At 46.5% G+C, this 72,089-nt stretch overlaps 2 protein-coding genes across 2 annotated transcripts in view; both read left to right on the top strand.

Moving 5' to 3' along the window:
• Positions 1-42,866: 42,866 nt before the first annotated feature.
• LOC140722507 (ribonuclease inhibitor-like) lies at positions 42,867-49,034 on the top strand. Its single transcript, XM_073037231.1, has 5 exons — positions 42,867-43,316; positions 47,906-47,992; positions 48,148-48,318; positions 48,474-48,641; positions 48,807-49,034. Exons 1-5 carry the CDS (start codon positions 42,886-42,888, stop codon positions 48,898-48,900), a joined length of 951 nt encoding a protein of 316 aa, XP_072893332.1. The 5' UTR covers positions 42,867-42,885; the 3' UTR covers positions 48,901-49,034.
• Positions 49,035-69,027: 19,993 nt separating this feature from the next.
• Positions 69,028-72,089, top strand: part of LOC140722498 (uncharacterized) — a 49,069-nt gene continuing 46,007 nt past the window's right edge. The window contains exons 1-2 of the mRNA XM_073037220.1: positions 69,028-69,394; positions 70,847-70,967. Of these exons, the coding sequence (XP_072893321.1) occupies positions 69,028-69,394; positions 70,847-70,967 (488 nt within the window). The remainder of the gene's footprint in view (positions 69,395-70,846; positions 70,968-72,089) is intronic.

Below are 72,089 nucleotides of genomic sequence, written 5' to 3'. Positions count from 1 at the left end.
CACACTTCACTGATCTCTCCCTGCGAACCAGCAACCCAGGCGGTCAATCTCCACACAATTAAAATGGCGAATCAGCCTCAGGGCAAAGGGGCGCCTATTTCAAACAGAGATTCGGAGACATTTCTGTAGCCAGAGTGTGGTGAATGTGTGGAATTAGCAGAGGGAGCTGTGGGGGTATTTACTAGGTTCTTGAGTGGTTACGATGAGAAGGCCGTGGAGTGGGGCTGAGGAGGGGGAAAAGGGTCACCCTGATTGAACGCCGGAGTAGACTCGATGGGCCAAACGGCCTAATTCTGCTCCTATGTCCTATGAAGCCGGTTTGTTGTCGGGGAGACGCGCCCACCGGTCACGGTATCCTGTTTTCCGCTCTTATTCTGCCGCAGATCTGCAGGCTGCGGGTTTTTCCCGAGGACCCCCCCCCCCCCCCCCCCCCCCACCTGTCGATGTGAAAATCGCATCGCGCATGCTCACAGTCTGCGGAATGCAGTGATTTTTGGCCGGCTGAGTCCAAGTGACTGTTTTGTGCTGACGTGGATTTGTTGGAGAAATCTAATATTGGCCAATGAGTCCCGTTAACTTCCCGAACTGTCGACTTCGCCTCGCTTCCTGGAACTTCTCAAAAACGCTTTCAGATAAGCCACTTCTCAAAAACGCTTTCAGATAAGCCACTTTTAATCCTGGTGATACGTATCTTCTCCCTAATCAGAAAGGAGAATGCCCCAGGTTGTGGGGATCTTTCATTTTACGGAGGGAGTGGGAAGTCCAGAAGGAGTTCACGTAGGGGAGACTAGGTTCTGTGATGAGCTGATCTGTGTCCGTAACTCTGCAGTTCCTTGCAGCCACGGGCAAAGCAGTCGCCGGACCAATGCGTGGAGTATCCGGATGGGAAACTTTTTATGATGCATTGATAAAATTTGCTGATGGGCAAAGCGTATATTCCAAAGTTCTTATGGTTTGTTCTAGCTTTGTTATTTTCAGATCTTTTATACAGTAGTATTGTGGTGAGCATTTGGTCCATAACGACAGATGAGGCAGCTCATTAAACTCAATAACAGTTTTATCGTGATAAACACAAAATAGACCGGCCAGCACGACCCAACCAGTCTCATACAGACGGGAGGTGACCATCACACACCCTGGTTACAGTTAGTGTGACCCAGAAATACACAAGCAAGTAACTGTATAATCCAAGCTAAAAGGTAACAATAAATGAACTGGAACATCCCATCATAATCCCACAAAGGCATTTTAACACAAGAACAATAAACAGTGCTGCTCATTAGAAATGTAGGGGGTGGGCTGTTGACCAACCCCTCCTCCTGAGGACCATCAGTGATCGTCCTTGATCCCTTCTCCCAGCTGATTCCATCTGCTCATTCCCCGCCCATCTTGTTCAACCTCTGTCCAGCCTGTATCCCACCACCTCAATGATATATATCAACATCTTGTTCAACCTCTGTCCAGCCTGTATCCCACCACCTCAATGATATACATCAACCATCTTGTTCAATCTCTGTCCAGTCTGTATCCCACCACCTCAATGATATATATCAACATCTTGTTCAACCTCTGTCCAGCCTGTATCCCACCACCTCAACAATATATATCAACCATCTTGTTCAACCTCTGTCCAATCTGAATCCCACCATCTCAATGATATATATCAACCATCTTGTTCCACCTCTGTCTGGTCTGTATCCTGCCACCTCAATGATATATATCAACCATCTTGTTCCACCTCTGTCCAGTCTGTATCCCACTACCTCAATGATACATATCAACCTTCTTGTTCAATCGCTGTCCTGCCTGTATGCCACCAGCTCAATGATATATAACAACCATCTTGTTCAACCTCTGTCCAGTCTGTATCCCACCACCTCAATGATATATATCAACCATCTTGTTCAACCTCTGTCCAATCTGAATCCCACCACCTCAATGATATATATCAACCATCTTGTTCCACCTCTGTCCAGTCTGTATCCCACCACCTCAATGATATATATCAACCACCTTGTTCAATCTCTGTCCAGTCCGTATCCCACCACCTCAATGATATATATCAACCATCTTGTTCAAACTCTGTCCAGCCTGTATCCCACCACCTCAATGATATATATCAACATCTTGTTCAACCTCTGTCCAGCCTGTATCCCACCACCTCAATGATATATATCAACCATCTTGTTCAACCTCTGTCCAATCTGAATCCCACCATCTCAATGATATATATCAACCATCTTGTTCCACCTCTGTCTGGTCTGTATCCACCACCTCAATGATATATATCAACCATCTTGTTCAACCTCTGTCCAATCTGAATCCCACCATCTCAATGATATATATCAACCATCTTGTTCCACCTCTGTCCGGTCTGTATCCCACCACCTCAATGATATATATCAAACATCTTTTTCCACCTCTGTCCAGCCTGTATCCCACTACCTCAATGATACATATCAACCTTCTTGTTCAATCGCTGTCCTGCCTGTATGCCACCAGCTCAGTGATCAACCTGCTTGCTCAATATTTGTCCAGCCTGTATCCCAATGCCGCAATGATATATTTCAGCAATCTCTCTTCTTAACTTTGTCTTCATTGTGAAGTTTAGTATTGCAGCTTTCTATTTATTTATTTATTTATTTGTGTGCCTGTCTGTTTGTTTATTTATTTAGTTAGTTAGTTAGTTAGTTATTGTTCGCTAGGAATACCAGAGGTTTAGTTGGACACAACACGTGACAGGGTAAAAGCAACCATTTCAATTTTAGATTCACCGTTACAAAATGGCTGCACTGTTAATCTTTGTCATAACGGAACTCACAGCATCTGATGTTGAGTTTGTTATTTCCTTTTTCGGTTATTTTCAGTGAGCCATTTCCTCTGTTTCCAGGGTAAGGGCCCGTCAGAGCTGCAGCAAGTGTTGCAGTTTTTATCGCTCTGTGGTCACCGCCTCTCAGTTTAGAGACAGTGGCCTCGGGAGCAAATGTAACAGAATGATAGTGGGAGGAAAGGATGCTGTGAGCATTGACTGTGTGGGATGTGTTATACCAGGGTCAGAATGAACTCAGAACTAACAAATTGTTTGGGGTGGGGTGGCATTTACAGTTCAGGGTGGCAATCAGTTACTATCTGTGCATTAAAATGAAGAGCGAGAAAATACTACAGTTGCAGGAAATTTAAAGTAAGGAAAGGAAAATACTGGAGACGCTCAGCAGATCGGCAGCATCTTGGACAGTCTCAGTTCTGGAACTGGGTCTTCCACCATTTGTCCTTTCAGAGACGTAGTCTGATGTACTGAGCTCCCAGCATTTTCTACTTTATAATTTTACATTTTGTTCCTGCTACACTGCAGGAAACATGGCAGCCCGCTCTGCTGTGCAAGATCCCACACAACGATGACATAGAGATCAAATGTGCTCGGTTTAGCTGCTGGTGTCAGGCTGAAGTGTATCCGCATCCTCTATGCAGACCGGGGAACCAGCCTGAGCACCGGCCCTGGCAGAGGGTCATTAGGTTCCAATTCCACTTTAGTTTGTGAATCGGAAATGGCAGGAACTCCACGGCAAATTGCCGGCACCAAGGTGTCTTTGTATGGGTGATAATATTGGGCTGGTTACACTGATGATATGGAATTGGCAGTATACGGGCTACAGTCCAGGTTGGTAATTCGACAGCTGGGATTGGAATTTTCTCAGTCTGCAGTGAAGCTGAAATCCCGGGCGGTTGGGCATTGGTTATGGGGAAATCACAGTCAACACTGTCCAATAGGATATCATATCTGTCAAGTATTTTGGAGATTATTTAAGAATGAACTAGGGCGTTAGGTGAAGTTGGGCAGTGATGTTGTTCATCTGTACTTTGGTAAAGTCTGTAACAGGATCCTGCATGGCAGCTGATCGGGGAGGTTCGGTCACGTGGGATTCACAGGGGGCTGTCGAGGTGGATTCACACGGGGCTAGAGAACAAGAAGGAGAGGGGGATGAATGTAGATGGTTCTAACGAATGGAGGCCTATGACAAGTAGGATGTGAGTGTCAGTGTTGAGATCTCTGTAATTTACTATTCATGCCATTGATTTGTATATGAATGTACGTGGCTACACAGAGTATTACGTACCGTTGTGTTCACCCTACTGTAGTAAATATATTATCAAGCTGGAGAGGGTGCAGAAGAGATTGCTGAAAATGTTGCCTGGACTAGAGGGCCGAGTCATGGGAAGCATTTGGCTGAGCTGAATCTTTAGTCCAGATGAGAATGAGGGTGACATTATAGGAGTTCATGAAATCAAGATGGAATATAAATAATGAGGTTGGTCGTGGCATTTTCCCCAGGATTCAAGATTCAAAAATGTTTGATGTCATTCTAGTACACAAGTGTAAAAGAGAACAAAATAATTCATACTCTGGATCCAAAGCAAGACAGAAAAAAAAATAATGATAGAGACCACAATAATAAACAAAACGCAATACATAAAGTATGATAGTTTAAAACGATTGATTGTCTGTCCATAAAGTGACGTTAATCACAGGAGTGTCTGGACATATGAGACTGACATTGATACTTCTTCTGCATGTGCCTTGCGCGTTACACGCTTGGGCGATCATGGCTCTCCACATCCGATGACTCCTCAGAGCGTCAATGATATCTCGCACACTTAGATCTGTTAGTTCTTTCACAGTGTCCATATATTTTCTTCTTTGTCTTCCTCTTCCGTGTTTCCCAGGCATAGGGCCTTGCAATGTAAGGCATTCTATTTCTCCCTTTCCGATGACATGGTCCAGGAATTTAAGTTTCCTCTCATTTGATGTTCTCATTAAAGATCTTTTTGCATGTGCACGTTGGAGTACCGTCTCATTAGTTACCCTATCTCTGTATGATATTTTCAGCATTCTTCTAAAAAAAAACCACATTTCTGTTGCTTCTAAGTTTTTTTGGAGTTCAGGTGTTACAGTCCATGTTTTGGAAACATACAGCAAGATTGACCAGATGTTACACTTTAGTAGCCTAAGCCTTGTTTTCATAGAAATGTGTCTGTTGGTAAAAATGGGTTTCATTTTTTGGAAACACGAGTGAATCTGCAGATGCTGGAAATAAATAAAAGCACAAAATGCTGGCAGAACTCAGCAGACCAGACAGCATCTATGGGAGGAGGTAGAATGATGAAGGGTTTCAGCCCGAAACGTCGTCACTACCTCCTCCCATAGATGCTGTCTGGCCTGCTGAGTTCTGCCAGCATTTTGTGTTTTTATTCATTTTTTGGACGTTGGTTTTGGCAATGGCAACTCTTCTTTTTATTTCTACTTTACTTCTAGCATCTTGTGATATAAAGCTACCAAGGTAATTAAAGCCGATATTTTGTTCAATCTCTTGGTTACCGATGGACAATTGGCAGTTGGGAGTATCCTGCCCTTTTTATATTTCCATATATGTGTTTTTCTTTTTACCGTTGATGGTTAGACCAAAATCTGCACTTGTTTGTACTCATTTGTCTAGGAGGATTTGTAAGTCTTCTGCAGCACTTGCTATTAGGGGGATATCGTCTGCATATCTTATATTGTTGATGCAAACACCTCCAATTTTTATCCTATCTAGGTCTTCTATTTCTCTGAGAATCATTTCAGTATAGATATTAAATAATTCCGGTGAGGCAACGCATCTCTAACTCCCCTTTGAATTTTAGTCTAACTGCTTATATTATCATCAATTTTTACAGCCACTGTTTGATTCCAATATAAATTTTGAATAAGTTACTGGTCCCTTCCGTCAATGTTTAGTTAAGTGGGAATTTGAAATAGTTTTTCATGTTACACTTTGTCGAATGCTTTAGTGAAGTCAATAAAAAATAAAGACATCATTTTGACACTCAATTGCCCTTTCTGAAAGCACTTGTAGTATGAAAATTGTATTCCTTGTTCCTCTATCCTCCATAAGCCCATATTGCAGTTCAGAGGTTTCTGGCCTTAACTTGTTTTTAATTCGACTCAGAACAATTATCAACAAAATTTTTATTATGTGACTCATAAGACTGATTGTTCTATAATTTTCGCAGTCAATAGTTCCAGGAATTTTAGGCAGAATTATAAATACTGATTTCAAGAGATCGTCAGGCAATACACCAGACTCATATATGCCATTAAGCTCTTCAAAATGAATATCCATGCCCAGATCTTCTGGGGCTTGTATCATTTCCACTGAAATTTCATCAGGTCCAGAGACATGGTCAACCTTTACCCCTTTTCCACTTAACTCTCACATGGTTAGCTTGCTCACCAGTGTGGAATAGGCCTTCACATACTCCTTTCATAGGATTAATCTTATCACCAATGTTTTCCAAACTTAGCCCATTCTCTGAACTTCCACACACCTCTTTATTTTTGAGCAAGTCATTAATTCTATCTTCAGGACCCTTCATTCTATTAGTTTTCAGTTTAACATCTGCAAGTGATCCCTCTTTGTCAAAACAACACTTTTGGTTCTGTCTCTCCAAATCACCTCCTTGAATAACATCAGCGAGTTGTTTACCTTCAAATTCCAATTGATTCACAGGCACCTTGTTAACAAGCGATTTTTCCTTCAGCCTGGTTACTGCTTCTAAAACCAATCCAGACATTAAATTTTCTTTATTCAATTTAGGAACAACACCTTTCCCTTCTCCTTCAATAATATTCACATCACCAGCTTTCATCTCCTGACTAACTTTTAACACACCTTCTAATACAAACAACAGAGGATTCTCACTTTCCACTGGTACCAAGGTTTACCCTTTCGTCACTAAACCAAGTCCATCTGATCCAAAAGGACTGCCTTCCTTTTCAACTAAATCAGATACCTCAGACTTTTTCTGAGCTTCAACACTAGGTTCAGTATCCTGTGACTCCACAGGTTCTTCAACAACCTGAACACAAGCAAATGGGACATCTGCCTCTACTAGGCTTCCAATAACAGTCCCCTTTTCAAATTGTAAGTTACCCTGATCCTCCCAGTTACTTTCTGGGCAACTCCCATCCGGAGTAAACTCAACCCTGCTGGTAAAAACAACTTCATCTGCTAACCCAGCAGACTCCTTCAAGGTAATGGCATCCTTTTCATCTAGGACTGCCCTTATATCATTATCGGGAACACATTTAAATTTTTCAACTTCTTCAAACAGTTCTGTCAAGCCAGACAGATCATCCGTGTCCAACCCTGGACCTTCTAACTGCCTCATCTGTTTCTCATCCTTACTCTGTGTCACTATAAATTCCCTCTTGGCTAAGGGTCAATCTACCTCCTCTCCTTTACCTTCTTTCACCTCCCTATTCTCCCCTTTAACATCCCCTAACCCCTGTAGGTACAGGGTCGGTAAAAACGTCTCAGCCAAATCAACAGTGGACTGATTTAAACTGTCTTCTTTCTCAGCCGCATTTCTCGACATGCTGCGAGTGATTGCGCATGTGGAATAGATCTCAGAATCCAGGGGCGGGTTGTCAGCACTCACAGGCTTACTTGTCAGCTTCACCGCTGAACACACGTCACCACCTGCTAAATCATTACCAAGAAAGACGTCCACGCCGTCTCTCGGTAATTCTGACCGCACCCCAACTTCAACAGGGCCAGATACCAGGTCACATTTTAAAATGATCCTGTGCAAAGGTACAGCTTCTGTCCCTTTTCCTATGCCTCTTAATACCACCTCTCCAGTTTCAGGACCGAAACCTAGCACCTTACTTAGGATCAATGACTGGTCATCCCCAGTATCCCTCCAGATTCTCACTGGAAATGGGGTTTCTCCTTCTTTCACAGACACCGTACCTTCCAAAATACATTTCTGACAGCCCTCTCGTACTCTATCTACCTTTGCCTTCCTCGTTGATCTGCTGATCGACTCAATGCAACCTGTATGAATTGCTGTTTTCCCTTTTCCTGTCTCCTTCTTTGGAGCAAAGTACTTAGATGCAATATGACCAACCTTTCCACAATTATGACAGGTCAAGCCAGGAACCTTCCTGCCAGCTTGCTTGCCCTCCTCCTTATCTTTACCACTAGCTCCCAGCTTATTCTCTACCTTTGCCGGTGGACTTTCTCTACCATCTCTACTGCTTTTCTGGTAACTGTTATTTGGAGGAAACTTTGTCTTGTGGGTTAGGGCATATTCATCTGCTAACCTGGCAAATTCCGTTATAGACTTATTCGACTTCTCGTTCAGATACGTCCGGATATTATCCAAAACACAACCTTTAAATTCTTCAATCAGAATTAACTCTCTTAAACGATAGAAATCCTCCTCCACCCTTTCTGCAGCGCACCAGCGATCCAAGAGCACATCCTTCTCATAGGCAAACTCTGTATACGTCTGATTCCACAGTATCTGTAAATCTCTGAACTTTTGTCTATATGCTTCAGATACCAACTCATAGGCCCGAAGGATAGCCTGTTTTACTTCCTCATAATCCCCAGACTCTTCCATGGACAATGCTGCATATGCCCGTTGAGCCTTTCCTTTTAATACACTTTGTAACAACGCCACCCACTGATCTCTGGGCCACTTCTGATTCACGGCCACCTTTTCAAAATGCAAGAAGTAACTATCAACATCCGTCTCCTCGAACGGAGGTACTAATCTAAACTACCTACTAACATTAAACCTCCGCTCGGTCTGCCCCGCTACCCATATGTTGCCATCTCTCCCTCTCGAACTGCCGTTGTTTCTCTTCCTCCTCCATCCTCCTTTCAGCTTCCTCTTTCCTCCTTTCAGCTTTCCTTTCTTCCTCCTCTGCTTCCAGCTGCCTCATCTGAAGTTCATGCTGCCTCTGCTTCTCCTTCTCAACCAACTCAGCTCTTTCTTTCTCCCTTTTCGCCTCCACCTACTTTAGCAGGATCTCATACTCCATTTTCCTCTTCTCCATCTCCAACCTTATTTTTTCCATCTCTAACTGAGCCGCCCCATCAACTGGTTTCTTCTCAGGGAACAGGTTCAATGCATCAGGCGCGAACACAGCCTTGGATATATAATGCTGGGCTATGGCCCTCTGTATCTCCCACTTTCTCATCGATGATTTCACCACCGAGAGATTTAATCGTCTCGCAACACTCACCAATTCCACCTTCCTGGCATTCTCCAATGCCCCCAAAGTCGGGTTCTTTATAAATTTGTCTATTTCCATCTCTGCTGGTTCCTGTCTGGTTACCCACGCAACCAGATCAGATAATGGACTTACAGCCCAATTCACTGGACCCCCAAATTGGGAATCAAATCCCGGACGAGCCCCCAATTTGTGACGTACCCCATAACTGGGTGTCTAACCAGCAGAGAAAGAAGTATCCGTTGGAGTCTGGTGGTACTATTTTCAAACAGTGTTTATTAGTAAAATACACAAATCAATATCAATAATGCAAATATATAGATAATACACGTTAGCAATACTAAACCGAAAAGTGTGGGTGTAATAATAATCAATAATAAATAAGCTCTATCAATGTCTAGGGGATAATGAATTGTCATATGTGAATATAAAGTTCAGTTCAGTTCATACGTGCTGAGGTAGATGTTGGTCGTTGTCTTGTAGTTGTTGGAGAGAGAGAGAGAGTGAGTGAGCGAGCAAGATGTAACAGCTACAGGTAGGCAAACCTTCCTTTACGTTCTTGATCCGTCGATGTGTTGTGGCCATTCAGGTATGTCCCCTCTGTCCTTCAGCTGGACAGTTCTTCTGTGGTGGACTCGGCACTCTGGCATGAGTGGACACACACACAAGCCCCCACTGGCCCTGCTATAACACTGTGAGTTAAACTGACCGATCCCTTTGTCGGTCTCCGATGCCCCACACCTTCACGTGCTCAATAGTGTGTCTCCTGGTGTGTCTGAAGGGAGTCTCCCCAGACCTCACTTTTATCCCTTCTCACGGGGTCTCTGTTGTCCATCAATTTTGAATGGCTGTGTCCATCAAACCATCCCACTCCAGCTGTCCACTGAGGAATTTTAATGAACAGAATGGTACAAGATAAACAACCCTCTCAGAAGCCATAAGTCTTTCAGAAGTCATAATATGGTGGATCAACAAGTCTCACTCACCTGCTTTATCTCTCTCTTATCTGTAGCAGATGTTCCAATTCCAGCATGTTTTCTCTTACACCTCTCTCTCTCATTAGCAGCATAGCAACAATAACGGTTTGTGTTTCTCCAAAGGCGGGGGGGGGGGGGACATGGGCAACTCTGTACCCTTCTGCCCATGAGAGCTGTTCATCCTTCGTAACACTGGTGTCCACATCTGACATGTGGAGGGTGTTTAAAGTCCATCTGCACGGAGTATAGGACGCGTATATTCCAGTATGATGAAATGACAAGATCGGCAGCGTCAGAGAACCTTAAATATCGTGAGAAGTGATGAATTTAGTCAAGCAGGAAAAGGAAAAGTATGTAAAGCTCAGGAAGGTCGAATCAAACAGAGTCCTCGAGAATGTGTGTGAGGTCCTTAATCACTTACCATCACTTAATAACTTACATCAATATTTACCAAGGAGAAAGACAAGGAGGATAGGGAGACCAGTGCGGAGAGTACAAATATACACAGGCATTTTAAAGTAAGGGAGGAGACAGTGTTGGGTCTCTTAGAGTGCATTAAGGCGTAAAAGTCTCCAGGCCCTGATGGGATATACCACACGTTACAGAGAGAGGCAAGTGAAGAGATTGCTGGGGCCTTGACCAATATACTTATGACCAGCCTAGCCACAAGCAAACTCCTGGAGAATTGGCTAGTACCTCATATTGATCCATCATTCAAGACGTGATCCAGGGAATAATCCTGATGAAAATTGAAACTGCCGTGATACAGTCGGATATGAACCAAGTGCGGATAAATGCGACGAGTGGAGACAGTAAGTGGATGGTCAGAACAGGTAAGGCCTACCAAAGGCTGTTCCCGTTCTGTGAGATCCACCACTCTGAACACGCTGAATTAAAGATGGTGGCACCACAAGGCATTGATTTCAAAACTCCACATCCCTCTCCAATTTGAAATAAACCAGACTGAACCCCTTTGTCACCACTGCGAATATCCGTTTCTGTCAAGGTAACATACAGATTGGACACTTCAGCTAAACAACTGGCAATTGATGAAGTTCCTTAGTCTTCTTCGATTAATGTTGCTTCCTTACAGCAAAGCCAACCCTCTCACTGTGTCAGAATCAGAGATTTAAACCTGCTCCAAACACTATGCTTTCATCTGCACATTTCCCTGCACATTGTAACTTGAACCATCTCACTGAGGGTCTGATGGAGACACAACCCCTGCCCTCAACACATGTGATCACATCTCCTCTGCTTCTGACATTTCCAATTCCCTCAGAATGGTTTTCTGATTCAGTCTGAAGGTTATGGTACATTCACCTCGTTCTCAGAGCTGACAAACCATGTCTTCCCACTGGCTCTTCCACCTCTTTCCTCCACCTCCAGGGAAGCTGCATTTCCATAAGACCTCCTTCCAATCAGGCACTGATTTATCAGTGCTGGAATCTTTTCTGTAATACTATGGGCTCCTAGCTTGTTAAGCAGCCTCGAGTGTGGCTCCTTGTCACAGGCCTTTCGAAACTCCAAGTACCCAATATCAACGTATTCACCTCGCTCTATCCTGCTTGTTCTTTATTCAAATAAAAATAGCCGAATATCCCGCTACTAATTCAATATGCCAGCAACAACCTTTGACAAATAAGAGACCCCGTGAATTTAATGTTTCGAGTTTTTCCATCGCTCACTGATTGAAAACGATGACGTGCATGCAAAGTAAATGTGATATCAGGCAAATTCAGCAGCGGGAAATGGTCTGAAATGCAAATGATGGCGCTGTGATCCTGCAATTTGCTTCCAGAAAGTGCAGAATACACCGAAGGAGAAGGGCATCCATATCTTGCTGTTGACATTGACCGGTTGTTATCTCTGGGAGATAGCAATCTCGCCACAGCCGCTCCCCATTGCCCATTACCCGAAGTTTACAACTGCAGACAACTGTTATAGATGGCTTTTAAATGGACCAACTTAAATCAGTGCAAGCCCAGGCTACGGGGGCACAGTGAAATCTGGAGAAAGGGAATGTCCGCTGATCAAAAGAGAACATTATTCCAAATGCATAATATTTCATCAGAGTTGAGAGCGCCCTTGCTTCTGCTCACTCTGTGCAATAAACCCACAGCGATCTTTGCCCTGAGCTGTCGCTGGAGGTTATAATCTGACAATAAACTGGTCCCAAGGTGAACAATAACTCAAAGCGACGGCACCAACCGAACGGAACCAGGATGCGGGTTATGATTCCTCTCTGGAGCTGGTAAAAAGTCGCGCACTGAAGTATTAATTCTAGTTCGGACCACAGGTTAGAAAGACTCATTCAAGCAAGGTGAGTCTTTGTGTGGTTTAACACAAGCGTTGTGGAACGGGGTGTGGCGTTACATGCTGAACAGACTGAAGTTCTGGTTTATGAGCGTGTTATCAACTGAACATTGCTCAGGGTGTGTTCAGTTACTGGTAGGGACTTAAAATTCAGATGCTCGGATTCACTGAAGCCAGACTCAGGAGTCCAGCACCAGGTAAGAACAAGGACTGTACTGGGCTGTGTTATGGTGTTTCAATAAGCCCACGTCACGGCAAGTATTTCTAGTTTTTCTACCGTATCAATACTATCAGTTGCTGTTCCAGGGGAAGCTGAAACAGGTGAAGATATGAGAGTATTGTTATGAGATAGAACTGCTTTCAAAGGAAATGAGAAGCAGAGTTTGGTGTTTCCAATGTTTTAAATTCTGCAGGGCACAGATTCTGGACAGGCAAGGGAGTGAAGTGTTGCTGACTGTCGCAGGGATGTGTCACTGAGGTCACAGTCCCCTGTGATCATAGAGAATGACGGAACAGGACTGAGGGGATGAATGCCCTGTTACTAATTCAATATACCAGCAGCACACTCTGACAAAGAAGAAACGCAGTGAAATTAATGTTTTTACCCATCGTTCTCTGACGAGGAATGATACAAGTTCCTTTAAAATAAATGCGAAGTTGGTGGATGTATGTATGAGGTAAACGGGTTGCCAGGCAAATTCGCCATCGGGATATGATCATAATTTCATATGATTGCTACTCTGATGTGGTAACTTGTTTCCCGTCAGTGAGCAATAAACTGAAGGAGAAGGGCGTCCATATCTTGCTGTCGACTTTGACCGGTGGATATCTCTGGGAGATGGTTATCACGGGACTGGTCCAATGGTCCAACTGCGGGCTACTGTTAAAGATGGCTCTTTATAAACGGGGTGATCTTGAAGTCTGCTCCAGGCAGAGGGGGCACAGTTAAATCTGGAGAAAAGGAATGCCTCCTGTTCAAAAGAGAACATTATTCCAAATACATAATATTCCATCAGAGTTGAGAGCGCCCTTCCTTCTGCTGTCTCTGTGCAATAAACCCACGGCGATCTTTGCCCTGAGCTGTCGCTGGAGTTTATAATCTGACAATAAACTGGCCCTAACTTGTACAATAAATTGAAGTGACGACGCCAACCCAACCGGACCAGGATGCGGGTTGCGATTCCTCTCCAGAGCAGATCAAGTATTCTGGAGAGATTAAATTACTGCACCGCTTGCACTGTAGTATTAATTCTGGTTCAGACCGCTTGTAAGAGTGACTTGTTCATGCAAATTAAGCTTTTATGTGGTTTAACACAAGCATTGTGGAACAATATGTGGCGTTACATGCTGAATAGGCTGAAGTTCAGGTTTATGAGCGTGTTATCAACTGAACATTGCTCAGAGTGTGTTCACGTACTGGTAGGGACATAAATTTCAGATGTTCAGACCTGGAGTCCAGCACCAGGTAAGGCCAGGGTCATAGGGGAAATGCTATGCTGCTTTATTACGCCCACTGGTCGCCCTATTATTGTTTCTATCAGTTCAATATTGTCCTGAGGATTGCGTGGATTAACGAATATGTGTGTTTTATTCTGTTTGTGTGTTTTTTTTCACAAAGACTTTATATATCTAGAAGTGATATTTTGGATACAAATTCCTATAATAAATCTCACTGACAGTTGATAAAAGTATGGAAGTCTACACTCAGTGAGCGCGTTTTTATGTACCCCTATACCTAATGATGTGACACTGAGTGAATGCTCGGGGTTTACTGCGGCTGCACCCCGTCCACATTCTATGTTCGGCGTTCAGTAACGCTCTTCTGTTGGAGCTGTTGGGCTTGAAATTCTGCCCTGTGTTCTTTTAGGAAGAGAGACAACTAACACCGGAATATTGCAAAACGTGGCTTTATTGCAGAATTCGTAACTGGCACAGCGAATCCACGGAGTCGCTGGAGAAGGTGTTCTGTGTTCCCCTTACAATCTGCTCTTATTTATACCCCTTTTCCCCCCAGCACACCCCCCGCTACATATTAGGTAATATCGGGCACTTGTGTCCATCTTATTGGCCCGCAGCCATATGCTCACGAGTTACCTGTTTCTTTTGTTTACTGAATCGCGTGACACTAATAGTATCGGTGTAGCGGGGTCCCCAGTTTCGCTCCCCCCTCCCTCGCATCCCGGCCTCCTAACATTATGTGTGTTACGTGAGCCACTCCTGACCTGTAATGGCAGTCTCGAATTAACCCCAACAGAGCTCATGGTTATTTGAGTTCTTGCCGCTTTCCTGTCGGATTTAATCAGTCTGCCCAATCTCACTGAGCTCTCTCATTAACGCGGCCTTTAGAACCGCTGTTCACTGGATTTTCCTTTGGTTTGATTCCGGACCATTCTCAGTAAACCGAGAGATTTATACTTGAGAATCCAAGCTGCTGATCAGTTTCCGTAACACTCAGACCACCCGGTCTGGCACCAGCCATCACTCCACGGTCAACGTCACTTACATCACATTTATTTCCTCTTCAGATGTTTGGCCTGAATAACAACTGAACCCGTTGCATGTGTTTGTGCTTTGAGTTGCAAACAGACGATTAACAGATTCGTATTAATGAGCTGGTATAGAGTTGTACCTAACAAAGCGGCCATTTAGTGCATTTCCCATTTAGGCAAACCTCACCCATCTCGAATATGAACACGGATGAGATCTGGGCCTGATTATTGACGATTTGCATGTTTGTAACAACAGGTTGTCGCTGTCAAGGCAGTGGACAAAACATTGTTATAAGGTGGGGATAATCTGGAGAGAGAGACCCGTCACTGTTCCCTCTAAACTGCGCGTCTGTGGAACCAAAATGCTCCCGCGAATGGAGCCTTTGTTGCAGCGCAGATGGAATTAAACACTGCCGGATAAACGTTTATGAAACCTGAAAGTTTTTCTTTGTTGTACTGCATTTTTATCCTATACTTTATTTAGAAATTAAAATCAAAAGAATGCTTGTTTTTTCTCTTGTTTGTCTTCATCCTAAAATATTCATGGATGCATTTTACAAAAGAGGACACATCTACGATGTTGTGCTTTTTTCAGGCTGTGTGAAAATTCTCGGCTCAGAGCAATGGTTGATCCACGTAGCTGCAAAAATAGTAATTAGAGGGAACATTGGAGGCGAACCACGTTACATGCTATGCATATTAATCACGATTGAATATGGTACATTATCGTGCTTCCTGTTATAGAGGAGATGTTAAAAGTCAATAGAGTGGACAGAACAGTTTCACTGGGAGCCTCTCTGGTATCCAGGAAATAGTAATAAATAATGCAAGAAAAATTAATAATAATTTCGCCTTGTCCGTGAGAGCGTACTGTGAGGCAATGAGGCTCAAGTGCTTAACAATACAGAACTAACGTTGAGCAGCGAATACATAGAAGGTCCATTTACTATAAATTCAAGAGCTTTTCGTTTTTGTTTCTCGAAAGATCACTATTCATGCCCCGATAATCACTTTTACTACCTTTTCAGAACACTGTGTGTGGTACCTGCCCCATTATAGGTATGAGCAAGGATGCGATCCGGGCCAAATTGCGCTATTAAGCGTTCAGCATATCATGCATCATCCTGGATAATCCCAGTTCTGATACTGGGTCTTCCACAGTGTATTTTTCCACAGATGCAATCTGCTGTACCGAGTTTCCAGCACTTTATAAGAGGACGCAGGAAAATGGCTTTGGGGCGAAAAAAAAAATCAGCCATGATTGAATGACGGAGGAGACTCAATGGACTGAATCACTTCATTCTGCTCTGATATCTTATCATGACTGAATGATGAGTCCCTCATATCCCGTATCAGGATTTGTGACGTGTGAGGGACAATTACAGATTTGTTGAATGAGATTCTTTTATTTGTCTTCAGCGTTTAAATTTCAGTGAGATTCGCTTTTGAAAAAATTGAGCAGAAATATTTTTTTCTCCTTTGTATTGTTAATGCGCTTCATTATCTCTCTGGTTAAAGTTAGACCTGCAGTGAGAGATTTATTGGAAGAAAAGCCCACAGCTGGAAAGAAGCCATGAATGAGAACGAGGGAACAGCGACAAGCGAACCAGCCTGAGGACTGAGAGTACGAACTGAAGAGAACCCTCTGACTCAGAGTTTTCATTGATTCATTCAGGAGAAAGTTTGGTGAGTCTCACTCACTCGAACACTGGTCCTGTAAACATTACATATCTTTACAAAGGAAGGTACGAAATAGGTGGAATGCCTCGGTCAGACCCAGTTGCAATCACTCCAGATCTGGTAATGTGCTTTCAGAAGCCCAGCTCTTTACAGTCACTCACATTCTCTCAGTCTTTGCTCAATTGAAGGCCCTGCATCATCTGAAGTAGCTTTTGGTTAGTTCTGATGTTTCCTTGTTACGTTATAATCATCTTAAAATGCATTGACTATTTCCTCCCTTTATAAGAAGCCCCAAGTGAGTCGTGTTGTAGTGATTGTAGAAATGTGGAATTACCATGAACTGCAGCAACATGCCCTTGATCCCATTGGCTATTGCAATCTGCAGTGGTATACTTACCCTCGAATATATCGTCGCGTAGGTCTCTGCTGAGAACAGACCATTTATAAAGCAAAATATCCCAACTCTGCATTTTATTCAGTCCTTACTAGCACATGGCAACCCATAATTTACATTGACATACCTTGGCCTCATCAAGTAATTTTCGGCTAATTACATTGTCAGAACCTGTGAACGTGACATTAGCAGAGGTGGAAATTCAACGTTATGTTCCAATGGTCGTTGTGCATGGGACTTCAGCAAAGCCTTTGACAAGGTGTCACATGGCAGCTTGGTCTCGATGATCAGGTCCCATGCTGTCCGGAGAGAGCAAATTGGATGTATTCTAAATAAGCTTCAAGGTAGCAAGCAAAGAGTGCTGGTTGAAGGTTTCTCCTCGCAATGGAGGCGAGTAATTAGCGGTGTGCCATGAGGCTACAAGTTGGGACCTTTGATATTCGTTATTTTATTGCAATGATTTGGATGCGGTTGCACATGGATTACTTGACTGGTAAGTTCGCAGAATGCACAACATTAGTAGTTCTGTTTACAGAGAAGATTATCGTAGCTATAGGGGATCTAAATGGACAGGGGCTGGTAAAGAGATTGCAAAGCCAATCTGATCAGCAGCGGATTCATGCAGATGTTGGGGATCATGTGGAGGAAACAGCCAGAGGAAGTGGATGAGCCAGGTGCAGTTGCATAATTCAAAAAGCAGTTGGGGTGTGTAGATGGAGTGAAGAGGCCAGAAGGGAGATGGCCCCATCACAGGAAATTGTGACCATCTCCGTGGGCACTGTGGTTGGCATTGTCTCGTTGGGCGGAACGCTCTGAATTTGGATTGTATTGCTCTGTGACTCTGTCAGTAGATGCGCTAGGTATCAGTGGACAGATATGGTGTGTTAGTGGTTACTAACAGGGAATGTTTGGTCCCCATATCAAATGCTACAGGGGATGGAAATACTGTCATATTTGCAAAGTAGTCGTACTCTCTGACTCACTGTCTGCTTGTTGTGAAATTTAGAGCCTCCCCAGCAGGTGGAGCTGTCCTGCGGAGCGACCAAAGTGTTATCAAGACGACGACAATCAACAATCGCCAGTCAAAATCAGAATGGACAAAGGTATGATCACAGGGATCTTTGAATTAAACTTTTGTCGCGTTTGTACACAATAGTTCAGATGAAAAAAACTGACACAGGTGTTAACAGGGCATAGAAAAGTTTCATCCAGCAGTGTCATTTATCCCACTGGTATAGCGGCCTTGAGTAATTGATCAACCCAACAGTTCCAGCGCAGGGACCTGACACCAGTAATGGTCGAATCACTCCGCTCATCATACAAAGCTTCAGCTGAGTGAAAGGAGCAGGGGCTCCTGAATCAGGTGGTCGTGAGTGAAACACAGACAGGAATGTGACAGCGATCTTGTCGTTTATGTAAATGTTCAGGGTCAGGGACCATTTCACCTCCAGACAGGCCCTGATGTGTAAGACATCCTCAACATTCATTTATAAAATTCAGAACCAGATGATAGGAGCATTTCCGGGATTTCTGAGATTCTATGATAACACAGCATTTCAGGTTTCGGAAGGAAAGCTACCAACTCCCCCCTGGTTTTTCTTGCCTGCTACGCAAAGGAGGAGGGGTGCCACCGAAATCTGTTTTCTGTAGCGGAGCGGAGATCATTGCCGGTGCTGGGAATGGCTGAGGATCAGGAGGCAGCTCATTGTAGATACATTTGTGATCCGCTTCGGAGTTTTAACACCCCAGTGAATGTCTGGGCTGTGGAGAAATGGTGAACCTGAGTTTCTAAATATTTCCCTCTTGAGATGATCTTCTACCTGAATTTAAATTCCCAGGATCTTGGCTGGGAAACCCGGCATAACCAATGACCAAATGTCTCTGTCACCTGTAGACATTGTGATTGTGCTCAAATCTGAGATTCCAGCTGGAATAAAAACGATGCTCCAGCCTGGAAACGGGTCCTTCAGCCCATATAATTCATGCTGATCTAAATGTCCCATTTTCCTGCAGTTTCCCAAATTTCCCTCGTAAACTTCTCCCTTTTTTCGTGCCCACATGCTCTCAATTTTGTAATTTTATTTGTGTTTGCGGCCTCCTCCGGATGCATTTAATTTATACCCATCAGCCACCACATGAAAAAATGCCCCTTTGGTCCCTTTTAAATCTCTGCCCTCGAGTCTCAGACACCCTTACCCGGGCAAAAAGACTGTGACCATCTACCCTATCTGCACCCCTGATTTTTGTTTGTTTGTTTGTTTGTGTGTGTGTGTGTGTGTGTGTGTGTGTGTGTGTGTGTGTGTGTGTGTGTGTGTGTGTGTGTGTGTGTGTGTGTGTGTGTGTGTGTGTGTGTGTGTGTGTGTGTGTGTGTGTGTGTGTGTGTGTGTGTGTGTGTGTGTGTGTGTGTGTGTGTATATATATATATATATATATATATATATATAAATAAAAGGTTTCCCTTCAAGCTCCTGAGCTCCAGGGCAAGCTCTCCCAGCCCAAACATATAACGCAAAAAACAACGCCCTAGTCCAGTACCGTAGTGTTCATTCTTCACTTCACACTTCCCAGCTTCATCACCTTCATCCTACAGATTAGCAACTGCAACTACACACAAAGCTCTATAACCAAGACTTTGCCAATGACATGCATAGTTGTTACATGATGATCAGCAGGTGGGGGATAAGATGGGAACCAGGGGAGAGGTCAGCATAGATCTCAAGGGAATGGTCAGCCTGCGACCCAGGGGACCGGACAACGTGCGTCTCAAGGGAATGGTCAGCCTGCGACCCAGGGGACCGGAGGACGTGCATCTCAAGGGAATGGTCAGTCAGTGACCAAGGGGACTGGAGAAAGCAACTCCAGTCCCCTTGTCCAGTCTCCAGCCCCTCGTGTGACAAAGCAACTGGAGAATGTGTGATCCAGCAGACTGGACCATGTGTAATCCCGTTGCTGGTCTTTGTGTGACACAGACTACTGGACAGTTAGTGACCGAGGGAGATTTTAGCTTGTGGAAGATAATCACAGTGATATTTCCCAGTATCACCGGACACCGGTGCATTATGATCCCGTGGTCATCCGTGCGTTCAACTGCTGTGATTAGTATTACTGTGCCTATCCTGCTATTTTACTGGGAGTAAATGTGTCCAGTCACCGGCTTATCGGGATGATCACCTGACGGTGTACGGGTCACATTAACCAGCACAGTTCCACTCCAAATCTGGTCAGCCAGAGTCTCGGCTCCATTGCAGTCTGAATCAGTTTTGCTCAGATCTAAATCATACTTGTATGACCTGCAATTCATCACTTATTTCAGGTGGGAAATTGAAACGAGCAGCGAAAAGACTGAAGAGGATTTTACCAGGCGGATCATCGAGGGAAGATGATCTGGACACGGGAAGCAAGGTACCAAAGCAGGGTCAGATTGAGAGCGATGTCCCAATGGAATGCGGTCCGGCCGCAGAGGAGGAGGAGCAAATTCAGCCCAGAGACAGTGACGTCAGAGACACCGATCCGGACCCTGGAACCGGCACAAGTGAGGCGACTGTCTGTCAGCCCAGAGACAGTGACGTCAGAGACACCGATCAGGACCCTGGAACCAGCACAAGTGAGGCGACTGTCTGTCGGCTCGGAAGCTCATTGAACACAGAACTGTCAAGTCCCCAAGAAGGAGCAGGTGAGTGAAATATGAGGGTGATGTGCTCACAGAATGCGGTAAGATGGAGGGTAAAGGTGAGGCCTTGTTGGAGTGTTGGTCAGAGGAGAGGGAAAATGTGTGGGTGTGGTACATGTGGTGCACTGGGCAGCCGTTACCCCACTACAGGAAATGTACTACCTGCTCTGAGGATTTCCAGGATGTGAATTGGAGGAAATGCAGCTGTCCAGATGAGGAGAGTGTTTCCGGGATGTGTATCGGGGAAATGTATTCGCCAGGATGGAGAGAGTATCTCTGGGAAGCGAATATTACCAACAGTCCCAACATTTATGCCCATCCAAATTTAAATAGATGAATGGGTCGGATGGGGGATGGACTGGTTTATATTAAATGTGGTCCTTCTATTACGTAATGCCTAGAACATTGTTGGGTAGGCTTTAAGGCAAGTGTTAGATTCAAGTCAAGTCAAGTCACTTTTTTATTGCCATTTTGACCATAACTGCTGATACAGTACATAGTAAAAATGATTCACTTTTCAGGACCATGGTGTTGCATGACACATTACAAAAACTAGACTGAACTACGTAAAAAACAACAGAGGAAAAGAAAAAAAAACACACAACAACTACACTAATCTACACACCTATCTAGGACTGCATAAAGTGCACAAAACAGTGTAGACATTACAATAAATAATATACGTGACAATCGGGCAGTAAGGTGTCAGGCCAGGCTCTGGGTATTGCGGAGTCTGATGGCTTGGGGGAAGAAACTTTTACATAGTCTGGCCGTGAGACCCTGAATGCTTCGGTGCATTTTCCCAGATGGCAGGAGGGAGAAGAGATTGTATGAGGGGTGCATGGATCCTTTATAATGCTGCTGGTTTTACGGATGCAGCGTGTGGTGTAAATGTCCGTAATGGTGGGAAGAGAGACCCCGATGGTCTTCTCAGCTGACCTCACTATACGCTGCAGGGTCTTGTGATCCGAGATGGTGCAATTTCCGAACCAGGCAGTGGTGCGGCTGCTCAGGATGCTCTCAATACAACCACCTTAGAATGTGATGAGGATGGGAAGTGGGAAATGGACTTTTCTCAGCCTTCACAGAAAGTGGAGATGCTGCTGGGCTTTCTTTGCTATGGAGCTGGTGTTGAGGGACCAGGTGAGATTCTCCGCTAGATGAACACCAAGAAATTTGTTTTGTTCACATTCAGAGACAGGCTGTTGGCTCTGCACCAGTCCGTTAGCCGCTGCACCTCCTCTCTGTAAGCTGACTCGTCGTTGTTGCTGATGAGACCCACCACGGTCGTGTCATCGGCGAACTTGATGATGTGGATCGAGCTGTGTGTTGCAGCACAGTCGTGGGTCAGCAGAATGAACAGCAGTGGTCTGTGCACACAGCCATAGGGGGACTCCGTGCTCAGTGTGATGGTGTTGGAGATGGAGAATTAATCCTATTTTGTATCTGTAGGCAGGTTCAAGACACGGTTTTTTGTTGAGTTGGGTGAGAGCGGTGGAGACGAGGGATATCTGAATTCAAGCCAACATTTTCCTTTTTATATTCACAGAGCCACAGTTTACAATCTCCGACCTCCTGGCACAGGGGGAGGAATATCGACTGTACCAACTGACAAAGTTCTACAGGGACAGACTCAAACAAGCAATTGAAGAAAAGGTTGAGAGACTGGGTTTGAAGCTGACAGAGGAGAGACATTTCAGTCGACAAGAAAATGAGGTGAGTGCAGTTCGTGTATTGTCACTGATCTGCTGGTATCAGGGGGAATAGTGATCAACATTAATCTCCTGCACGTTTTAGGAGATCAACTTGGGAATGGAGACTTTGATCTCTGACTTGTCTCTCGCAGATCTGGTTTCAGTCTTTAAGGTGGGGAGCACTGGGAACTGCAGGTTTAGCATCACCTTTTCTTGTATCACCTGCTGTATTTATCAGTGTGAAGTAAGAGCAGTGGCTGCATATCTGGACTTCCAAAAGGCATTCGGTCTGAAACTAATTTCAAATCTTGGCTGAACCGTCAGGTAGCTTCACATCATCTCATTAATCCAGGATGAGTATTAAACTGTCAATTGGGCCAACCGGCTTCACTGCGGTACCTGAGGGAGGGAAACCAGCTAACCACAGCTTGTCTTGGTTCCGTGAGTTCCCAAACAATGTGTGGCTGACTTGCCATAGTCACAGCAAAGCACAGTACAGAAACAGGCCTTTTGGCCCATCTATTCCATGCCAGACTACAGAATCTACTTATTCCCATTGACCTGCACCGGGCCATGGCGCTCTATACGCTCATTACGCATGCATCTGTTCAGAATTCTCTTAACCACTTGCACTACTTGCCCTGCTAGCTAGTTTCGCACTCTCACCACCCTCTGAATAAACCGGTTTCACCTTTGTACCCTTTGAACTTTTCACCTTTCACCCTTTAGTGATAACCTCTTGTTGCAGTACCTCTTTACCTCAGTACAAAATGCCTGCTTGCATTTATCCTATCTATATCCCAATGTAATTGCGTACACTTCTATCAGATCTCCGCTCAATCTTTCATGTTCCAATGAATAAAGTCCTAATCAGTTCACTCTTTTCATATAACTTATGTCTTCCAGTCCGGGTAACATCCTTGTAATGTTTTTTCTGTAATCTTTCAAACTTATTTCCATCTGTCCAGTAGGTAGGTGTGCAGAACTGCACATAATATTCAAATTAGGCCTCTCCAACGTCTTATACAACATCATATCATACACGACATTTTCATTTACCAAGGATAATGCGCTAAGAAACTTTCTTTCAGAGCCTAGCAACATTTGCTGCCACTTTCAATGGCTTATGTGCCTGTATTCCCAGATCACTTTGTTCTACCGGTCTCTCTGTAAGATCTACCCTGATTGGTCCATCCAAAGTGCTACATCCTACACCTATCTGCATTAAATTGCATCGGCCCCTTTTAAGCCCATTATCCAGTTGGTCCAGACCACACTGACAGCTCGTGTAGTCTTCCTCTTTGTCCACTGCACCTTCCCAATTTTGGAGTCATCAGCAAATTTGCTGATGCTGTTAACCGTAATTTCATCCAGATCATTGATATAGATGACAAACAACAACAGGCACAGCACCGATCCCCGTGACACTGCACGAGATACAGGCGCCAAACAGAAATGCAACAGTCTATAGTGACACTCCGGATTCTTTCAAAAAAGTTACTGTCTAATCCAGTTTACTATTTTATCTTGAATGCTAAGCAACTGAATCTTCTAGACCAACCTCCTATACAGGACCTTGTCAAATATCGTGCTGAAGTCCATGTAGACAATATCCAGAACCTTGCCTTCATCAACTTTCCTGGTAACTTCCTCGAAAAACTCTGAGATTGATTGGATGAGAAAATCACGCACAAAGCTGATATGTTATGACCACAAACATCAATAGTTTGATCTAAAAGGGCAGAAGAAAGCACAAAACATAAATCTGGTGATCTAGCTGATATCTCATGATCCCAAAAAATCAACAGGTTGTCCTGAAAGGGCAGAAGATCAATAGGATTTCCTGAAAGGGAAGGGACAAACCAAAAAAAATCTGCTAACTTGCTGAATATTTGACTATGAGAGACAGGGACACACCATTTCAGGTCAATCTCATTGGAGCTCACAAACAGTGATTGTCATGTCCTAGATCTGACCTATTCAGCCATGAGTGGTATTAGAAAATCAAGTGCATTACACCCGTCAGTGACTCTGTTCTCTTTGGGATTCACTGGCGTTATATGTAATGAATCACACAGGCATTATCCAAAGGCAAGAGGTAATCTGTAAATATGTTGCTCATTTATAAATTCATCATCTGGAGACGTCTGCTTTACTGGTTAAATTTCTTTCACAACTGTAACTCCTCAGACCTGGTAGCAGTGAAACTGAGGGATTATTTCACAGTGCAGTGGACCATCAGAGAATGATGCTGATTTATTCCATAATTGTTGTCCATTATTCGTGTTATGGAAAAGCTTTCCAATTCCCTGCTGGTAACTGTTCTAGGAGATCAGGCCCTTCAGCCCACAATGTTGTGCCGACCCTTAAATGCTGCCTGACCCTTAAACTCTGCCTCTCTTATTTCTCCGAGCGATGTCCTAAGCCCATCCATCTTCAGTTACCTTAATTCCATCATAGGTGTATGTTGCTTGACTATTCAATGTTTAATTCATAATTCATCAGTTAATCAGGAAACCCATGCCTGCATTCAGGAAGTCATTACCATTTTACGGTATGAGTGCCAGGCAGTAACCATCTCCATTATAAGATAGCCGCACTGACATTCCTTAATATTCTTTTGTCCAGACACATCATAAGACCATAAGGCATCAGAGCACAATTGGCCATTAGGCCCATCGATTCTGCTCCGCCATTACATCATGGGTGATTTACTATCCCTCTCAACCCCATTCTCCTGCCTTCTCCCGGTGAACTTTGCTGACCAGACTTGTCAAGAAGGTACCAACCTCTGTTTTAAATATACCCAATGACCTGGTCTCCGCAGCTGTCACTGCCAATGAATTCTACAGATTCACTACTCCTTGGCTAAATAATCTCCTCATTTCTGTTCTAAATGGACGTCCCTCTAATCTGAGGCCGTTCCGTCTGGTTCTAGACTCCCCCACTTAGAAACATCATCTCCACCTCCTCTCAATGCCTTTCGATATTCCACAGGTTACAATTAGATTCCCCCTCATCCTTCCACACTCCAGCCAGTACAGGTGCATCCAGGATCCATTCCCATCAAAATCTGGTTTAACATCACGGGTTCTGTTAGTTTAGATTCCTCTCTGGATTTTTCACAACGCCATCACATATTTTCTCTGATCAGGGGATCAAAATATGCGAGTGCGGTCTGGCCAGTGCTTGTTCTTATATTCTGATCCTCTCGAAATGAATGCTGGCATTTGTATTTGCCTTTCCGAACACCGACTCAACCTGCACGAAATCCTGCACCAGGTCTCAAGAGACTCTATACAACTCCGATTTCTGAATTTTCTCCCAGATTCAAAAATTCCAACAGTTCTGTCAGGCAGGATTCCCTTCCATGGATGTTGGCCTTTTTCTTATCATGTGCGTCGAAATACCCCAAAAACTTATCCTCAATTATCGACTGCTGACATCTTCCCAAATGCTGATCAGACTAACTGGCCTATAGTTTAAAATGATCAGTCCTCCGGAACCATTCCAAAATCTAGTGATTTTCACTGTCATTTTCAAGCAGCCCAATATCCACTCTCCTCTCTTTCAATCTTCATATATCAGACGGACGTTTTGGTAAGCTATTTTACATCATTCTCTAGCCTACCTTCATATTTCATATTTTCTCTATTTATGGCTTTTTAATTGCCTTCTGTTGATTTGTAAAAACATCCCAGTCCTCCAGCTTTTTATGATTTTTTTAATACTCTGTGCCCTCTACTTTGCTTTTGTGCTGCTTTGACTACCTCGTCAGCCACGGTTGATCATCCTCCCTTTAGAATAATTCTTCATCATTGTGATCATTTGTCCCGCACCTTCTGAAATGCTCCGAGAAAAATCAGCCATCCCTGCTCTGCTATTGTCCCTGTTAGTGTCACTTCCGAATTTATTTTTGCCCAGCTCCTCTCTCATACCGAGGTAATTCCTTTATTCTACTGTAGCACTGATACCTCCAACTTCACCTTCTCCCTTTCAAACTGCTGGCTGAGTTCTGCTATTTTATGATCACTGCCTCTTAAGGGTTTATTTAGCTAAAGCTCCCTAATCAAATCTGGTTCAATACACAACACAGAATCCAGATCCACCTTTCCTATAGTGGGCTCAACCATAGGCTTCTCTCAAAAGCCATCTCATAGGCATTCTATAAATTCCCTCACTTGGGATTCAGCACCGACCTGATTTTCCAAAGCTACCTGGATATTGAAACTCCCCGTGACAATTTTAGCATTGACTTTTTCCATGCATCTCCTCTCCCCCGTTGTAATTTGTAGCCCACATCCTGGCTACTGTAAACACGCCTGTATATAATTTCCATCAGGGTCATTTTACCTACGCAGTTTCTTAACATCCACATCGTCTAATCCGACATCACCTCTTTCTCAGGACTTTTCATTTTTAATGACAGCAGCTTCGACCCAACACTTTCACCTACCTGCGTATCCTTTCGATTCAATATTTATCCTTGGATTTAAGCACCCAACTATAAACTTTTGTCAGCCACGACTCAGTGATGCCCGCCATCCATTTGCTTTTGTTCTCTCTCTCCCATATCTTCCGTTCTTGTTGTCACATCTTGTTGATGTAATGCTGCACATTGACAGATCAAGGAAATTAATCACATTGCATCTACTGCAGGGTGTCAGGAAATCCTTATTCTTACACACTATTGATTTAGAATTTCCTTCAGTTACTGTTTCTCTGTTAATGACTGAACCCAGAGAGGATGAGGCAGCAGCCCAGTGACTGCATCTGTTCTGAAGCTACTGGGGCCATGAACAGATACTTTCCTGTACATTCTCCATGTCTGTCTGTCTGCTCCACAATAAATTCATTGTTTCCTTTTGTAGAAAGTCACTGAACTGACAGAGAAGGGAAACCGGGCAGAGAGTTCCAGACTCTTCCTCAGTTTGGTGAATGGCAAAGGCTCCCAGGCCCGGAGGGCGATGTGGGAATCCTTTGTGACATGGAGGACTGAGTTACCAAAGTTGGACAGAATACTGAGGGAAATACAGGAACACGGTATGTTAAAACCACCCACTGAACACAAAGGCACATTGAGATAAACATTTTAGCTATTTTAATTATCTTAGCTCTGTTTCCATGGATTTTTTTAAATATTTAAATAGGTCCTGATCCACAGGAATACATGAACATCGGCCAAGGATTATCTGAATTACCCACTCAGCTGATCGGTGAGTGATGAAATGCACAGTTCAAACCACATCTCAAGTGTTAGTCTGTGACTTGGCAAAGCCTGGGAATCAAAATTCGCCATTAGTCATTCGCTGAACTCTGGATTCAAGTAACAATTCAAAGAATCTCTCTTTGCAGCCTGAATATTCTACGATATATTTTTCTATTAATCCAGCTGTTGGTTCTGATGAAGCCTTCACTCCAGGTCCTCATGCTCTGGGAATCCCCGCACACCCCAGGCAGGCTCCTGATACACTGTATGACCCAGTCCAGGTGACTTTTCTATCTTCAGACCTTTCATCTTCCAAGCCCCTTTTCCTTTGTAATAGCACTACACGCAATTCTGTTTGCTGATGTTCTTTACCTTTTGGAATTCTGCCAGTGACTTGGACAGAGTTTGTCTGGCATTTCCTTTTCACCCGTTAATGCAACTACAACAGCAGTTTCTAGTGGTCCGATATCGACCCTCTCCCTTTTTTCACTCTTTACATATCCGGGAAAGAAAAAATATATACTTTGGTATCCTTTCTTATATTATTTAACATTTCCTTGCATTTCCTGCACATTCATGTATAACTAGGAGCATCTATAACATAGTTACCTCTGACATGACCCTAGTCACTAGACTCTAGACACTAGAATACTACAGCACAGTACAGGCTCTTCGGCCCTGGATGTTGTGTCGACCCATGTATTCCTTTAAAAAGAGTACTAAACCCACTCTACCACGTGAGCCTCTATTGTTCTTTCATCCATGTGCCTGTCCAAGAGGTTCTTAAATACCCTTAATGTTTTAGCCTCCACCACCATCCCTGGCAAGTTGTTCCAGGCACCCACAACCCTTTGTAAAAAAACTTACCCCTGATGTCTCCCCTAAACTTTCCTCCCTGAACTTTGTACATATGTCCTCCAGTGTTTGCTATTGGTGCCCTGGGAAACAGGTTCTAGCAATCCACACTATCTATGCCTCTCATAATTTTTTAGACCTCTATCAAGTGCACTCTCATCCCTCTACGCTCCAAAGAGAAAAGTCCCAGCTCTGCTAACCTTGCTTCACATGACTTGTTCTCCAAACCAGGCAACATCCTGGTAAATCTCCTCTGCACCCTCTCCATAGCTTCCACATCCTTCCTATAATGAGGTGATCGGAATTGAATACAATACTCTAAGTGCGGTCTCACCAGAGATTTGTAGATTTGCAACTTGGCCTCTCTACTCTTGAACTCAATCCCCCTATTAATGAAGCCTAGCATCCCATAGGAGTTCTTAACTATCCTATCAACCCATTCAGCGACCTTAAGGGATGTATGCATTTGAACCCAAAGGTCCCTCTGTTCATTCACACTCTTAAGTAACCAAAGATTAAACTTGTACTCAGCATTCTGGTTTGTCCTTCCAAAATGCATCACCTCACACTTATCCGGATTGAACCACATCTGCCACTTTTCTGCCCAAATTTGCACCCTGTCTATATCCTCTTGTAACCTTCGATAACCTACAGCTCCATCCACAACTCCTCCTATCTTCATGTCATCCACAAATTTACTCACCCATTCTTCCACCTCTACATCCAGGTCCTTTATAAAAAATCACAAATAGCAGGGGTCCCAGGACAGATCCCTGCGGCACTCTACTAGACACCGACCTCCAGGCAGAATACTTTCCTTCCACGACTACCCTCTGCTTTCTTCCTGTAAGCCAATTATTTATCCAAACAGCCAAGGTTCCACTTATCCCGTGCCTCATGATTTTCTGAATGAGTCTCTCATGAGGGACCTTGTCAAATGGCTTGCTAAAATCCATGTAGACCACATCTACTATCGTGCCTCCGTCAATTGCTTTTTGTTACCGCTTTAAAAAACCCAGTTAGCCTCGTGAGGCACGACCTTTCCTTCACAAAGCCATGTTGACCCAGACAGTAAATTCCAGGCACCCACAATTCTGTTAAAAAAACTACCCACAATTGCTGTAAATTTACCCCATCTCACCTTAACCAAACGCCCTCTGGTAATAGACACCAGTCATATGTAAAAAATAAACAAAATACAGGCTGTCGACCCAGACTCATATCTCTCAAACTTGTACACCTCAGTCAGATCTCTATTCTAACTCCAGAACAAACAAACCAGTTTTATCAAACCTCTACTTGTAGCACATGTCACCAAATCCAGGCAACATCCTGATGAACCTGTTCTGCACCCTCTCCTATCCTTCCAAGAGCTGGACAATCAGAAGTGAACACAATACTCCAGATGCTCTCAGAAACCATAAGACCTTGTAGCAGAATTAAGCCATTCGGCTCAGTGAATTTGCTCTTCAATTCCTCTCTACCCCATTATCCCAGTAAACGTTGACGCTCTTCCTGATCAGGAACATATCGATCTGCATTTTAAATATATCCAATGAAGTGTCTTCCTCAGCCGTCTATGACAATAATTTCACAGATTCACCACGCGCCAGCCAAGAAATTTCTCCAAGTTTGTGTCGCCGGCAGCCAGGACAATTCCCCACAGTTCTCAAGCATGTTAATATTCTGTATGAGCCTCCCATGTGGGACTTTGTCAAACACTCTCCCAATATACAAGTAGACAATATCCATGTGTAACTGCATCCATCACCTTTGTCACCTCCTGGAGGAACTCAATCAAGCTGGCAAGACACAAACCCGACCCAAAGCCTTGCTACTGAACCCCAAACCACCTCATACATCCTCTCTGTCATACTCCCATAGGGCAGAACATATAAAAGGCTGAAGGTATGTACCACCAGTCTCAACGACAACTTTATTCTGCACATCCTCTACATAGCACCATCCAGAGACAGAGAAGAAGTTTCAACAACAGGTTACTATCGATGCAATGCTCCTCAGACAGGATGAAGAGATCAATGCCATTAGGCTTTACAATTCTACCGCCAGGACTTAAGAACTTTTTAAAAGCTATTATTAATGCTTTTTGAGATAGTGATTTAGATGCATATCATATTTTTTACTGAGTTAAGTATTGTATGTAATTAGTTTTGCTACAACAAGTGTATGGGACATTGGAAAAAAGTTGAATTTCCCCATGGGGATGAATAAAGTATCTATCTATCTATCTATCTATCTATCTATTTATAAGACTACTAAGTGGTTACCTACTAAGTTATTATTGGCTCTTAATAATAATAAGACAATTTTAAATCTAATATTATAGCATCGTACATCTCGTAACTAATAACAACTTAGATAACCACAATATTCTCACAGGAGAGCAGACAGAATACCGTTCGGGTTTGAACAACAGATAACAGATTATTCTATTTCAAACGCTGTGGAAAGCAGAAAACTTTCAGTGTTATATTGTCAATCAGAAGAAAAAACACATCTGATTCTGTTCCTCGTGTGTTTAAAAGAAGATCCAAATATATATATAAAAGTCATACAATGCTTGTGAAATTTCTAGAACTGATGAAGCATTCGCGTAAAATAATCATCCTATTAACAACCACAGAGGAACAACGACCACTATCAAAATAAATGGAGGGATTTTCCAGAGCGACTCACTAAGCCCACTATGGTTTTGTCTAGCTTTAAGCCCTCTCATAATTTACTGAAACAGATAAAAATCAGGTATCTAATCAGAAAAAAATACGAATTATACCTTGACACAGCTATACATTGAGGATTTGAAATTATTTGCTCTTGCATCAGTAAAGCTGAAACAAACAATTCAAATACTGGAACTAATTTCCAAATATATCAGCATAAACTTTAGACTAGGAAAGTACAGAACATGATTAAACATAAAGAAAGGTGCAATAGAGCCGGTAGAATATCAAACAGAACATCAGGATGCAATGCAACAGAATATGAAACGGATATTTAGGATATCAATAAGCAAAGAAAATAGATCATCGTGTGATAAAGGAAAACCTTCCAACAAAATTTACTTCAAGGTTGAAGAAAATCTGAATTTCCTGCTATGCTGAACAAACTTTGAATTTACATCAAGGTTCAAGAAAATCTGCCAAACAGAACTGAGCAGTAAAAATATAACGAAGGTAGTAAACACTCACTGTGCCCATATTGAAGTATAATTTTGGTAAAATATCCTGGTCTGAAACAGATCTGGAAAATATGCAAAAAAAACTAAGAACTGAAATAGCAATTTCTGGAAAACACCGTGTGCACTGGAGCGCACTTGGATTGATATCAACGAGGACAGAATGAGGATGATGAATAACAGATCTAAAAAAATGAGAGAACAGCAGATAAAAATTTTCAGGATCAGGGTTAATATCATGGACATATGTCGTGAAAATTGTTTTTCTGCGCCAGCAGCACGATTACAGTAACGTGAGTGCAGTGAGTCTGTATTTATGTATACAATTGTGGAAATAGAATTGTATCAGCGTGAATTAATCAGTCTGATGGCCTGGTGGAAGAAGCTGTCCCAGAGCCTGTTGGTCCTGGCTTTTACACTGCGGTACCATTTCCCGGATGGTAGCAGCTGGAACAGTTTGTGCTTGGTGAGACTTGGGTCCAGAATGATCCTTCGGGCACTTTTTACCCCATCTCTGAAATGACCTTAGTAGTAGCAAGTTCACACATACAGATGCACTGGGCTGTCCGCACCACTCTCTGCAGAGTCCTGCGATTGAGAGAAGTACAGTTCCCATACCAGGCAGTGATGCAGCCAGTCAGGATGCACAAAATTGTGCCTCTATAGAAAATTGTTAGCATTTAGGAGCCCATCCCAAATGTCCTCAACCATCTGTTTTTCTGATTTTCTTTTTTTTTTTTGTTCAGACTAGAGAATATGCCAGGCAGGATGTCGGAATGCTCCTCTTCCAGGATGTGGGAAGTCAGGGAGACATCCAGTGTCCCTGACAACGATACCTGCAAGAAGTGCATCCAGCTGCAGCTCCTAACAGACCGAATTAGGGAACTGGAGCAGGAGCTGGATGACCTCCGGATCATTCGGGAGACTGAGCAGTTTATAGATAGTAGCTTCCGGGAGGTAGTTACACCTAAGAAACAGGGCACAGGTAATTGGGTTACCGTCAGGCGAGTGAAGGGGAAAGGGCAGTTAATGCAGGGTTCTTCTGTGGCCATTCCCCTCCAAAATAGGTATACCAATTTGGATACTGTTGGGGGGGGGGGGGGGGGGGGAGGATGGCTTACCTGGGACAAGCTGTGGCAGCCGGATCTCTGGCACTGAGTCTGGTTCTGCAGTGCAGAACGGAGGGAGGAGGAAGAGGAGAGTGGTAGTGATACGGGACTCCATAGTCAGGGGTACAGACAGGAGATACTGTGGTTGTGACAGAGACTCCCGGATGGTTTGTTGCCTCCTGGGTGCCATGGTCAGGGATGTCTCTAATCGCCTGCACAGCATTCTGAGGTGGGAGGGTGATCAGCCAGATGTCGTGGTACACATCGGTACCAATGATAGGAAAGAGTCAGGAGGTCCTGAAGAGTGAGTACAGAGAGCTTGAAAAACAGGACATAGAGGGTAGTAATCTCCGGATTGCTGCCTGTGCCACGTGCCAGTGAGGGTAAGAGTGCGATGCTCTGGCAGATGAACACGTGGCTGAGAAACTGGTGTAGGGGGCAGGGTTTCAGATTTCTAGATCATCGGGACCTCTTCAGGGGCAGGTGGGACCTGTACAAGAGAGACGGGTTACACCTGAACTACAAGGGCACCAATATACTTGCAGGGAGTTTGCTAGTTTTATTGGGGATGGTTTAAACTAGATGCGAACCAGAGTGCCAGAGTAGATAGTGGAACGGGGGTAAAAATAAATGATGTTGGTAGTTCATGCAAAGTCACAAATAGCAAGGTTGTGTGTGGTGGTAATAATCTTCTGAAGTGTGTATATTTCAAACCGTGGAGTATCGTGTGAAAGGCAGACGAGCTGAGGGCCTGGATTGACACATGGAATTATGACATCATAGCCATTACTGAAACTTGGCTACAGGAGGGGCAGGACTGGCAGCTCAGTGTTCCAGGGTTCCAATGTTTCAGATGTGATAGAGACAGAGGGATGAAGGGTGGGTGGTGGCTTTGCTAGTCAGGGAAAATATTACAGCAGTGCTTCAGCAGGACAGATTAGAGGGCTTGTCTACTGAGGCCATATGGGTGGAGCTGAGAAACAGGAAGGTATGACCACATTAATAGGGTTGTATGATGGACTACCCAATAGTCAGCTAGAATTGGAGGAGCAAATCTGCAAAGAGATAACAGACAACTGCAGGAGACAGAAATTTGTGATTGTAGAGGATTTTAATTTTCCACACATTGATTGGGACTCCCATACTGTTAAACGTCTAGATGGGTTAGAGTTTGTAAAATGTGTTCAGGAAAGTTTTCTAAAACAATATATAGATGTACCAACTAGGGAGGATGCAATATTAGATCTCCTGTTAGGAAATGAGTTAGGGCAGTTGACGGAAGCCTGTGTAGGGGAACACTTTCGTTCCAGTGATCATAACGTCATTAGTTTCAACTTGATCATGGACAAAGATAGATCTGGTCCTCGGGTTGACGTTCTAAACCTGAAAAGGGCCAAATTTGAAGAAATGAGAAGGGATCTAGAAATCATAGATTGGGACAGGTTGTTCTCTGGCAAGGATGTGATTGGTAAGTGGGAGACCTTCAAAGAAGAAATTTTGAGAGTGCAGAGTTTGTATGTTCCTGTCAGGGTTAAAGGCAAAATGAATAAGAATAAGGAGCCTTGGCTATCGAGGGATATTGGAACTCTGATAAAGAAGAAGAGAGATGTATAACATGTATAGGCAACAGGGAGGAAATAAGATGCTTGAGGAGTATAAAAAGAGTAAGAACATACTTAAGAAAGAAATCAGGAGGGCTAAAAGAAGACATGAGGTTGCTTTGGCAGTCAGGTGATGGATAATTTTAAGAGCTTCTACAGGTATGTTAAGAGCAAAAGGATAGTAAGGGATAAAATTGGTCCTCTTGAAGATTAGAGTGGTCGGCTATGTATGGAACCAAAAGAAATGGGAGAGATATTAAATGGGAATTTTGCATCTGTATTTACTAAGGAAAGTAGAATGGAGTCTATGGAAACAAGGCAAACAAGTAGGGAGATCATGGAACTTATACAGATTAAAGAGGAGGAGGTGCTTGCTGTCTTGAGGCAAATCAGAGTAGATAAATCCCCAGGACCTGACAGGGTATTCCCTCGGACCTTGAAAGAGACTAATGTTGAAATTGCAGTGGCCCTGGCATAAATATTATGTCGATATCCACGGATCGGGTGCCAGAGGATTGGAGGATAGCTCATGTAGTTCTGTTGTTTAAAAAAGGCTCAAAAAGTAAGTCGTGAAATTATAGGCCGGGAAGTTTGACATCAGTAGTAGGTAAATTATTGGAAGGAATACTAAGAGATAGGATCTCCAGGTATTTGGATAGACAGGGACTTATTAGAAAAAGTCAGTATGGCTTTGTGCATGGTAGATCATGTTTAACCAATCTATTAGAGTTTATCGAGGAAGTTACCAGGAAAGTGGATGAAGGGAAGGCAGTAGATGTTGTATTCATGGACTTCAGTAAGGCCTTTGGCAAGGTCCCGCATGGGAGGTTAGTTAGGAAGATTCAGTCGCTAGGTATACATGGAGAGGTAGTAAATTGGATTAGACATTGGCTCAATGGAAGAGCCAGAGAGTGGTAGTGGAGAATTGCTACTCTGAGTGGAGGCCTGTGACTAGTGATGTGCCACGGGGATCAGTGCTGGGTCCATTGTTATTTGTCATCTATCTCAATGATCTGGATGAGAATATGGCAAATTGGATCAGCAAATTTGATGATGATACAAAGATTGGAGGTGTAGTGGACAGTGAGGAAGGTTTTCAAAGCTTGCAGAGGGATTTGGACCAGTTGGAGGAATGGACTGAAAAATGGCAGATTCTATGATTCTATGGTTCTGTCTGAGGTGTAAGTGGTGCTGTTGTGCCTTTTTTCACCACACAATTGATGTGTACAGACCACGTGAGGTCCTCAGTGATGTGAATGCCGAGGAACTTAAAGCTGTTCACTCTCTCAACCCCAGATCCATTGATGTCAATAGGGGTTAGCCTATCTCTATTCGTCTTGTCTTTGCAACATTGCATCCAGCTCCTTTGTTTTTGCGACATTGAGGGAGAAGTTGTTTTCTTGACACCACTGTGTCTGGGTGGTGACTTCTTCTCTGTAGGCTGCCTCATTATTATTTGAGATTTGGCCAATAAATATAGTATCCTCAGCAAATTTAATTAGCAGATTGGAGCTGTGGGTAGCGACACAGTCATGCACATACAGAGAGTAAAGGAGGGAGCTTAGGACACAGCCCTGAGGGGCTCCTGTGTTGAGGGTCAGAGGGGTAGAGGTGAGGGAGCCCACTCTTAGCACCTGCCGGCGATCTGACAGGAAATCCAGGACCCAGCTGCACAAGGCAGGGTGAAGGCCGAGGTCTCTGAGCTTCTTGTCAAGCCTGGAGGGAATGATGGTATTGAATGCTGAACTGTAGTCTAATAACATCATTCTCACATAAGCATCCCTCTGCTCCAGATGTTTAAGGAGGTGTGCAGAGCAGTGGCTATTGTGTCATCTGTTGATCGGTTGTGTCGGTAGGTGAATTGTAGGGGTCCAGTGTGGGTGGTAACAAGCTGCAGATGCAGTCCTTGACCAGTCTCTCAAAGCATTTGCTTATTATTGAGGTGAGTGCGACAGGACGCCAGACGTTCAGGCATGTTGCCTTAGTTGTTTTAGGTACAGGAACAATGGTGGATGATTTGAAGCAGGAGGGAACTCTACACTAGGAGAGGGTGAGATTAAAAATATCCGTAAATACACCTGCCAGTTGTGTCGCGCGCATCCTGAGTACCCGCCCTGGGACGCCGTCCGGTCCCGCAGGCTTGCACCTGTCCACTCGTTGGAAACACCTGCGAACTTCAGCCTCAGAGATGACCAATGTGCAGGTCGCTTTGTCGGCTCTCCTCGGGTCTCAGTGTTGGCGATATCGAACCGAGCGTAAAGAGATTTTTTTTCTCTGGGAGACAGGCAGCGATGTTGGCAACACCACTGCACTTAGCTCTGAAGTCTGCATTGGGGTGCAGAGCTTGCCATAAGCTGTGTGTGTTGTTCGTGGAGAGCTGTGTCTGAATACGATCTCTGTATTGTCGTTTTGCTGCCTGGATGACTTTGCACAGATCGGAGCTGAATTTCTTGAGCTCCTGCTGATCACCGGCAATGTAAGCAGTCGGTCACACGGCAAGTGCTGTTCACACAGAACTGTTGATACAAATTTTGTGGTTTGGGAAGGCCTGACTGATTTCTGAAGGAAATCATCTCCCCTCTGTGACAATAACACACAACTGGGGGATGTTGTTATTACACAGCTGTGATAATAACAGCCGGGAACTCCCTTGGCAGCCGGAAAGGTTTACACAGCAGCACCAGGTACTCCAGATCTGGGGAACAAAAGGGTTTGAGGGCATGGACGTTCCGGGGTTCCACCAAGCATCCTCTACATAGCACCATCCAGAGACAGAGAAGCAGTTTCAGCGACAGGTTACTATCGATGCAATGCTCCTCAGACAGGATGAAGAGGTCAATACTCCCCAATGCCATTAGGCTTTACAATTCAACCGCCAGGACTTAAGAACTTTTTAAAAGCTATTATTAATGCTTTTTGAGATAGTGATTTAGATGCATATCATATTTTTTACTGAGTTAAGTATTGTATGTAATTAGTTCTGCTACAACAAGTGTATGGGACATTGGAAAAAAAGTTGAATTTCCCCATGGGGATGAATAAAGTATCTATCTATCTATCTATTAATGATCCTGAAACATACCCTAAATCCTGTTCTCTTCCCTAATGTGGGTGTGTGTGTGTGTGTGTGTGTGTGTGTGGGGGGGGGGGGGGTTACTGGATGACGACACGATTGTTGGTGACTGTAGGGGCCAATTCTGGATCTGTGGACTCGGGAGCAGCTGGGACACAGGGACAGCTGGGATGCAGGCGCTTGGGTAGTTGGATCCTTCTTGCATCCCCTCTTCTTTTCAGCAGTCGCTCTTCTGGGTTCCTCAGAATTCCTGGCTTTTCCGTGGATCAGCGGCTGCCACTCGTTGACCTCCATATTTACCTGAGAGAGCCTCTGCTTAATTTGGTCCTTGTACCTCCTGCGCGGGGCACCACGATCTCTCTTGCCCTGAGAGAGTTCTCTGCAGAGTACTGCTTTCGGTAACCTGGAGTTATCCATGCGAGACATGTGTCCTGTCAGACGGTGGATCTGGCTGAGCAGTGAAGTGGCTTCAGGGCCTGGAAGTTGAACATGTATAGCTGTGCATGTCTGTGTGATTATATGAAATATTAAACTAAATAAATAGTGCAGAAATAGAAATTTAAAAAGAGATTAGTGAGGCAGTATCGATGGGTTCAATGTCCATTTGGAAACTGCATGGTAGAGGAGAAGTTGCTCCTGAATCGTTGAGTGTGCGCCTTACTCCGTTCCTCGCGAACCAGACGGTGATGCAGCCAGTTACAATGCTCTGCAAGTTACATCTGTAGAAATATTCAAGTGATGTTGGAAACTCCTGATGAAATATAGCCACTGTTGTGCCTTTTCTGTAGTTGCATCGATATATTGGGTCCAGGTTAGATACTCGGAGATATTGACAGCCAGGAAATTGGAATTGCTCACTCTTTCCACTTCAGATCCCTCTGTGAGGACTGATGTGTCGTGTTCCCTCATCTCGCCTTTTCTGAAATCCACAATTAGCTCTATTGACATACTGTCATAACGCAAGCAGGATTCAGCACTCCATACACGCATATGCAAATCTGATAAGGGGTACACATCACTGAACGTAAAGAATGCATAACCCATAAAAGTGAAGAAACTATCATAATGGTAGCAAACGTTAACCAATGGAAGAGTCTGACTCCCCACGGAGGACATCCACACGATCTGAGCCGATTAGATGTCGACAAGGAAGCATCGAGCTCCTGGCTCAGAGTTGGAGACTTCTTCATAGAAACAGAAGGGATCATTGTAGCAATACAGGACAAGGTTGTTGACACATGTAGTTATCAATAGTACAGAATAAACGACTGATAGGTCCAAGATGATATATGCTGAAAATTATAAGAGAAACTACAAACAATCCGACTTTACAAGATCCTGCAGGAGTACAACTGAATATCATTACTTGCACAAGCAGAATAAAATGGCGGACAACATTCACAAAAACATTGCTTCAACTACAACTGATGAAAAACACCATAATTTACTAAACGAACAAGCCTCTTCCACTTTTAAAGTTAGAGTCCTTCATATCATACTGCGTCCGATCATTATTTCAGATAGGATAATACATGATCTGCGTTCGGATGTAATTTTACAGGATAAACAAGCAAAGGCAACTTTTTAAATATATATAGCCATTCCAAACACACATAACTTACAGAAATGAATTAGTAAAAAACTATCCCAGAAATATGTTGAATTGAAAGGGCAAAATGAAAGACTATGGAACACGAACAGGGTATTATTTATCCCAATCGTAATATCGATAACTGGTATCATCCTAAAGGCTTTACAGAATAGTATTAATAAATTAGGCCCACACGGCGATACTTGTGTAAATCTTAGAAAACCCATAACACTATACACCACGAGAATAGTCTGAAATCTCCTATCAATTGAGACATGAGTGTGCTTGGCCATGCCTGTACCTCAGGTTTTACCAGTTTAGGCTAAGATAATAATAATAATAATAATAATAATAATAATAATGACTTATTTATAAAGCACCTTTCATCCAGACGATGCCATTCAAACCGCATCACAACGGGATAAAGTGCAAACTAGAAAATGAAAGACAAAATGTGTCAGTCCTAATATACACCTCAGACTTCTGCACAGTACTGTAGTTTAAGGTGTTGATTTCTACAGTTTAGGATCATAGTCACAAAAAAACTCAACGCTGACCTCCCAATGATCCTTTGGCCTTCTACCTTATCGTCTGCCTGCACTGCATTTTCTCAGCAACTGAAGCACTGTTTCCCTGAACTATTCTGTTCCATTTTTCCTTGTACAACCTCATTGCACCGATGTGATGTAATGATTTATTTTGATCGCATGCAGAAAAGTTTTCCATTTTACAGTGGGGCTGTCACAATAATAAACCAATTTACCGATTGTCAATAATACAGCGCCCCTTGGTTGCTTAAGATTGTTATAACCGGGGGGGAGGGGGGGGCAGTGCGGATGAGCTGCCGCGACCTATTAAATGCTCCCAGTGGCGAGTAGCCTCTGTCCAGCTCTTGGCCTTCACGTGCGGTTTAGCCACTAATCCCGGTGGAAGCGTTTCTTCCCACAGGAGATGGGGCAGAGGTGGGTTACTGGTGCCTTACAACCAGTCGCTTTGGGCAGATGGGGCTTGTCGGCCGTGATTGGCAGCTCACCCAGGAACAAAAAAACTCTGATCTCAAAACTCCACTGCCTTGTAACTGTAACCCCTCATGGGGGAGAGTTTGGGAGTAAACCCAATGGGAAAAGCCTGGAGCTGGACTTCCTGAGTCAGTGTTAAATGGTGTTCAGCGCAGACTGGCATCTCCTGCGACATCTCTGGTGCCAAGCTGTGTCAGTCTCTGCCGTTCCTTTGTGTACATCAGATGCATGGAGAGAGGGAGCTTGCTACATCGGCTGAAGCTTCCTCTCCATATCGGAGTGTCCCGGCTTGCAGGGGCAGGACATCCATGGTCGACTCTGACAGACGGAGGCCTCATTAGACAGCGCCCCACACCCCCACAGCAAGACTGATGAGTAGCAGTTGCCAAGACTTCACCACCCTCTCCCACAGACACAATGTACATCACTGAGACAGACGCTTGTGGCTTCTTCCATTAACAGATATTCCATCTTTCCACCAATCCTCCATCACTGCGATTGAAAACGACCCATTTTCATTCCTGTCATTCCGATGGGAATTCGATCCGCAACTTCACTGTGATTCTCCCCCAGATGCTGCCCGACTTGAGTATTTCCCGCGTATTCTGCTCCTGTTTTGATGCAAGAGCAGTGGACACCTGTGACTCCCCAGTGTGCAGATTGGCCAAAATGCACAGTGTCCTGCTCTGCATAGTTCCATACCAGATCAACATTAACATCCTCTGTTAATGAGGCAAACAATGCTTCAAATATAGTGAAATGTTGTTGTAACGGGAGTGCAGTCAGGATTGCAATAGGATATTCAAGATTCAAAAACTTAATTTTCATTCCAACCGTACATCAGCTCTGCGGGGTAGAATGAGAAAGTTTTTCCCAGGAACAGTGCAATCATAACATAACAAACGCAACACTAAATAATAAACACAACAATAAATACTAAAACACAACAGCCACATGTCACTTTAAATCAAGTTATAAGTGTCCGGTGCAAGTTAAAAGTGTCCAAAGCAGAGTCAGGTAGAGCAGCTATTTAGCAGTCTGACTGCCTGTGGGAGGAAGCTGTTTAGTAGCCTTGTGGTTTTAGTTTTGATGCTCCTGTAACTTTTACCTGATGGCAGAAGAACAAACAGTTCATGGAGAGGGTGTGAGGGGTTTTTAATGATGTACCGTGTCTTCTGGAGGCATCGACGTTGAAAGACGTCTTGGAAGAAGGTAGGGATACCCCAATAACCTTCTCCGCTCCTCTAACCACCCCCTGCGAGGCTTTTTTGTCGGCAGCACTGCAGCTGGAGTACCAGGTTGTGATGCAAAAGGTCAGCACACTCTCAACCACGCCTCTGCAGAATGTAGTTAAGATGTTAGTGGGGAGTGATGCTTGTTTAAGCTTCCTCAGAAAGTGCAATCAGGGGAATGTTCACCTTCACAAATAACTAGAACCAGAACATGAGGATTGGACATTTTCAGGGACATCCATTGCTGTCAATTCCGTGTCTGTGAACAGAATTTTACTTTCTGTGCTAATATCCATGGAAGCATTGAATTTATTCATGTAATCTCAAACACTGAATGCTGAAATACCGTTATAATGTTCTTTGTCAGATGAGCCATTTAACGTTTTGAATATGTTCTCTGTTCCCATGGAAGATGTTCAACAGAAACACAAGGAGACTCTGCGGGTGCAAACTGAAACACTGAGAGTGAACACGATCCTGATGACGGAGAAGGTGAAGATTTTCCAGCTGGCTGATCGATACGCTGAGCTCACGGTCATTTCTACTGTTCGAGATCGGACACTGGTGGAACATGAGCTGCTGGCAAGAGGCAGAGACCATGAGGAGTATAGAGAGAAACAACTCCGCAGACAGCTGGAAAAAATCCGTACTGATCAGTTATTCCAGAGCAGCTTTTCCCGGAGTAAATCCAAATCTAGGAATTCAGCAGCAGTGGCCGGAGTCCCGGGGATCGGGAAAACAACGATGATACAAAAGATTGTTTATGACTGGGCCAAGGGGAAAATATACCAACAATTCCAGTTTGTCTTCAGTTTCAAATTCCGAGATTTAAACACCATTAACTGTCGAATAAACCTGAGGGAACTGATTCTGGATCAGTATCCTTACTTTGGGAATTTCCTGAGAGAGGTCTGGAAAAACGCAGAGGGATTACTGTTTATATTCGATGGTTTGGATGAATTCAAACACAAAATCGATTTTGCGGACAGTCGGAGAGATACAGAACCCAAGCACCAGTGCCCAGATCCCGAGTGGTGGTGTGAAGTGTCTGACATTGTGTACAGTTTAATCCAGGGCAAGCTGCTCCCAGGGTGTTCAGTGCTGGTGACCACCCGCCCAACTGCGTTACATTTATTCGAAAAGGCGGATATCAGTGTCTGGGCTGAAATCCTGGGATTTGTTGATGAGGAACGGAAGGAATATTTCATCAGACATTTTGAAGATCAGACGGTGGCGGAAGCTGTTTTCAATTATGTGAAGGAGAACGAGATCCTGTACACCATGAGCTACAACCCCTCCTACTGCTGGATCCTCGCTCTGGCACTGGGCCCCTTCTTCACACAAAGAGTCAGGGACCCACAGCGAGTTCCCAAGACCATCACCCAACTGTACTCCTACTATATTTACAACATCCTGAAAAACCACGGCCGTGAGATTGAGAGACCCCGTGATGTGTTACTCAGGGTTGGTCAGATGGCCTTCAAAGGAGTGTCTGACAAGAAGATTGTGTTTACAGATGGAGATTTGATCAAGTTCAATCTTCAGCATTCCCAGTTCCTGTCCGGGTTCCTGATGGAGCTTTTGGAGAGAGAGGATTCTGCCCAGAGCGTGGTGTACACATTCCCACACCTCACCATCCAAGAGTTTGTAGCTGCAGTCGCACAATTCCTGATTATACATCCCAGGGAAATCCTGAAATTCCTCACTGATGCCCACAGCATGACAGATGGGCGATTTGAGGTATTTCTCCGTTTTGTTGCTGGTCTCTCCTCCCCAATGACAGCTCGGGGCCTGGTGGAGTTTCTGGGTCCATTTCCTCATCAAACAACCTGCCGGGTGATTGACTGGGTGAAGGGGGAGTTTAAACGTCAGAGTGGAAACAGATGGAGTGAAGCTGGTAAAAGGAGCCTCCTGAACACTTTGCACTACCTGTTTGAGTCTCAGAATCGTGGACTGGCTCAGGCCGCACTGGGATCAGTGGAAACACTTTCATTCAGTGGAATGACACTGACCCCGATTGATTGCGCCGTCCTGTCTCATGTCATCGGACTCTGTGATACAATAAAACACCTCGACCTGGAGGACTGCCACATTCAGTGTGAAGGAATCCAGAGGCTGGGACCCGGGCTGCACAAGTGCAAGGAGTTGAGGTAACTTGATTTATTTCTCACTCTGAACTGTGAAACTGTTCCATTGTGTCATTTCAATGTAAAGAGATTTGGGTTAAACTGTGATAAATCAGATTGTGAAGAATTGTGACAAATGCCCAGGGGATCGGTCAGTAATTCCCCAAGAACAGGAGGGTTCTGTGGTTCCTTGTGAAGGGATGTTGGAGACTTCATCAGATCAGTGAACAACGACCATTGGTTTAATGATAGTAAATCACAGGAATGGCCGTGTTTCCTGCTGCCTGTGACACGTCCATTGACAATGTTCCTTCTCACTGTTACTGACACCCAGACCGACACTGACTGCAGCAGGTGGGTCAGAGATTCACACCCCCTTCCCGGTGAAGGACAAGAGACCGTCAGCAGACCGTCCCAGTGAGAAGGGAAGAAATAACATTGTGAGATTGTCCTCCCCTGCCCTTGATAGTATGTGACTTTGCTAACTACCAGATACACAGAGAGTGAGGCCGCATTTCCTCTGGGTCTCTGTTCAGACCCAACACACTCGTACAAAAATTTTCTGCATCCTCTCGTCTTGTAGGATTAACGTTTAACCTTGGAATCCTGCTGTGTGACTTTTTATCCCAATCCCACTTCGATTCTTAGGGATATCGTCCCCAACCCCATTCCTCCTGTGGGCTCTCTGTTAGCCTTTCCTCAGCCTCCAGTGGAATGTCTTTTCCCCACCCCTTTCCTGCAGGATCTTTCTTCCCCATTCCCCTTCCTCCTGTGGGTTCTCTCTTCGCCATTCCCTTCCCTCCAGTGGTATCCCTTCCCATCCCCCCTTCCTCTTGTCAGATCTCTTTTCCCCATCCCCCTTCCTCCTATGGGATCTCTCTTCGCAAACCCCCTTCATCCAGTGGGATCTCACTACCCCATCCCCCTTCCTCCTGGGGGATCTCTCTGCCCCATCCCCCTTCCTCCTGTGGGATCTCTCTTCCACATCCCCCTTCCTCCTGCGGGATCTCTCGCCATTCCTCCTTCCTCCTGTTCGATCTCTCTTCCCAATCCCCCTTCATCCTGGGGACTCTCTCTTCCCAATCCCTCTTCGTCCTGTGGGCTCACCCTCCCCATCCCCCTTCCTCCTGTGGGATCTCTCTGCCCCATCCTCTTTCGTCCTGTGGGATCTCTCTCCCCCATCCACCTTCCTCCTGTGGGATCTCTCTGCCCCATCCCCTTTCGTCCTGTGGGATCTCTCTTCCCCATCCCCCTTCCTCCTGTGGGATCTCTCTCCCCCATCCCCCTTCCTCCTGTGGGATCTCTCTGCCCCATGCCCCTTCCTCCTGTGGGAGCTCTCTCCCCCATCCCCCTTCCTCCTGTGGGATCTCTCTCCCCCATCCCTCTTCGTCCTGTGGGATCTCTCTCCCCCATCCCCCTGCCTCCTGTGGGATCTCTCTCCCCCATCCCCATTCCTCCTGTGGGAACTCTTTTCCCCATCCCTTTCCTCCTGTGGGATCTCTCTTCCCAATCCCCCTTCCTTCTGTGGGATTTCTCTTGCCCATCCCCCTTCCTCTTGTGGGATCCCTCTTCTCCATCCCCTTCCTCCTGTGGGATCTCTCTTCCCCGTCCCCCTTCCTCCTATGGGATCTCTCTTCCCCGTCCCCCTTCCTCCTGTGGGATCTCTTCCCCGTCCCCCTTTTTCCTGTGGGATCGCTCTTCCCCTTCCCCCTTCCTCTTGTGGGATCTCTCTCCCCCATCCCCCTTCCTCTTGTGGGATCTCTCTCCCCCATCCCCCTTCCTCTTGTGGGATCTCTCTTCCCCATCCCCCATCCTCTCGTGGGATCTCTCTTCCCCATCCCCCTTCCTCCTGTGGGATCGCTCCCCCATTCCCTTCTGCCTGTGGGATCTCTCTCTCCTATCTCCCTTCCTCCTGCGGGATTTCTCTGCCCCATCCCCCGTCCTCCTGTGGGATCTCTCATCCCAATCCCCCTTAATCCTGTGGGATCTCTCTCCCCCATTCCCCTTCCTCCTGTGGGATCTCTCTTCCCCATCCCCCTTCCTCCTGTGGGATCTCTCTTCCCCATCCCCCTTCCTCCTGTGGGGTCTCTCTCCCCCATCCCCCTTCCTCCTGTGGGATCTCTTTCCCCCATTCCCATTCCTCCTGTGGGAACTCTTTTCCCCATCCCTTTCCTCCTGTGGGATCTCTCTTCCCCATCCCCCTTCCTTCTGTGGGATCTCTCTTGCCCTTCCCCCTTCCTCTTGTGGGATCCCTCTTCTCCATCCCCCTTCCTCCTGTGGGATCTCTCTTCCCCGTCCCCCTTCCTCCTGTTGGATCTCTCTTCCCCATCCCCCTTCCTCCTGTGGGATCTCTCTTCCCCTTCCCCTTTCCTCTGGTGGGATCTCTCTCCCCCATCCCCCTTCCTCTCGTGGGATCTCTCTTCCCCATCCCCCTTCCTCCTGTGGGATCGCTCTCCCCCATCCCCCTTTCTCTTTTGGGATCTCGCTTCCCCATCCCCCATCCTCCTGTGGGATCTCTCCCCCATCCCCTTCTGCCTGTGGGATCTTTCTCCCCCATCCCACTTCCTCCTGCGGGATTTCTCTGCCCCATTCCCCGTCCTCCTGTGGAATCTCTCATCCCAATCCCCCTTAATCCTGTGGGATCTCTCTCCCCCATCCCCCTTCCTCCTGTGGGATCTCTCTTCCCCATCCCCCTTCCTCCTGTGGGATCTCTCTTCCCCATCCCCCTTCCTCCTGTGGGGTCTCTCTCCCCCATCCCCCTTCCTCCTGTGGGATCTCTTTCCCCCATTCCCATTCCTCCTGTGGGAACTCTTTTCCCCATCCCTTTCCTCCTGTGGGATCTCTCTTCCCCATCCCCCTTCCTTCTGTGGGATCTCTCTTGCCCTTCCCCCTTCCTCTTGTGGGATCCCTCTTCTCCATCCCCCTTCCTCCTGTGGGATCTCTCTTCCCCGTCCCCCTTCCTCCTGTTGGATCTCTCTTCCCCATCCCCCTTCCTCCTGTGGGATCTCTCTTCCCCTTCCCCTTTCCTCTGGTGGGATCTCTCTCCCCCATCCCCCTTCCTCTCGTGGGATCTCTCTTCCCCATCCCCCTTCCTCCTGTGGGATCGCTCTCCCCCATCCCCCTTTCTCTTTTGGGATCTCGCTTCCCCATCCCCCATCCTCCTGTGGGATCTCTCCCCCATCCCCTTCTGCCTGTGGGATCTTTCTCCCCCATCCCACTTCCTCCTGCGGGATTTCTCTGCCCCATTCCCCGTCCTCCTGTGGAATCTCTCATCCCAATCCCCCTTAATCCTGTGGGATCTCTCTCCCCCATCCCCCTTCCTCCTGTGGGAACTCTCTTCCCCATCCCCCTTCCTCCTGTGGGAACTCTCTTCCCCATCCCCCTTCCTCCTGTGGGATCTCTCTCCCCCATCCCCCTTCCTCCTGTGGGATCTCTCTCCCCCATCCCCCGTCCTCCTGTGGGATCTCTTTCCCCCATTCCCATTCCTCCTGTGGGAACTCTTTTCCCCATCCCTTTCCTCCTGTCGGATCTCTCTTCCCATTCCCCCTTCCTCTTGTTGGATCTCTCTCCCCCATCCCCCTTCCTCTTTTGGGATCTCTCTTCCCCATCCTCTCGTGGGATCTCTCTTCCCCATCCCCCTTCCTGCTGCGGGATTTCTCTGCCCCATCCCCCATCCTCCTGTGAGATCTCTCTCCCCATCCCCCTTTCTCCTGTGGGATCTCTCTCCCCCATCCCACTTTCTCCTGTGGGATCTCTCTCCCCCATCCCACTTCCTCCTGTGGGATCTCTCTTCCCCATCCCCCTTCTTCCTGTGGGATCTCTCTTCCAAATCCCCCTACCTCTTGTGGGATCTCTCTTCCACATCCCCCTTTCTCCTCTGGGATCTCTCTTCACCATCACACTTCTTCCTGTGGGACCTCTATTCCCCATCCCTTCTTCCTGTGGGATCCCGCTTCTCCATCCCCCTTCCTCCTGTGGGACCTCTATTCCCCAACCCTTCTTCCTGTGGGATCCCTCTTCTCCATCCCCCTTCCTCCTTTGGGTTCTCTCTTCCCCATCCCCCTTCCTCCTGTGGGAACTCCGTTCCCCATCCTGTTCCTCCTGTGGGACCTCTATTCCCCAGCCCTTCTTCCTGTGTGATCCCTCTTCTCCATCCCCCATCCTCCTGTGGGATCTCTCTTCCCCATCCCCCTTCCTCCTGTGGGATCTCTCTTCCACATCCGCTTCCTTCTGTGTCTTTCCATCCTTTAGCTGAGGTGTTGTCTCTTCCTCCATCTCCCGTCGACATTTGCCGATTCTCAAATCTTCCTCACTGTTTGACTTTCTCCCCTTCACCCCTGCCCTTTCCAACTGTCTCATGTCAGGAACACTTTTCTAACAATCAGGGTATGAGAGAGAATATGTGGAGTTTATAGGGTCACAGCGACAGACGATATTACTGACATTCGGTGAATTCATTGGAGCTGGGCGGTCAGGGACATTGACAGTGATGGGAACTACGATCAGTGAATTAATAAAGGTTTTCATGTTTCCTGAAATATCCGAGTGAGAGAAATGCCCCCAGACCCACGGTTTTAATCACTATATTCATCAATTTGTCTGTTTGTTTTTAGACTGAACGATAATAAACTGGGGGATTCAGGAGTGAAACTGGTGTCTGCGGCTCTGAAGAACCCGGAATGTAAAATACAGAAACTGGGGTAAGTACCAGACTGTGGGAGATTGTGTTTACAGTCACTGGGTGTCTGACACTGAACATTAATGTGATCAGTTATTGTGTTACTGATAAACACTGGGGATTTGTACCGTCTCCTGTCTCTCTGTGTCCTTCACCCTCACTCTCTCTCATCTCCAGGCTGATCCGTGTCGATCTCACAGATTCTGGTGCCGAGGATCTCGCCTCCACTCTCAGTACAAACCCATCACTGACGGAGCTGGACCTGAGTTTTAATAAACTGGGAGATTCAGGAGTGAAACTGATGTCTTCGGCTCTGAGGAACCCGGAGTGTAAAATACAGAAACTGTGGTAAGTACCAGACTGTGGGAGATTGTGTTTACAGTCACTGGGTGTCTGACACTGAACATTAATGTGATCAATAATTGTGTTACTGATAAACACTGGGGATCTGTACCGTCTCCTGTCTCTCTGTCTCCTTCACCCTCACTCTCTCTCATCTCCAGGCTGAGGGATGTCGGTCTCACGGATTCTGGTGCCGAGGATCTCGCCTCCGCTCTCAGTACAAACCCATCACTGACGATGCTGAGCCTGGGATCAAACTCTCTGACAGACCGATCTGTCCCCACTCTCCGCCGCCTCATACTGACCCTCCCGAGTCTGGAGTGGATCTGGTGAGTGTTTGTGTTAATGTTCAATGTGATAAAATATCAGCGGATCCGCTGTGTTTTCTGGTTATATTTGTCTGTGAGTGTTGTTGAAACATTAACCCCGGTCCCCCGTTACTGACACTGTTGTGTAATCTGTTTATTTCATCTTTATTCTTCCATCTGTTTCAGGCTGACGAGTAATCAATTCAGTGGGACCGGGAAGAAGGAACTGAGATCTCTGCAGGAACTCAGACCCGGACTGACAGTGGATCTGAACATCTGAATGTGTGAACATCCGAATGTGTGAACATCCCCGCCCGCGGGATGGGGACATTTGGCCGACTCCCCGCCCTCCCCTTTAACTCCCGCCCTTACCTTTAACAGCCGCGCGCCGGGGCTGATTCCCAACGGTTTTAACGGAACCAGCTGGTACCGCAGTGACGTGTTTCCGCCTGCTGTCCGGCGGGGCAGCTTCCGCTGGATCTGCGTGTTGGAGACTCCCCACGTGACACCCCATGGAATTACCCGGACAGGAAGAGCCCGGGGATCCGGGGCTCAGTCTGGGACACCGGTGTCCCGGGGTGGGGGGGGGTGGATGATCCCAGGAGAGAATCCTTTTGCTCCCTTTGCTGAGGACGGTGCATTCGGCAGCCTGGCCGATATAATGATGTTAAATGGACAAATCCCTCGGCAGTGACCCTGGATCTGCAGCGATCCCGGACACGGCCCTGAAGTGTGATTTTATAATCATCGGTTCCCCGATGCAGAGTGACGGTGAGAAACGGCACTGATTATTCAACCGGTCGCTTCTTGTCGCCGGTCAGTTAGTTGTGTGTGACTGTGAGCGGATCATTTATTCCCGCACGTTAGCAGCTCACACATTGTTTCATTTATATTTCTCATAAAAAATCAATAAACCGCTGTATCTTCCTGTTTTGTGTCGGACTCGAGTTTTATTTGAGGTTTCTGTTGCCCTCCACACCCTGTGCACTGCAACAGTGGGTCAGAGCTCCTCACACTGACACAGTAGCGTCTCAGCTCCAGGCTGAGGGAGGTCGGACAAGCAGAGTCTAGGAGCCCAGGATCTCATCTCCACCAAAGCCCATTCAGGGCTAATTGACCCCCGCCTGTCCCCCGCAGTTAAAATCGACGTGAATCCACTGAGGTCCCGAGTACGAGAGTGATGGGGGGTGGAAAACGGGCGTCAGACACAGAATGATTCTCCCTCCACACCGTCCCATCACACACTCCCGGGTCACACACAGAGTGAATCTCCCTCCACACCGTCCCATCACACACTCCCGGGGTCAGACACAGAGTGAATCTCCCTCCACACCGTCCCATCACACACTCCCGGGGTCAGACACAGAGTGAATCTCCCTCCACAACGTCCCATCACACACTCCCGGGGTCAGACACAGAATGATTCTCCCTCCACACCGTCCCATCACACAGTCCTGGGGTAAGACACAGAGTTAATCTCCCTCGGCACCGTCCCATCACACACTCCCGGGGATCAGACACAGAGTGAATCTCCCTCCACACCGTCCCATCACACACTCCCGGCATAAACACAGAGTGTAGCTCCCTCCACACTGTCCCATCACACACTCCCGGGGTCAGACACAGAGTGAATCTCCCTCAACACCATCCCATCACAAACTCCCAGGGTCAGACACAGAGTGAATCTCTTTCCGTAACATCCCATCACACTCTCCCGGCGTAAACACAGAGTGAATCTCCCTCCACACCGTCCCTTCACACAGTCCTGGGGTAAGACACAGAGTTAATCTCCCTCCGCAACGTCCCATCACCCACTCTCGGGTTCAGACACAGAATGAATCTCCCTCCAGACCGTCCCATCACAGACTCCCGGGTTCAGACACAGAGTGAATCTCCCTCCACACCGTCCCGTCACACACTCCCGGGGTCAGATACAGAGAGGAGCTCCCTCCACACCGTCCCATCACAGACTCCCGGGGTCAGACACAGAGTGAATCTCCCTCCGCACCGTCCCAACACACACTCCCGGGGTCAGACACAGAGTGAAACTCCCTCCGCACCGTCCCAACACACACTCCCGGGTTCAGACACAGAGTGAATCTCCCTCCACACCGTCCTATCACACACTCCCGGGGTCAGACACAGAGTGAATCTCCCTCCACACCGTCCCGTCACACACTCCCGGGGTCAGATACAGAGAGGAGCTCCCTCCACACCGTCCCATCACAGACTCCCGGGGTCAGACACAGAGTGAATCTCCCTCCGCACCGTCCCAACACACACTCCCGGGGTCAGACACAGAGTGAAACTCCCTCCGCACCGTCCCAACACACACTCCCGGGGTCAGACACAGAGTGAATCTCCCTCCACACCGTCCCATCACACACTCCCGGGGTCAGACACAGAGTGAATCTCCCTCCACACCGTCCCATCACACACTCCCGGGGTCAGACACAGAGTGAATCTCCCTCCACACGGTCCCATCTCACACACTCCCGGGGTCAGACACAGAGTGAATCTCCATCCACACCGTCCCAACACACACTCCCGGGGTTAGACACAGAGTGAATCTCCCTCCGCACCGTCCCGTCACACACTCCCGGGGTCAGACACAGAGTGAATCTCCCTCTACACCGTCCCGTCACACACTCCCGGGGTCAGATACAGAGTGAATCTCCCTCCACACCGTCCCAACACACACTCCCGGGGTCAGACACGGAGTGAATCTCCCTCCACACCGTCCCGTCACACACTCCCGGGGTCAGACACAGAGTGAATCTCGCTCCGCAACGTCCCATCACACACTCCCGGGGTCAGACACAGAGTGAATCTCCCTCCACACCGTCCCATCACACACTCCCGGGATCAGACACAGAGTGAATCTCCCTCCACACCGTCCCTTCACACAGTCCTGGGGTCAGACACAGAGTGAATCTCCCTCCGCACCGTCCCATCACACACTCCCGGGGTCAGACACAGAGTGAATCTCCCTCCACACCGTCCCTTCACACAGTCCTGGGGTCAGACACAGAGTGAATCTCCCTCGGCACCGTCCCATCACACACTCCCGGGGTCAGACACAGAGTGAATCTCCCTCCACACCGTCCCATCACACACTCCCGGGGTCAGACACAGAGTGAATCTCCCTCAACACCATCCCATCACAAACTCCCAGGGTCAGACACAGAGTGAATCTCCCTCCGTAACATCCCATCACACTCTCTCGGCGTAAACACAGAGTGAATCTCCCTCCACACCGTCCCTTCACACAGTCCTGGGGTAAGACACAGAGTTAATCTCCCTCCGCAACGTCCCATCACACACTCCCGGGGTCAGACACAGAGTGAATCTCCCTCCGCACCGTCCCATCACACACTCCCGGGGTCAGACACAAGAGTGAATCTCCCTGAAAACCATCTGATCACACAATCCCAGGGTCAGACACAGAGTGAGTCTCCCTGAAAACCATCTGATCACACACTCCCGGGGTCAGACACAAGAGTGAATCTCCCTGAAAACCATCTGATCACACAATCCCAGGGTCAGACACAGGGTGAATCTCCCTCCACACCGTCCCATCACCCACTCTCGGGTTCAGACACAGAGTGAATCTCCCTCCAGACCGTCCCATCACAGACTCCCGGGTTCAGACACAGAGTGAATCTCCCTCCACACCGTCCCATCACACACTCCCGGGTTCAGACACAGAGTGAATCTCCCTCCACACCGTCCTATCACACACTCCCGGGGTCAGACACAGAGTGAATCTCCCTCCACACCGTCCTGTCACACACTCCCGGGGTCAGATACAGAGAGGAGCTCCCTCCACACCGTCCCATCACAGACTCCCGGGGTCAGACACAGAGTGAATCTCCCTCCACACCGTCCCATCACACACTCCCGGGGTCAGATACAGAGAGGAGCTGTTCTGATTGCGCTGGGAGAAATCGGGGAAAAAACTGCTTTATGAAGGTCGTGAGTTACTTGGAAATTGGTTTGAAACGTCTCTTGAACATCTAAGTGAGCGGCTGGTTTAGAGTGGAAGCTTCGTTTGGAGTTTTTTTGCCAGTTTGGACGGGGTTCGTTGACGGCTTCGAACTGCGTAGCTCCCTGCTGTGGCCGCCGGCAACTCGCCAGGAAGCCGGGTCGCTCCAAAAACCGGAGACAAACGCCATTGTTCCCTCACTGACATCGGGACAACCTCCTTCCATCTCTATCGTCGGGATTCTCGTTCGGTGTAGGAGCCGAAACATCGTTTGAGACGTCTCGACCTCTCACGGCCTGGAAGTTCTGCAGGAATAACGGAGCCTTTCCTGGCGTTGGAATTTCTGGCACTGAGCCAGCAAGGTACTGTCGGTTACAAACTTTTCCCGCCAGTTACTCAACTCGCTCCAGGACTTTATAAGCAGCAGCACCACCGTATCATTCTCGATTGGGACACAGAAGCAACATGCCGGACTAGTCTACAGGGAGTCGCAGGCCTTCGGGGAGTTATGCAAAGGCGGCTGCCTCTCTAGCCTCGGACAACGCCCTGTTTCGGTCGGTGAAAGTGGAACGCGGGGTGCAATGTATTTTGTGAACTGGAACTACCCTGGAAAAGTGCGCGGAGGCTATGGAGGACTTGTTGGGGAAAGATGGTGTTTTGGCCACCGAGAAAGAGGTCGGGAACGCAGTGTTTTACCTGAGGAATGATGAGTTGGTGCATCGGGCCCTCAGTAGAGGGATCACGGTGGAGAACATCTTTTCACAGATGGAGCTAGTGACAGCTCCCACACAACGCATCGTCCTCGGTCACGTACAGCCTTTCATCCCCAACGAGGACCTGCTTCCCGCACTAACACGCTTGGGGCAAGTACGGTCAGAAATAACTGCCATCAGGCACAAATTCAGGATACGCACCCTCCGTACCGTAATCTCTTTCCGGAGACAGGTATTCATGCAGCTGGAAAAGGAGGACGAAGTTGAGGGCCGGTTTACTGTCCGGCACGAGAGGCTAGGTTATCAGGTGTATTGGAGCTCTGAGCGCCCACGGTGCCATGCGTGCGGGGAGGTGGGGCACTTTCGGAGGGATTGTCCGAACACCCGAAAACCCAGGGAGACCACTTCGGGAACTAGTGCCCCAGCTACCTCTGCCCCTGATCCCATTCCTGCTCCTACACCTGTTCCGACCCCTGCTCCTGCCCCTGCCCCTGTCTCTACCCCTGTCCCTGTTCCTACGTCTGTTCCAGTCTCTGCTCCTACCCCTGTGGTTCAGGCGGGTGATCCTGGGGCTACGTGTGGGGAGGTTCAGGCGAGGGGCGAGGTGGAGTCTGTGCGGGGCAAGAAAGCGAGGAAGAAGTCGAAACATGTGAAGAAGTCGGCCCCCGAGACCGCAGAGCTCACGCCCATTTGCCTTGAGGTGGAGAGGGAGGCTCGGGGAAGTGCACAGTCGGACGGGGTGATGGAAACGGAGAGTAACGCTCCATCGGTGAATCCCGCATCTGTGTGCTCCTCCGGCTTGAAGAGGAGAAGGGAATGTTCCCCCAAGAGGGCAGAGAGTGTAGATGAGGGGAATCCCAGAAAGGGGTGTGAATCCGGGTGGAAGTTGTGTCTAACCCTGAATCCCCGGATGTAGCCACCAGTCCTATGGTGGGTGGTGTGGTTCTGCAGGAAGCTAGTGCTGGGCCTGTTTGCACAACTAAAACAGACCTGGAGCCCTCCACCCAGGACTTAGCAGTAAGCGCCTCCCTGGAGGCAAATGTATTAAATAGGGCAAGCGGAGAGGAGACCAAGCTCTCTCACTGTCAGCATCAGGCAGCCGGTGAATCCATTGGACCAGAGCTGCTGGGGTCCCCTTCATGCCTGTCTCCTGGGGAGGGTGATATACCCTGCATGCCGACCCCATCAACTAATGTCCTGCAGGGAGTCCCTGGGGACTTTCCCTCCATCGTCGCAACTGTGGATAAGACTGATGCGACGGTGGAGCGGGAAGGTATGAGGGAGGTACCCGCTGTGCAGTGTGGGTTACAGGGGCAGCCACCTTATACACCACATGAGGAGGAAGATGGGGGATCTGTCTGCAGTGAGGGGCTGGAGGGAGATTCTATTGATAGTGAGACAATGGACATTCTCACCCCTCCTGAAAAGTCCCCATTGATACCTGTGGAGGAGATCAGAGAGTTCATTCACTCCTCTGTGGGTGCAAAGCATCGGCCTAAACTAGCCTCGCTTCGCTGGCCTAGCGTGCCGAGGCTGGTGAAGTCCCTGCGAGTCATCCTCAGACGGAAGGGGCAGGGGAAAGGGAAGGGGAGGAAGAATGCTGTGTCAGGGAATGACAGACGGCAGCTGAAATCCTTTCTGGATGACCTGGTGAGGGACATCAGGGTGAAAAGCAGCCTCGCTCCTTCGGGAAATGGAGGGTCACAGGGTAGCGATCGTAGCAGTCGGGCCCGGAAAGCAAAGAATGCTCTTGGTTTTCTTCGGGATAGTGTGGCTGAGGGCGCCACCGCTCTCAGTGGGAAGGGGACTGGTGCTGAGGCCTAGTGTGCTCCCGACATGAAACTTACCATAGCTAGTTTTAATGAAAACGGTAGCAGGGGCTCCCTCCGCAGATATAACAATCTCTCAGTCCTCAGGGATGGGAGATACGCGGTGAGTTTCCTGCAGGAAACCCATACCACCCCGGGGGACGAGTCCGCTTGGCTCCTGGAGTGGCAGGGCGGGGTCTACATGAGTCACCTTAGCTCCAACTCTAGCGGGGTGGCGATCCTGTTGGCCCCAACCTTCCGGCCAGAAATCGTAGGAGTCCTAGATGTTGTGCCCGGCCGTCTGCTCCACCTGGCTGTGCGCCTCGATGGGGTACCGCTGCATTTTATCAACGTGTATGCTCCGAGGCACGGGGTGATGCAGACGCGCCTATTCTGTCAGCTGTCCACCTTGCTGAGTTCCATCGATCCTGGGGACTGCGTCATCCTCGGGGGAGACTTCAACTGTACCCTCGAGGTGGAGGACCGCTCGGGCCTCCAACGCGACCCAGCATCGGCGAAAAAGTTAAAGGAGCTAGTCGGCTCCTTTGACTTGGTGGACAGCTGGCGAAATCTTCACCCCGACTCTAGCGCCTTCTCCAGAAGATCTAGAGAGGGGGGTTCCCGGATAGACCCCCGTATCTCTCTCGGTCTTATGTCTCCCGCGTGTCGGCGTCCTCCATGCGGCCGGTGTCGTGCTCGGATCATCACCTTGTGTGGATGGAATTTACTCCTCTGCACCCTCGGGTGGGATCCGGGTATTGGCACTTTAACAACCGGCTGCTGGAGGAGAGCCGATTCCGGGATTCATTCCGAGCGTTCTGGGCCACCTGGAGAGAGAGACGGAGCGAGTTTATCTCCCTACGGCTGTGGTGGGATGTGGGCAAGGCCCACATCCGGTTTTTATGTCGGGAGTACACTAGGGGGTCGACAAAGAGGCGGGGCTCTGAGATTGAGCGGCTTGAGAGAGCGTTGCTTGACCTAGAGTCCCGTCTTGGTCCGACCGGTGGAGACCATCAAATGTGGCAGGAATACCAGGAGAAGAAGGACGCACTCAGACATCTGCAGCTTCAGCAGTCCCGAGGTGCATATGTGAGGTCGCGGATCCAAATGCTGCAAGATTTGGACCGCGGCTCGCCCTTCTTCTACTCGTTGGAGTAGTGGCGGGGAGTTCAAAAGCAACTGGTGGAGCTACTGGCTGCTGATGGCTCCTCCATCACGGATCCTGAGGAAATTATCAAAGAAGTCCGCACTTTCTATCGGTCCTTATTCTCCAAGACATTGGAACCTAGGCCTATGTAACAAGAAAACAATGAGCAAACATGACCAATTGGGAGAACATTGTTTTAGTGGTCAATGGGAATAAATGTAAGGAGGTATGAACATTGCTACTACACTCAGAACAAGAGCTGACCTGATTAGTCAGAGGAGTCATCATCCCGTTCAGTCAAATTCAACAAGTCCTTCCAGTCAAACTGACAATTCCAAGAATAATCATATGCAGCAAACAGCTAAGATAAGGATCTATACGGAGAATAGTTTAAGCAATTTGTTATAGTTAGTGAGGGTACTGACACGACTTGCTGAATGTTGCAATGCATAACTCAAAATAAAATTATTCTGCCCCTTTTTCCCCAGTCCTGATGAAGGGTCTTGGCCCAAAGCGTACACTGTTCATTCCATTCCACAAAAGCTGCCTGACTTGCAGAGTTCCTCCAGTATTTTGTGTGTACTGCTCAAGGTTTGCAGCACCTGCTGAATCTTCTGTGATTGTATTTGATTACTGGATACAACTTGGCTGCGTTTTGTAAAAGTATAAAGCTGAAATTCTAAAATGGTTAGGTTAGTGAGGTCTCAGCAGTGATTAATACTCAGATGAAGCAGCACAACAGCTCTGTCCTGACACACTCCTTGCAGATGAAAGGTAAAGACTGCGCGTGGAGCTTCAACTTCTGTCAAAGGTATCACCACTGATAATAGTTATTTAAAAATTATTGTAAATCAAATAATAACTTCTTTAAATATTTTGAGTTGCTAACGGGAACAAATTAAACCATTTGCAAATAATTAAATATATTACACTGAAGTAAAATAATTAAAATAAAAGCCTGCTTCTTTGCTTATGAATCTGCAGGCAAAGACTCTTCACTGAAATCAACGGAGCCTCCAATTTTATACCAGATCTGAAATAACCTAGGATCCGAGAGGTGATGCCCCAGCACAAGATGATGCTCTTCAGTTAGATACCCCATGGAGTGGCATATGCAGTGCCGTTAGTGATTCAGTAACTCTTGGCTTCTACCCTTGATAGTGTAAAAGCTTTGAAGAATTCTCAAATTTAAACGCCCGTAATTCAATCAGCAAAACTTAACTATTGCACTAAGCTTATAGAGGACTGGACGATACTAATCAATATCCCTGAAGGTTTGGTTTGTCACCCTGAGTCAGCTAGTAGCAGTCGCACCCTCTAGATCTTAAGTCCCACTCCAGTGCATCTATGCTGCCTCCCCAGGGTAACAGTCAGACTCTGTTAGATGTCCATCTATTAATCCAAGGTTTACGCTGCTCTCATACGAACATGAAGACTCAAACATCATGGTATAGCATGATGAGCGCAGTACGATGCCATTGTACTGACTGCTACTTATGAGTCTATCACTGCAAATGGGGCTGTTCAGACATTGCTGAATCGTCACTTCTCGGAGCCCTTTTGTGCAAAGCTGACTACATGAAGGCTGGATACCTAGAGATGTGGGCAATTAGAGAAGGCTTCCACACCCAGTCAGAGTCTGTGATCGGCTTGGCTTTTGGAGTTTTGATCAATGGAGTATTTGGGCTTTAGGACATTGGAAAATGGTTATTATGTGGCATTCCGAGGAAAGCGCACTTTCAGTTGCTTACACTGAATCCTACAGCACATCAGCACTACAGTACATCAGCTCTCTCGGCCGAAGAGTGTCATGGACTCGCTTCACTGATGAAGCAGGAGCTGTCCCAAGTATCCCATAGACATCATCATCATCATCATCAGGTTGCCGTGTCCTGTGTGAGCTTTGACTGTCATGGCCCGCACACTCCTGTTTCGGGTCAAGTGGATCAATTCATTGTTATTCATTTCCAGTTCTCTGGCTGCTGTCTCCATCATCATTTGTCTTTGCTTTCCTCTTGCTTTCTTCCCTTCAATCGTTCCCATAGTCATCGTGCATTCTAACTCCTCTTTCCTAATCACATGTCCAATGAATCCCACAGACAACTCTAAAACGCAACTACCTATTCATTATCACATTTTGGTCTGGAAGAGCTTGATAAGCACAAATATGAAAATGTATTTCCTGCATTGGAAATTGTGGCTACACTTCAGAAGTACTTCGTCATCTAGGAAAGCATTTTCGGATTTCAGGAAAGGAAGTGAATAACTATTTTTTTTCTTGAAACTGGCTTAATTCAACCTGCCTGGCTGAAGCAATATGACGAGACAAATGGGGAGAAAAGCTGAGAGCTGTGCACATAATAAAGCCTTAAGTTAAAAAAAACACCAACCTATCCAAAGAGGGGAAATGAAACCCCGCTTTATGGGTTAAGTAAAAACGTCTGCAATGGTTAGAAACGTACTGACTGGCTGATAAATATCACATCATTTTAGTTTTCTAAGTTTGGGTTGGGAGAATCTGAGATACAGAACAGCTCAAATGTCATCATGTGCACAAATTAATAACTTAAACCAGCTTAATTTAAAGTGGATAATTTATCTGGTTGGATTTAACCAAATATCAAGTGAAAATAGGATGATCCTTCTGATATGAGACAGGTCAGGGATGGCAGGGCAGATGTTTTTGGAATTTCAGTGTGTGGTAGCTAGTGGAGACCAGGAACAACCTTCAGTAATTTGCTTTATAACTCTAGCAGTAGTGCAGTCAAGGACCCAGGAAGAGTGAATGCTGCAACCGAGATGTCAGGGTTCAGTTTTTGACTTGGAGCGTGGTGAGTGCGTGGAATGGGCTGCTGGTGACAATGGTGGAGGCGGATGCGATAGGGTCTTTCAAGAGACTCCTGGCCAGGTACATGGAGCTCAGACAAATAGAGGGCTATGGATAGCCCTAGGTCATTTCTCAGGTAAGGACATGTTGGGCACAGCTTTGTGGGCCGAAGGGCCTGTATTGTGCTGTAGGTTTTCTGTGTTTCTATGAACCTTGCAGGTGGTGAATCCTCATAATCCAGGTACCAGTATCAGTAGCCAGGATGCATTGCGTCATTACTCTTCACATCTTCTTCATCCCACTAAATATCATCTGAGGAGGATATCATCTATTTGCCTCGTTTCTCCTGCGCGCAATTTCAGCTCGTTTGCTGTGCAATTATGTTAAGATCATATAATGTTGGACAGTTCAAGGTTTATTCAGGCATCTTCGTCATTCCTTTGACCTGTTCAGTCACCCTTCATTTTAACACTGACCACCGTCACTCTATCATAGTCCCAAACCGAACTACACAACGACAATTCCCAACCTCATGCCCCTACACAGACCCCCCCACCCGAATTCCGGGCAACGCACCCGATTATACTGAACTTTCCCGCCCCCTGACCCTCAGCAACACCGAATGATCTTCAGGACCCGGACCCACTCCGCAAATGTTCCAACACATATGCAATTCCAACACAAAGCCAGACCCGATCCCTCCCCCACCCTCGGGACCACAATTGTCAGCTCATTGGTTATGGGACGAGCAGGAAGAGAATATGTGTAGTTATTCCATTTTGTTCAAGCGTCCGATGGTTGAGGGTGAGTAACCATTCTTGACCCCGGCGCTCCGAGCCCTGAGACACTCGTGCCTTCTCACTGATGGCAGCAGCGAGCAAAGAGCGTGTCCTGGCTGGTGAGCGCATTTGCTGATGGTTGCCACCTCTCCAGGGCAACGTTTCAAATAATGTTCCCAGTGGTTGGGGGGGGTGGGCTTTCCCCGTGATTTACTGGGTCAAATACACTGTTTTTTTGCAGGGGTTTCCGGTCAAAGGCATTGGTTTCCCCACACCAGGCCGGAATGCAGACAGTCAGCACCTTCCTGCCGCACCCCTGCCGATATTTGCCAAGGTTTTCGATGACATGCCGAATCTCCACTGACCCCTGAGGAAGAGGAGGCGCCGTTGTGCTCACCTTGTAATTATATTTATATATTTGGGCCAGGGCTGGTCCTCTGAGATGGTTACATCCGGGAACATAAAGTTACTGAACCTCTCCACCTCTCATCCTCCGATCAGTACTGACTCATTCATCTCAGAGTTCCCTTTCTCTCTCTCTCTCTCCTTCTCTCTCTCTCTCTCTCTCTCTCTCTCTCTCTCTCTCTCTCTCTCTCTCTCTCTCTCTCTCTCTCTCTCTCTCTCTCTCTCTTTCTCTCTCTCTCTCTCTCTCTCTCTCTCTCTCTCCTCTCTCTCTCTCTCTCTCTCTCTCTCTCTCTCTCTCTCTCTCCTCTCTCTCTCTCCCCTCTCCCTCTCTCTCCCCTCGAGTCTCTCTCTCTCTCTTCCGCCCCCTCTCTCACCCTCTCTCTCTTCTTCTCTCTCTCCCCCCTCTCCACTCCCCTCACCCTCTCTCTGTCTCCCCTCTCTCTCCCCCTCTCCTTCTCCTCTCCCTCCCCCTCTCTCTCTCTCTCGCTCTCCCCCTCGTGTCTCTCTCTCCCCCTCTCTCTCTCCCTCTCTCTCTCTTTCTCCCCTCTCCCTTTCTCTCTCTCCTTAATGCAAAGGAGCGATAATGCGGAGGTGTCTCTCATTTATAGCCCAAATAGAATTCCCTGCATATGAGAAGGGTGTTTCTGTATAAGGCAGCTTCACTTCGAAGAATTTCAGCAGCTGGGCATGACAAAAGGAGAAACACAACTACACACGGTGATAAATGACACCGGCGGCAACACAGAGATGGCCGGACTTTCATTGGCAATGTCCTAAGGGCATCAGTGCAGAAGTCAGGCAGGACGCTGTCACCACCAGGGGGCAGTGTGGAAGATACAGACTCGAGGTGAGAATGGGAGCATTGGTCACGCGCGTCCCTGAGCCGCTCCACCAAGCAGTCTCCTTCAATCTCGAGTATCTTTTCTGTGTCCTTAACATCTCCCGTCCGATTTAAAAACATTGCACCACTGGCGATATAGGGCGACAATTTCCGTCAGCTCACTGATCTACAAGACGTACATTTTCTGAACTGTTATCGCCGCAGTCTTCTGCCAATTAAGCACAAAAACAGACACGCGAATTCTCTACATGCACCAGCGATCAAACGAACTCAACGTGAACAGTAACGACTCGTCGAAGATAAACTCCCAGCAATGCCACCATTGCACCTGGAAGTGAGGGGAATTCCGCCAGAGAAGCGAAGTCGACCAGGAGAGGACGGAGTGCGGTGTGTATCAGGCCAGAGTGAAGCTACAGGAACACGACCACTGTTCCATCGCATCTTCCTGGCCAATGTACATTCATTAGAGAGCAGAGCACAGGGCCTAAGGGCAAAATTGCTGTTTCGAAGGGACACAAAGGATTTCTGAGTCCTCTCTTTCACTGAGACGGCTCACCTGCCACACTCTGAATGTCGCGCTCCAGCCCAAAGTGTTCTCAGTCCACCAGGCAGACCGATAGGCTGCATCAGATAAGAACAGAGCAGCGGCGACTCCTTCATGATAAACCATGGATTCGGAGCGCAACTGGGTGTCTCTTCCATGTCCACTGAATATGCGTTCCGATCCTCTAATTGAGGATCCCCAATCGCTATTGCACTCCCCTTTCACCATCCCCTTCTGGGTCACAGAGCCGGTCTCAGTACCTTCCTCCTGGTAATCTCCACAACCGGCGACCCACCAAATGCATCTGAAGCGGTACTTCTATTATTGAGGGGTACGGCCACAAGGGGGCACTGTTCAGGCGGTATATCTGCTTTGCCTCTCGTGCAGGTCACCCGTGATACGGTCGCCTTCATCTCGGGTGGCTGCCTCCCTGTAGCTTCTACCTATCACCTCCTCATTGTCCCGTGTGAATCGAAGCTCATGGACCAGCAGCTCCCGTTCTTTAACATGCTCGCTCAGGAGCTGCACCGGATGGACATTGTGCGGATCAATTTATGCGGGACAGAGGCGGTATCTCAGTTCCTCTAAATCTCACACAAATCTCACACATGACACTGACTCGGCATCTACTCTCAGCGCACTAGCTATGTAATAACAAAAAAAATTCAACTTCCTTGGAACTTCATTCCTTACTTCGAGCATGCGGCTGTGTTTGTCCAAGCGTGTTCTCGCCTAAGCCTGTTTCACAAAAGCCGGACCACTCTAACAATTCACCACTCCAGCAATGGCCGTTCCAACAATGGAGAGTCATTCTACATCTGGATGGCCAATTCAGAGAAGTCCCATTATTGCTGTCATAACCGCCAGGTGGCGCAACGCGTCCTCAGTTCATTAATAAGTAATATATGCATAAAAATGCAAAGTATTTCGGTAAATAAACAAACGAATGAACAAATAAATTAACTAGTGAAAAAGTAAATGAACTAACAAGTATAAAAGGAATTATGTGGTCGCTTTCATGGGTCCATGGACCGTTCAGAAATCTGATTGCAGAAGATTTAGGTAAATCTCTGAGCGTGGGTCTTCAGGGTCATGTACCTACTTCCGGATGGTGGTAAGGACACGAGAACATATCCTAGATGATAGTAATGAGACAAGAAAATATCCCAAATGGCGGTAATGAGACAAGAGCATGTCCCGACTGGCAGTAATAAGACGCGAGCATATCCCGGATGGTACTGTTGGGAAGAGAGCATATTCCGGATTGTATTTATAGGAAGGGTGTATATCCCGAATGGTTGTAATGAGACAGGAGCATATACCTTACGGTGATCACCCTTAATTATTGACCTGGTATTCCTGAGGAACCACCTTTTGAAGATTTTCATCGATTATGAAGAGGCTTGCACGGTGATGAATGTGATTGTTGTACACAAGCCTCTGCAATCTGTGTCGATCCTGTGCATTGCAGCCTGCACACCAGACGGTGATGGAAACAGTCAGAATACCCTCCACCTTGCATGTGCGAACATTTCCCGGTTTTTGGTGACATACCCATACCAAATCTCTTCAAGCTTTGTGGGCTGAAGGGCCTTTATTGTGTTGTAAGCCTTCTGAGTTTCAGGAACAGGCTCTGCTCTCTCCCGGGATCGCGTGGATGACGTTCACTTTACTCTCTCTCTCTTCATGTCGGTGGGTGAGAGAAACTCTCCTTGAGATCATTATCGGATTCCACACAGCAGCAGATAGTCGTAGAACAGCACACAGGATTTGATGTAGATTTGAGCAAAGTACAGACTCTCTGATCCAATCAGCGCTGCCGCCTGTAACGTCAGAATCCAGATATCTGACCCGCAAACCAGGAAGTGCGGCTCAGTCTCCGAGTGTAACAGAGATCGGCGCTGCTCTCTCGGGATGGCGGGACTGGCCTTCGCAGCTCTCGTTCTTTGTCTCCACATAACGACGGGTGAGGATCGCTCTCTCCAACCATTGGTGACCATATAATCAACAGAACGACGCGTAATTAAGTGAAGGAAGATGAGATTATAATGATCTACCTTACTGAGCTAAGAAAAAATCCCTGGTATCTGTACAGATTGAGTTAAGTGCAGTTCCCAAGTCTATCCGCGTCTGTCGCTTTTCCCTCATATGATTTTCTCTTTCTCAGGTGAGTCCCAGCAGTTCACTATTATCGTTGAGCACAGCCAGATAAATGTCGCCGTTGGGGGTGAAGCGCTTTTTTCAGTCCGGCCGTCGTCCAACGTCAGCAGTGGAAGCTGGATTTTTAAAGCGAAAACAGTCGCCCAGTGGATCGATCAGGCCATATATCTAAGTATGGAGTACCGATCGCGGGCAGAATTATTCACGTCCAACGGGTCGCTTCTGCTGAAGTCGGTGAACATGTCGGACAACGGGGAATACCGTGTGATAATGGTTCCAATTAGTGGCTCCCAAACCTCAGCGACCGTCACTCTGCGTGTCACTGGTAAGTGAGACAGAGTCATGCGATCTCGGACTATAACTTTCATTTTATTCCTGTGGTGAAAGAATACAATACAACCTTTACGGTGGTCGCAGAACCTGGACTCCAGTGAATTCTGCCAGACCTGCTCTCGGACTGTTCAGTTCTCACTGTTGTGCCTGGCTGTGTATCGCCGTTTCTGTTTGCAGGCTGCTCGCTCTTGTCCGTGCCGGATGTCAGTTCCGTCTTCAAGGCCATCAAGTAATCATTTGTGCTGTATTTTACTCTATTTTTGAAAACGGACTGTTTCTACAATGTCTGTAGTGAGATGCTGAAGATGTTCTATAGGTCAGTTGTGGAGAGCGCCCTCTTCTTTGTGGTGGCGTGTTGGGGAGGAAGCATTAAGAAGAGGGACGCCTCACGTCTTAATAAGCTGGTAAGGAAGGCGGGCTCTGTCGTGGGTAAAGTACTGGAGAGTTTAACATCGGTAGCTGAGCGAAGGGCGCTGAGTAGGCTACGGTCAATTATAGAAAACTCTGAACATCCTCTACATAGCACCATCCAGAGACAGAGAAGCAGTTTCAGCGACAGGTTACTATCGATGCAATGCTCCTCAGACAGGATGAAGAGGTCAATACTCCCCAATGCCATTAGGCTTTACAATTCAACCGCCAGGACTTAAGAACTTTTTAAAAGCTATTATTAATGCTTTTTGAGATAGTGATTTAGATGCATATCATATTTTTTTACTGAGTTAAGTATTGTATGTAATTAGTTTTGCTACAACAAGTGTATGGGACATTGGAAAAAAGTTGAATTTCCCCATGGGGATGAATAAAGTATCTATCTATTTATCTATCTATCTATCTATCTCCAGTCAGCTGGAAATGATTAGTTCTAAATCATCTAGCTGAAAGATTAACGATGTTCCCCTCCCCAGTGCCGCCCACATGTCTATGACAGTATAGAAACATAGAAACAGAGAAAACCTACAGCACAATACAGGCCCTTCGGTCCACAAGGCTGTACCGAACATCTCCCTGCCTTAGAAATTACTAGGCTTACATATAACCTCCATTTTTCTAAGCTCCACTTACCTATCCAAAAGTCTCTTTAAAGCCTCTATCGTATCCGCCTCCACCACCGTTGCCGGCAGACCATTCCACGCACTCAACCACTCTCTGCCTAAAAGACCTACCCCTGATATCCTCTCTGTACCTGCTCCCCGGCGCCTTAAAACTGTGTCCTTCTATGGAACCCATTTCAGCAATGGGAAAAAGCCTCTGACTATCCACACAATCAATACCTATCATCGTGTACACCTCTATCAGTTCACCTCTCATGCTCCGTCCCTCCAAGGAGAAAAGGCCGTGTTCACTGAACCTGTTTTCATTAGACATGCTCCCTAATCCAGGCAACACCATTGTAAATCTCCTCTACACTCTTTCTATGGCCTTAACATCCTTCCTGTAGTGAGACGACCAGAATATTGACAGCATTCTTTAGTTTTATCTCTGATCTGTGCATCTGCAGTAATTTGCTTTAAGCAGAATATATCTCCTTGGAGCCATCATTTCAGCACAGTACGTTACAGGTGATACATGATCTGTGGTATTTTTAAAGAAGCCGTTTCCAGAACCAACACCACATCGAATGACGCTGACTCAGTGGAACACAATGACACAGTTAGTTTGGAGTGCACGGCAAGAGGGGGACATGCTTCTTATTCGTGATTAATGAAATGCAGGACAGTTAGCTCTGACGTTACGATTACAGTGAGCACCACATCGACTGAACGTTTACCGCCAGTATCACTGTATTAGCCCATGTGTCAAACACTGATTATATTTTAAATGGAGAAGAAAACAACAATAAGAGAATGATGTGAAACGGGACTTGGCAGTCCTTTGTGTAGGATTGTCTAAAGGTTAATTTAGAGGTTGAGTCTGTTGTGAGGAAGGGAAATGCGACGTTAGCATTCATTTCAAGAGGACAAGAATATAAAAGTAAGCATAGAATATTGAAAGTTTATAAAACACTGGTGAGGCTTCACCTGGAGAATTGTGAGGAGTTTTTGGCCCCTTACCCGAGAATGGATGTGCTGAAATTGGAGAGGGTTCAAAGGGGGTTCATGGAAATGATTCCAGGATTGAAAGACTTGTCATAATATGAGCCTTTAATGTCTCTGAGCCTGTATGCACTGGAATCCAGAAGAGTTGAGAGGAAGGAAACTGTCTATCAGGTCACCCCTCACTCTTCTGAATTCCAGTGAATACAGACCCAAAACATCAGATGTTGGTCATATGAAAACAATAGACTCATGTGAGTGAACTTCCTTTGAAGCCCTTCAGGTTCAACACACTCTTTCCAAGAACAGTGCCCCAAATCTGCTCACAATACTCCCGGTGAGGCCTCACTGGTGCTTAAACAGGTCACATCTTTGCTTTTGCAATCTCGTCTACATGAAATGAATGCTAACACCGCCTTCTCCCCGTATTCCCTGATGCCCTGACCAATAGAAAATCTATCAACCTCTGCGTTAAATATACATAAAGACTTGGTCTCCACCCCTGCTTGTGGCAAACAATTCCACATATTTACTACCTCTTCTGAAGAAATACCCTTTCAGATCCCTACTAAAACGAGGTTTCTCTGTTATTAGCTGTGTCATCATGACGTTGACTCTCCCACCACAGGAATCATCCTCTCCACATCCATTCGAGCAGTGCCCTCTGGTCCTAGTCTCCCCCACTATAGGAAACATCCTCTCCACATCCACTCTATCTGTGTCCTCTGGTCCTAGACTCCCCCACTATAGGAAACATCCTCTCCACATCCACTCTATCCGTGTCCTCTGGTCCTAGACTCCCTCACTATAGGAAATATTCACTCCACATCCACTCTATCTGTGTCCTCTGGTCCCAGACTCCCCCGCTGTAGGAAACATCCTCTCTACTTCCACTCTATCTGTGTCCTCTGGTCCTAGACTCCCCCATTATAGGAAACATCCTCTCCACATCCACTCTATATGGGTCCTCTGGTCCTAGACTCCCCCACTATAGGAAACATCCTCTCCACATCCACTCTATCTGTGTCCTCTGGTCCTAGACTCCCCCACTATAGGAAACATCCTCTCCATATCCTCTCTATATGTGTTATCTGGTCCTAGAATCCCCCACTATAGGAAACATCCTCTCCACATCCACTCTATCTGTGTCCTCTGGTCCTAGACTCCCCCACGATAGGAAACATCCTGTCAACACGGTTGAAAGACTTTGGGAGTTAGGAGGATGGTTAGTCTGAGACCTTATTCTCAGAGCGTGGGAGGCCCTGGAAACATCCTGTCCACATACACTCTAACAAGGCCTCTCACCATTCGATAGTTGTCTGTGACGTCACCCCTCATTCTTCTGAATTCCAGTGAATACAGACCCAAAGTCATCAAATGTTCTTCATATGACAACCGTTGAACGATAGAGTCATATGAGAGAATTTCCTTTGAAGCCGTTCAACTTCAACACATCCTTTCCAAGACAAATGACCTAAATCTGCTCACAGTACTCCGGGTGTCTTTTACAATGATGTGAATAAGATTTAAAATGAGATTTACAAGGATGTTGTCTGAATTGGGGAGCATGCCGTATGAAAATAAGTTGAGTGAACACGGCCTTTTCTCCTTGGAGCGACGGAGGATGAGAGATGACCTGATAGAGGTGTATAAGATGATACGCTGCGTTTTTCGTGTGGATAGTACAGAGGTTTAAGGTACCGCGGAGCAGGTACAGAGGAGATGTCAGGGGTAAATGTTTTACTCGGAGAGAGGTGAGTGTGCGGAATGGGCTGCCGGCAACGGTAGTGGAGGCGGATACGATAGGGTCTTTTAAGAGACGTTTCACAGGTACATGGAGCTCAGAAAAATAGGGGGCTATGGGGAAGTCTAGTAATTTCTAAGGTAGGGACATGTTCGGCACAGCTTTGTGAGCCGCAGGGCCTACACTAGTCACTGGCAAGAGATCAAGAAAATGAAAATGAAAAAGCTCCCTCTTTGGCGTTACCTCGTAGCTTGTAAAACATTCCCATGTATGGCACCTTGTCATGGCCTTCTCAAAATTCCAGAACACAACATCAACTGGTTATCCTTTATCTGTCCTCCCTGTTATTTCTTCAAAGAACTCCAGCAGATGTTTCAGGCAAGATTTCCCCCTGAAGGAAGCATGCTGACTGCAGCCTTTTCTATGATGCGCCTCTAAGTACCCTGAGACCTCATCTTTAATAATCGACTCATTTCCAAGCAATTCTGGCCAATTCCCGTCTCACGGGTCTGTAATTCAATTTACCCATTGTTATATTTATACTTATAACTTCAGCTTCTCCTTCACAGATTTCAGGGTGGATTCGATCATATTATAAACACTTATCGAAGTTTTTTGTTTCCTTTTCCCTTAAGGTCTCTGTTCAATTCTGGATCATTGCTCAACACCAAAGCCAGAATAAATGATCCTCTACTGGGCTCAACCCCGAGCTGCCATGAAACACCAGCTCGCAGGGACTCTACCAATTCCGCCTGCTGGAATCCAGCACCCAACTGATTTTCCCAATCTATTTTCCTATTGAAATCCCCCATCACTTATTGTAACATTGCGCACTTGACATGCATTTTCTATCACACCTTGTAATTTTAGGCCACATCATTATTCTGTTTGGCGTTCTCTGTGCAACACCCATCAGGGACGTTTTTACCAGCTGATTACCTGGTTCCAGAGGGCAATTCAACTCTAGCCAATTTACTAAGTCCCCTGAAGTAAGAGCGTTAAGTATTTAGACTCTGCCGGAGTTCCATTCAGTCTGCGATCTGACCTGATGTCGAAACATCTGGGGATGAGGGACAGGGAATGCGATGATATTGGGTTGTCGACTCAAAACACGTGTAGATAAAACCAAGCGTAAAACCATTTGTATTTTAATTGTATTTACAGAGACAGTGAGTGGTGTTGCCGTGGCGACCAATAATCCCACTCCCCTGGAAAACCTCGATACCATCGCACTGAGCTGTGACGCGTCGGGCGCCGTTCAGACACGGACATGGTTCAAGGATAACCAACCCATCCGGGAAAACGGCAGAATATTTACATCTCCCGACAAGGCGAAACTGACTATAATCAGTGTGAACAGAATCGACGCAGGGACGTACAAGTGCATCGCCAGCAACTCTTTCAGCAGTGGCGCTGGAGTGACCGAAGTGGACGTTTATTGTAAATACACAGGTAACCAACAACCATCATTTGTATCGGATATTACGAAACTCGACAGGGATTCTCATTTTATAGATAGGCCATAGAAGGTCAGAATTCTACCAGAGAGTCCAGTTGCCTCAAATATTGTGTCAAAACTGACATTAACTTGCTTTGCTCTGTCAGTCCCCCGGGGTATATATCCATGGTACAACGGGAACAATCTCCGGCAGACAAGGCAGGAACTCACCCTTGTGTCAGTGAGCTCGGTTAACATTGGTTATTATAAACGTCAGGTTTTCCAGTGGCGTAACCAAGAGAAGCTTTAATCTTACTGCCCATGTCACCGCAGAAAGTGAGTGAAATTGTCTCTCACTAGTGTATACAAAAACATGACGGGCAAAAAAGCCAAACATATCCCTTTCCCAAACTCCTCACTCCTCACTCCGTACCTTCACTCCTGTTTATAAATGGCTGCTCAGAATAAAAGCAGAATCATTATAATAGTTTCTTTAACGATGCCAGGAGCGTTGAATGCTGACCAGAGAATCTAAAATAACCTCCCCAATCACAAGCCACCAACTACTTTAATTTCACCATTTCCGTCCGGAACGGCTAAGGTTTATTCCTGTTTTGAGAAAAGTGTTTGTGACAGGACAATATCAGAGGTGGTAAGACTTAACAATAAAGGACGACCAGAGGTGTATATGGATTTCAGTGAGGTGTTTGGCAAGGTTCCCCGCGATGCGATCATGCGGAAAGGCAGGAATCAAGGATTGGAGAGAAACGTGGCTACGTAGATTCAGAATTGAGTTGTGACAGAGGAAACCCGTGGTAATAGATGACATCTATTCTAGACAATCAGAGCATACGTCATAGGGGCGGGGATTCGGCCATTCCGCCCATCGAGTCTGCTTCGCCATTCCACCATGGCTGATCCTTTTCCACGCTCTTCAAACCCACTTCATGGCCTTCTCCCCATAGCCTCTGTTGCCGTGTTCATTCAAGAACCTATCAAACTCTGTCTTAAATACACCCGACGAGCTGGCCTCCATAGCTTTCTGTAGTGACTAATTTCACAAATTCACCAACTTCTGCCTGACAAAATTTCTGCGCATCTCTATTGTAAATTGGCGCCCCTCTGTCCTGAGGTTGTGCCTCCACATTCTAGACTCCCCCACCGTATGATACAGACTTTCCACATCTACTCTGTCTAGACATTTCAACATTCGGAAAGTTTCAATGGGATACCCCCCCCCCCCCCCAGCCCCATCCATCCTTCTAAATTCAAACGAGTACACACCCAGACCAATTAAACATTCCTGGTATGTTAACCCTTTCATTCCGGGAATAATCCTTGTGACACAATATACAACTCTAAACTGAACCAGTCAAATTGCAGTGAAAATGAATTTGCCACTGATAAAGAACTATTTCCAGAATGTAAGATATAGATATATATATATATTCCATGTGTGTTATCAGCAAAAACAGATGACAATCGTACCCTCGGCTCTGGCGCCATCGTGGGCATTCTACTTGGTTTACTTGGCGTGGGCCTGATCGGCGGAGTCAGTGGATGGTTGATCGCGAGGAAAACTGGCGGGTAAATGCTTGTTTTCTCCGAATATCGCCTCTACTTTTAATTGGTGCGGTAGATTTTTTTTTTTTGCAGAAGTGGGATATCGGAAGCTTTAACACAAATTTGTGATGCGACAGGTGAATGAAGCAAATTACACAAGCTGGAGAGGGAAATAGATAAATATCTGGTGACGGGACATGTGAAAGGCTCAGGAATGGAACACGAACGGTGCATGGGTGGAGATGTCCACCAGGCACTGATGTCCTTTCGGTGAGCGGTAACGCATATCAGAGCATAAGGCCATAATATATAGCAGCAGAAGTAGGCCGTTTAGTCCATCGAGTCTGCTCTGCCATTCACTCATAGGTTGACCCAAGTCTTCTAGTCATCTCCACTGACCTGCGTTCTCCCCAAACCCGTTGATGCCCTGGATAATCAAGAAACTATCTATCTCTGCTTTAAATACATCCAATGACTAGGCCTCCGCAGCCTCTCGTGGCAACAAATTCCACAGATTTACCAGAGTCTGTCTAAGGAAATTTCTCCGCACCTCTGTTCTAAATGGACGCATTTCAATCCTGAAGTCGTGCCCTCTTGTCCTATAATCCCCTATCATGGGAAATAAATTTGCCATATGTGACTGGATACAACAATCGGCAACCCTGTCGACAACAATCAATTTCGGGTATAATGGAGCAGTTGGTAAAATCTCGCCTCTCTTCTGGTGATTTTTAAAAACCTGGACCGCTCGGACTCCATCTGTTTGTGTTTTTACATCTCATTTCCCAAAAGCTGCTAAAATTGATCAGCAATTCCGGAATCATTCCACAGATCAGGGACAGTCCGGGGACAGAATCAGCATTAAGATTTCATGTGAGCGTTGTTTTCCTGAAATGTGAACATTTGTCTGAAAGCGGAAGCGTTCAGTGATACATGTGTCACTTTCCCCGGACAAATTGAGATCTGAAAGCCCAAAACACTATCGCTGTGCAATCTAATATGGCCACTGCTGTGAAGATCGAGTAGGACTGGAATCGGGCATCTGATAGCCGGAATAGTTTGTAGTAAAAACCAGGGAGTATCCAATGGATGAATAGGAATTATATCATTTGGTGTATCAGTGCAAGAAAGTCACTTGCTGCCGGA

The sequence above is a fragment of the Hemitrygon akajei genome, unplaced genomic scaffold, assembly GCF_048418815.1.
Source record: "Hemitrygon akajei unplaced genomic scaffold, sHemAka1.3 Scf000078, whole genome shotgun sequence".
NCBI classification, from domain to species: domain Eukaryota; kingdom Metazoa; phylum Chordata; class Chondrichthyes; order Myliobatiformes; family Dasyatidae; genus Hemitrygon; species Hemitrygon akajei.
Note: the sequence above shows the minus strand (reverse complement) of the source record. Positions and strands in the feature narration are given on the sequence as shown.

Excerpts from the sequence above, each read along its gene's own strand:
- LOC140722507 (XM_073037231.1), top strand. The coding sequence starts at position 42,886 with ATGACAGATGGGCGATTTGAGGTATTTCTCCGTTTTGTTGCTGGTCTC. Across the intron at positions 47,993-48,147 it reads TGTAAAATACAGAAACTGGG|GCTGATCCGTGTCGATCTCA; the intron begins GTAAGTACCAGA and ends TCTCATCTCCAG. Across the intron at positions 48,319-48,473 it reads TGTAAAATACAGAAACTGTG|GCTGAGGGATGTCGGTCTCA; the intron begins GTAAGTACCAGA and ends TCTCATCTCCAG.